General features: G+C 34.1%; 2 pseudogenes; one reads left to right on the plus strand and one right to left on the minus strand.

Moving 5' to 3' along the window:
* The first annotated feature begins 23692 nt into the window (after nucleotides 1–23692).
* Nucleotides 23693–24481, plus strand: LOC120183122 (annotated as a pseudogene).
* An 807-nt stretch (nucleotides 24482–25288) lies between these two features.
* LOC120183028 lies at nucleotides 25289–28588 on the minus strand (annotated as a pseudogene).
* Nucleotides 28589–72089: the final 43501 nt, after the last annotated feature.

Consider the following 72089-nt stretch of genomic DNA (forward strand, 5'->3'; position numbering starts at 1 on the left):
AGTCATATGATCTGATGCTCCAAAATCTACAATCCATGGAGTAAAATCACTCTGATGAGATAAATGTGTAAAAGATAGACAACCTTAATGTGTTGTATCAGCCATTGAAGATGGATCATATAACCAAAATTGATACCATATAGAAACTAGGTGTTTGAATAATATTATCAATAGTGAGTAATATATTTTTCTTTAACTTGCTTTTTATTGATAAAAATTATGCCTATATATAGATTAAAAAGATAGTCTAACCAAGGAAACTATACAGAAAATCAGCAAATCAACATCTATATTATTGTAAAAACCCTAAAGATCATCTATAAAATAGGAAATTATATTCCCAAACTCCTATAATATGTTTCACTTTATAGCCTACAATTTATCAATTTGCAGCCTACAACTTACATTCCCCCTCAAATTGGCGAGTATATGTTGTAGAGTCCCAGCTTGAATGTAATTTTATCAAAGTTAACTCTAGGAAGAGACTCGGTGAGAACATCAACTAGTTTGTCTTTAGTATAGAAAAACTTGAGATCAATAACTGCATTGTTCAAATTCTTAGAGATGAAATGTCTATTTATCTCAACATGTTTAGTTATGTCATAATGCACAGGGATTTTAGCTATACAAATGGTTTATTTTCTATCAGTCTATAGCTCAAATTATTTGGAACCACTAAGTCCTAATTCTATTAGGAGTATTTGTAGTAACAGTCCTTCACAGATTCCTACTTCAGCACTACTCTTGGCTAAAACCGGTTGCTTCTTACTTCTCCAAGTTACTAAGTTTACCCATACAAATGAATAATAACCACTTGTTGACCTTCTATTTGTTATTTCCCCTGCCCATCTTAAATCAGTGAAAACTTTAATTGTTTTACTTCATTTTGTTTTGAAAAATAAACCATGTCCAAGAGTAAACTTAAGGTATCTTAAATTTTGTTGGCTACCACAAAATGTTCTTCTCTAGGATTACACATGTGTTGGCTCACAATACTAACTGAGAAAGCTATATCAGGTCTTGTAAGAGACAAATAAATGAGTTTCCCAATTAACCTTTGATATTGCTTCTTGTTGATTGGATTGCCTATCTCTTCCCATTTCAACTTTAGGTTGGTTTCATAGGAGTATCTGCTAGTTTACACCCTATCATTCTAGTTTTCAAAAGTAAATCAAGGATATATTTCCATTGATTGATTACAAGACCAGGCTTTGATCTAGCTACTTCCATCCCTAGGAAATATTTGAGGCTGCCAAGATTCTTTATCTCTAACTCATCGGCCAACAGCTTTTTTATGTTTCTTATTTCATCATTGTCTTTTCCAGTAACTATAATTTCATCAACATAAAAAAGTAAAATAGTTTTCTTACCATGTAACACCCCTAAACCGAATCCATCCCGAATACAAATCTAAAGTGTCACGTTTCCTTTTTAAAACGTTTAGTTTTTCAATATAGTTGAAAATTATCTTTCATTAAAATAAAATGTAAATACTTTACATAAATACAATAAAAACGATTTACAAAACTGATCAGAGCATATTTAATTTAAGCATTTATTTACATACCAACAAAATAACATATAACAAAAGTATCTATTGCATAAATAAATTATGATCTGATTGTCAGTCAATATATATTGTCTTGCCTGCCTGTCCTAACTTGGATCTCCTTGTTTCTTTTAACCTACGTGTGAAACACTCACACGTTAAGACACGAACTTAGTGAGTCATATAAAAAAATAATGCAATAATGGAATCATGAAACATGCAATTCTATAATATTAGAGTATAATAAAAATCATCATATATCTACTCAACAAGAACATGCATGGACATGTATTTAACAAATAATAACCTATCACATTATTCAATGTTATTTTATGTTATATCTTTTATTATCCCATTGTACATTACTGAGAACTAAAGATATGTGAGTGCATTGAGGCTGTGCACAAATGATATCACCACAGCTCGTATAAATTGCACCGAAGCGTCGCGTAGAAATGCACCGAAGAGCTACATAGAATGTCCCAAAGGACCGTATATATGTCCTGAATGACTGCGTAGAAATGTCCCGAAGGACCACGTAGAATTGTCATGAAAGACCGTGTAGAACCCTAGACTCTTGGCATGCCAATTATACCCTCAACTCTCATATCATATAATATGTGCTTTAGAATTTATATATTTCACATGTTCACATGTTCACATAATCACATGAATCATCTCAGAGCTTATATCATTTCACATAGGTCATGTCTCATAGCATATATCACATGTGCATATAATCATGTATATCATATCATATAGGTTATATCTTATACTCATTTATCCACATAGTTCATGTAACACATAGACTAATATATAATAATATATAACTCATGTATAAAATTTCAAGTATCATATATAAATATGCATGTACTCAAGTACGCACAGAAGCCATATTAAGCACATCTTAATATCCATGCAATCATAAAAGTAAAACATGGGAAACATACTCATCACGAGTCTAGTTTCCATATAATCATATGTCATAGTAATATGCACTCACCTTAGCCTCACTTAGTCCAATAAACTCCTATAACTCTTTATCTCTCTCTTGATCAATCTTAACTCATTGAATGTTCCGGAACTTGCTTATGTTCGATATCTACAAAATTATACATTCGATACAAATATCATAATTCTAAGCATTATGAATTGATAATCAATAACCTAAGCTAATAGAAGTACTTAACTCAAATTTTCACATTGAATAGTATCGGTACCCAAGGTACAGTACCAATACTTCCTTATTGTGGTATCGATCCTATACTTCAGTATCGATCCTATACTTCAGTATCGATACTCTTTAAAGATTTCATCAGATTTTAACTTATGGTATTGATATTGTTCTCCAGTATTGATACCTCAAACCCAATTCTACTCATTTTTCTTTGGAGTATCGGTACTGTTTATCTAGTACTTATACCCTGGCCCAAAACATATTTATTCTAGCTCAAAAATTCACTAAAACTTATCTGAATCCCACTTCTTTAACTCATTTTATTGTATTACTCTCAATTATATTTAACAAGAATAACTTATATCATTATAGCACCTCTAACATCCAAAATCCCAAGAAATCCCTTAAAACCAAAAAAATCATACCAACTTATTAACATCGTTCTTAATCCTTTCTAACACTTTAGATTTCTTATTCCAGCATATGACAAGTCAAATTTCATTTCAAAACTCATTTACTAACTCTTTCTCAATAATTCACTCAAACCCCCTTACTCATAATCATTCATAACTTCCTCATCTTTTGATTTTTAAGCAATCTTAAGCTTTCCTTAAGCTTAAGTATTACCAAAGAACATAAACCATACTTAATTTCAAGAAATAACTAACTTATAATAAACTTACCTGCTAAATTAGAGTTCACAACTGAAGAAAGAATGAGAAGTGAAAGATATTCAAGATATTTCTTCATTTCCCTCTTATTTGCTTAAATATCTAGGACAATACATTTTAAATTCTTTTCTTGCCAAAAGACCATTTTGCCCTTCTCTTATTGAATCTTTTCTATTCAATCATGTACAAAGCTATTTCAATTAAATCCCTAAACTTTTCAATTTATCTAATTTGATCACAAAATTTTAAAATCTTGCAATATGATCACTAACCCGATGTTTGGGATGTTATAAATCTCCCCCTTAATAAAATTCGTCCTTGAATTTCCACTATAAAAAAAGATGGGGGTACTGCTTACGCATATCCTCTTCACATTCCTATGTTGCTTCTCTACTTTGTTATTCCTCCATAAAACCTTGACCAATGGAATAGTCTTATTTCGTAACTGTTTAACTTCATATGCCAATATTTGCACCAATTCTTCCTCATAGGTCAAATCAGACTAAACTTCTCTCTCTTCTGGTGCAATAATATGGGAGGGATCAGATATATATCACCAAAGCATGGAAACATGGAAAATATTATGAATATTTTCCATTTTCGGTGGCAAAGCTAACTGATTTGCCAATGGTCCTACTCTCTTAACAATCTCATATGGCCCAATGAATCTAGGACTCAGCTTTATTTTCTGGCCAAAACGCAATACTTTCTTACACGGAGATACTTTCAAAAATACTTTGTCTCAAACTTTAAACTCGATCTCTTTTCTCTTTAAATCAGCATACAACTTATGTATATCATATGCCACTTTAAGATTGCGTTGAATCACTTGAACTTTTTTCTCTACTTACTTGATCAATTCGGGACCAAGAACTTCCCGATCCTTGAGCTCGTACCAATTCAATGGCACAAGTTCTTAGTATATCTTCTCTCAAGACCCTTTGAACTCGATTGCACAAGTTCTTAGTATATCTTCCAGAATTTGGATAGTCCTTTCGGATTGTCCATCTATCTGAGGATGAAAGGTTATACTAAAGTTCACTTGAGTTCCTAAATCTCATTGTAAAGTCTTCCAAAATCTTGATGTGAATTGGGGATCTCGGTAAAAAAAACAATCGAAATAGGCACACCATGTAGTCGAATAATTTCTTTGATGTACAACTCAGCATACTTATCCATGAAAAATCAGCTCGTACATGAATGAAATACGCGGACTTAGTCAATCGATCAACTATCACCCAAATGTAATCTTTTTTTAATTGGAGTCAACGGTAATTCCGTCACAAAATCCATTGTCACACTCTCTCATTTCCACTGAGGAATGGAGATTGGTTGTAATAATCCTGAAGGAACTTGATACTCCGCTTTGACTTGCTGACACGTCAAACTTTTGGACATAAATTTCATAATGCTTCTTTTCATTCATGACCACCAATAATGACTCTTGATATCCATATACATCTTGTTTCCACCAGGGTGCATCACCAATGGACTACAGTGAGCTTTTATCAACAGATCATTCTTCAATTCCTCATCATTCAGAATCACTAGCCTTCCTCGATAATACAGGTTCCCATCATGCTTAACTTCAGAATCTTTATTTTCTTCATTCTTTACTTGCTCTATTCTTCTCAAACATCTTTCATCTTTACCCTGTAATTCTTTGATTCGATTCAACAAAGTTATCCTCAGCATCAATTTTGCACATAATACACAATCTTCGTCTAATGACAACCTTGCATCTATAGCTTTCAAAGCTGTAAATGTCTTCCTGCTTAACACATCTGCTACCACATTGGCATTTCCATGATGGAAATCAATAACTACATCATAATCTTTAAGAAGCTCGATTCACCTTCTTTGTCGCAGATTTAACTCTTTCTGAGTCATCATATACTTCAAGCTTTATGATCCGTATAACGGTAGCAACGTTCACCATATAAGTAGTGACGCCATATCTTGAGAGCGAACACTACTGCAACTAGCTCCAAATCATGTGTCGAATAATTCTTCTCATGCGGTTTCAATTGTCTGGATGCATATGCCACTACTCTCCCTTCTTGCATCAGTACACGTCCCAAGCTATTATAGAATGCGTCACTATAAACCATAAAGTTCTTGCCATTCTTGAGCTTTTGTCAAAATTCTCTTTAATGCTTCAAAACTTTCTTGGCATTCAGGAGTCCAAGTAAAATATACATTTTTCCTCATCAACCTTACCAAAGGAAAAGCTATCATCGAAAAGTTCTTAACGAAGGTTCAATAATAACCTGCAAGACCCAAAAAACTCTGAACTTCAGACACGTTCTTTGAAATTTCCCAGTCTAAAATAACTTTGATCTTTTGAGGATCAACTCAAATCCCCTCTGCAAAAATCACTTACGCAAGAAATGCCACCTCATTTAACCAGAACTCACATTTAGATAGCTTGGCATATAACTTCTTATCTTGTAGAGTTTGCATAACTATCCTAAGATGCACATCATGTTCCTCATTGGACTTTGAATATATCATAATAACGTTAATGAAGACAACCACAAACTTATCAAGGTAGGTACTCTATTTATTAAATTCATAAATACAACAGGTGCATTAGTCAACCCAAATGGAATAACTATAAACTTGTAATGACCATATCTTGTCCTGAAAGCCGTCTTTAGAATGTCTCTTTCTTGAATCTTCAATTGATGATTTCCAAAATGCAAATCAATCTTAGAGAAAACTGAAGCCCCCTTTAACTGATCAAATAAATCATCAATTCTTGGTAGGGGATACATGTTCTTTATAGTCACCTTGTTGAGCTGCCTATAATCAATGCAGAGACGCATTGTACCATCAATTATTTCACATTTAAAAGACTAAAATAAAAGAAAAATAATTTACATTAGTGACCAAAATAAAACATGCATAAAATATTAGGCCAGATTTGAAATGTAAACATAATAAAATTCGAAATCCAAATTAAAATACTAAAAATTAAATTTAATGATTAAAATATAAAAATTACAAAAGTAGAGGTTTACGGAAGAGGTTTATCCACTCTCGAAATTACATAGATATCCCTCCTCAAAACGACGTAGTTTTAGGGAGGGTATTTATAGCCTTTAACCCCACCATTTATGCCTAAACCCATTCATTTTTCATTTTCTTTCTCTCTCTAACGGAGAGAGTTTAAATTTCTCTCTACCTTCTTTATGGCTTTCCCTCACTGGAGGGAAACCAGCCAACAGTCGACCACCGTGTGCCGCCGCCACCGACCACCACCCATGGTGGCCGAAAAATATCAAAAATAGCCTAAATCGAAGCTCAAATCCCACTAAACCCGAATCTAGCCTCCATTTTTCCTAAAAATACCCCAAACTCTCTAGATCTAAAAAAGATACCTTCAATATTTCGGTTTTCCGACAATGCGTGGAAGCTCCGACGAGGGTAAGTTCTTTCTCTTTTTTGTTTTCCGCTTTCTTCCCCTCATTACATTTTTTCTTTCGGGTTTTTATAGCCTGATTTGCACATTTTTTTCTTGTTTTTTTTCAACATGCTTGAAAATATTGTTTTTTTTACTTTGGCTTGATTTTTGGTTGTTGGTAATGTAGGTGATGACAATGGCAGCTTCCAGAAGGCTTGACGGTGCTGGAACGTTTGACTGGTTTTTTTAAAAAAAACTTGGACAAAACGGGTGTCTACAATTGCTCCTCTTTGCACATTCTTGTGTCAACAAAAATAGGGCAAAGACGAAAAAGACAACCAGTTTTTGTCTGATTCTCTTTTTTATTTGACGTGTTTGTTGTTGGAGAACAACTGTAATTGGGCTTCAGGTTGAGCTTGGAATTGGGCCTTGGTCTTCTTCTCGATTTAAAGACCTCGGCTTGAAAATTCTTCCGGAAGGTAGTTCCTCGTTGCTACCATGCGGTTGATATGCCTCTGAACTGAATGAAATCGAACTTAAAAATTCTTGTTGACAGATAGCCCTTCTCGAATTGAGCTATGCTGTAAATTTGATATGTCCATGAGTTGAATGTAATCAAACTCAAAGATTTGCTGACAGATAGCTCTTCTCGCCTTAAGCTATGTTGTAAATTTGCCATGTCCTTGAGCTGAATATAATCGAAATCGAAGGTTTCATTGTTGACAGATAGCCCTTCTTGCCTTGAGCTATGCTGTAAATTTGATATGCCTCTGAGTTAAATGTAATCGAACTCAAAGGTATTTGATGATAGATAACCCTTCTTGCCTTGAGTTATGTTGTAAATTTGATATGCCTTTGAGTTGAATATAATCGAACTCAAATGACTTTGATGACAGATAACCCTTCTCGTCTTGTGTTATACTGTAAATAATGTGCCTTTGAGCTGAGTGTAATCGAACTCGAAGGTCTTTGATGAGAGATAACCCTTCTCGCCTTGAGATATGCTACAAATGATGTGCCTTTGAGCTAAGTGTAATCAAATTCGAAGGTCTTTTGCTGGTAGATAACCCTTCTCGCCTTGAGCTATGCTGCAAATGATGTGCCTTTTAGCTGAGTGTAATCGAACTCGAAGGTCTTTTGTTGGCAGATAACCCTTCTCGCCTTGAGCTATGCTGCAAATAATGTGCCTTTGAGCTGAGTGTAATCGAACTCGAAGGTCTTTTTTTGGTAGATAACCCTTCTCGCCTTAAGCTCTGCAAATGATGTGCCTTTGAACTGAGTGTAATCGAACTCGAAGGTCTTTTGTTGGCAGATAGCCTTTCTTGCCTTGAGCTATGCTGTAAATAATGTGCCTTTGAGCTGAGTGTAATCGAACTCGAAGGTCTTTGTTGACAAATAACCCTTCTAACCTTGATTTATGATGTAAATGATGTCCATTTGAGTTGAGTGTAATCGAACTCGAAGATCTTTGGCAGATAGCCTTTCTTGCCTTGAGCTATGTTGCAAATGATGTGACTTTGAGCTGAATGGAATCGAACTCGAAGGTCTTTGGCAGATAGCCCTTCTTGCCTTGAGCTATACTGCAAATGATGTGCCCTTGAGCTGAGCGTAATCGAACTCGAAGGTCTTTGGCAGATAGCCCTTCTTGCCTTAAGCTATGTTGTAAATGATGTGCCTTTGAGCTGAGTGTAATCGAACTCGAAGGTCTTTTGTTGGCAGATAGTCCTTCTTGCCTTGAGCTATGCTGAAAATGATGTGTCTTTGAGCTAAGTCTAATCAAACTCGATGGTCTTTTGTTGAGGGTGCTTTTGAATCGAGTATCTTCTATTTTGGAGTCGAAACTTGACTCTAAAAGTTGTAAAACATTATGTATGTGAAAAAAATAACAAATGTGATGCTCTTAAGTATGACTAAGATGCATGCAATATGAATTGACTCTGTTTTATCTTCTGGATGGAGCCTCATTTTGTATGTCGATCTTATACTCGGAATTGACCATGCCCCATTTTCTTCTTCGGTTGCAGCCTTTCACATTTGAGACTGTCATGTTCGAAAATGTTTTTCTCCTTTCTCTTATTTTAGGAGGAAAAAATATACGAATTCTGTAAAACTTTGTTCCTTAATTCAGGCTCGCAATCGAATCAAATCATAAACAGAGTTCAAAGTATATCAAAGGAATTAATAGCTTTTTTATGCTTTCAGAGTTACAGCTCTTTAACAAATATCTGAATGGACGAGTTCGCTTTAGGTTAGCCTCCTATTTTCTAAGGTTTCGGCCATAAAAATTGTCATTTCTCGGTCATTGCAACATGCCCTTTTTTTGGCTTGGCATTTTAATTGGAGGCGAACAAAATGATACAACTGGAAAAATCAATGGCTAGACCTATCAGAATATTTATGTCTCAGTTCTCTGAAATGTTTCATTTGTTCAAGCTTTGTAGACTCACCTAATCAAGGTAGTGCAGAAATATCGGTCTAAAAATGAGATTTCTGAGTGCTCGTGTGATTTTGACTATAACAGGTGTTCCTCAACTCCCTTAGTCCATATTCACTGAATCTCCTTATTTAGTAAATTTGATTTAATTTTCCATTATTTGGCTAGCTGAATTTTATCCATAAAGTCGGGGGCATTTAACCAATTGCTTTAGAGGGATAGCTCAAGCTTTATTGTATATATATTATAATCACCTTTATCAGGCTAGCTGAAGGATTCATGTCGTCACAAAGTCTTTGACTTGACAATCACAGTGGAGCATACACTAATTGCCAGGTACCCGATCATGTCATGGTTTTGAATATAATCTATTATAAAGCCAGGACTTTCGAGTTTCCTCTATAACCAATTGCCTTAGCGAATAAGCTTAGCTTTATTGTGTATATATGTATATATATATATTTTTGTTAGGTAACAGGATTATATTTCTCAAGCTCGCTGAGGAGAACCTGTTATAGTTTAGGTGTTTGTCAAAGGTCAGAAAATCTCATCGTTAGTGTTCAATTCCCAAGCACTGACCTAAACTAAATTCACCCACTTGGCCATTCCATCTAAAATATCATGATCATCATTGACTTTATAAACAGATAGAAACCAATTAGATTTGCAATCTCATGTGCTAGTTCAAACCCAGTTCTACTCATTTTCTTTGTGTATCGGTATGTTCATCCGTACTGATACCTAGCCCAGAACATATTTATTCTAGCTCAAAAATTCACTAAAACTGTTCATTGTAACACCTCTTAACATCCAAAATCCCAAGAAATCCCTTAAAATAAAATAAAAATCATACCAACTTATCAACATCGTTCTTAATCCTTTGTAACACTTTAGATTTCTTATTCTAGCATATGACAAGTCAAATTTCATTTCAAAACTCATTTGCTAACTCTTGCTCAATAATTCACTCAAAACCCCTTACTCATAATCATTCATAACTTCCCCATCTTTTGATTTTTAAGCAATCTTAAGTTTTCCTTAAGCTTAAGTATTACCTAAAGAACATAAACCAAACTTAATTTCAAGAAATAACCAACTTATAATAAACTCTCCTCTAAATTAGGGTTCATTGCTGAAGGAAGAAGGAGAAGAGAAAGATATTACACATACTTCTTCTTTTCCCTCTTCTTTGGTTAAATATCTAGGAGAATACATTTTAAATTCTTTTGGTTCCAAAAGATATTTTTTGTCCTTCTCTTATTGAATCTTTTCTATTCAATTCTACACAAGGATATTTTAATTCAATCCCTAAACTTTTCAATTTATCTAATTTGATCCCAAAATTTTAAAATCTTGCAATATGATCACTAACCCGATGTTTGGGATGTTACATACCACTTGGTGTTAGTTTTTTTTTTATAAAAAAGGTGTAGGCTGTTTGGCATTTTTTATAGCCATTTTCTATAATGACTTTTGTAAATCCGTAAAACCATGCCCGTAGGGATTACTTCAAATCATATAGTGACTTATTCAATTTTCAAACCTTCTGATCATTTGCTTTTTCTTTCATTCCTGGTGACACTTGCAAGTACACCTCTTCTTCAAGTATTTCATTTAGGAAGACATTCTTGATATCCAATTGACGAAGTATCCAACCTTTATTTACTGCTAATGATAATAAAACCCTTATTGTATTTAGCTTAGCAACTGGAGCAAAAGTCTCTTGGTAGTCTATCCCATAGTCACAAGTCTTTCTTTGTACCTTTCAATTCTACCATTTGAGTTGAACTTAAATAGGCTTTTCGTTTAGGAGGTTGCTTCCCCTGATGAATGTAGAGTCCACCAGATAACCTAGCACTACCAATCACTTTTTCCCAAATGCATAGCCTAAAATTTAGAGAAGTTTGAGAAAATCTTAATAGTGCATTGTAAGTCAAGAGACAATATATGAACTAAGAGAAGATTGCAAGCGAAATTAGGCACATAAAGCACATTAGATAACTTGATATTTTGATTAAAGGGATTTGAACCACTCCCTTTAATATTGGGTAAAGATCCATCTACAATCTTGACATGGGATTGGGGCAATACTTTTTGAAAGGTTTGGAATAATTGTAAGTCCTCGATCATATGATTTGATGCTCCGGAATCTACAATTCATGGAGTAGAATCACTCTGATGAGATAAATATGCAAAAGATAGGCAACTTTAATGTGTTGCAGCAGCCATTGAAGATGGATAGTATAATCTAAATTGATACCATGTAAAAACTAGGTGCTTGAATCAGATTCTCAATAGTGAGTAATTTGTTTTTCTTTCACTTGCTTTTTATTGATAAAAACGGTGTCTATTTATAGATAACAAAGATAGTCTAATCAAGGAAACTATACACAAAATCAGCAAATCAACATCGACATTATGGTAAAATACCTAAAGAACAGCAGCTATAAATTAGAGAATTATATTCCCAAACTCCTGCAATTTGTTTCAATTTACAGCCTACAACCTATCAATTTACAGCCTACAACTTACCGCATATGCTGTAAGTAAATAAATCTTTCACTGGAAGTTAAAGTTATCATCCTAGAAGCATTGGTAAACTAAGGTAGGGTTTACCCTTGAATGCTGACCTGACAAGTGACAACTAAAGTTCTTGTTTCTTGCAACCCTGGCTATCGTTCAAATTACTAAGAGGCAGTTGTATAATCTTTTTTTGTTCTTGTTTATTAAAAAAATTTCTTTCGAGTTGATTGATTTTGTTTCAAATTGCTGACTTTCAGGAGCACTATTGTGTTGCTAATGCAATCAATGATGCCATGGTATATCCATCTATTTCTATTTGGTTTGGCTTCATATTCCAATGTCATGAGAATTTTTTTTATTGCTGCATGAAGGGCCAGAAATACAATTATTGGTTTATTTATACTGAATTATATTTGCCGGTTTCTCTCCTAATGTGGTGGACCATAAATTGCCCTCAAAATAACCCTAGATCAGTGAAACATTTTACAGCTTAAGTAAGTATTGATCTCATCATGGCATTCACATAAATTAACGACTTAGCAGCTAAACATGCCCCTTAGTTTCTGTTTTGGCTTTTCCCAATGTAATACTGCTGTGATTGAAGTGCATGTTTTTGTTGAATCTTCCTTCCACACTTTTTACCCTTTTCATGGTCCAGGGGCTGTATGCGAAATTTGGGTTTCCTGATGATCAGCAGCATGTGTCGGAGAGCGCTTTAGCTGATGCATCTCCATGAGAAAATGAGGTTGCTGCTCTTCTTCATCGTAATTTGCACCAACCCAACCTGACCCATATTTACAAAATACCCCTCTGTATGTTTCAGTTTTCCCTTTCTTCCTTACCTCTTTCCACTCTGTTTTTTCTCCCCATATTTTCCAAGCTCCTTTTCTAATTTTAAAAAAAAAATCAACATTTGAAGACCCAAAACAAGGCAATTTGTATCATTATGGACTCTGGTTGGATCTTACATCATTACCTGATTTTCATTTCAGAAATAAGAATATAAATGACAAAAAAAGGGACAATTATGGTTTTGATTTGTGTGAGAATCCATATCAAATGCTTATCGGAGATGAAGAAATAGATGGAAACGATTATGCTGATAGGAGGTCGAGTGCCACCCAGATGGTTTGGGCCTTTGTGTCGGTGATTTTCCTTGTTGTAATATGAGAAAAAGAATAGTAGGATGATTATTCAATTTTTTTTCTTAAATCGTACTTAATGTAAAGTTTTTATTATTTTGTTACCATTAATTTTTTAATGAGATGATAATGTGGTATTAATATAATAATAATTTTAATTTTTAAAATTCATATACTCTATTAAATTGACCTCAATTTAAAATAATATAAATATCCTATAAAAGTCTCCTTTTAATCATTGTTTTTCGAAGCAAATCATATCGAGTGAAATATATAATATTTTAACTTGAGATTGACGTCCATGATAAAAAGAATTCTATTCATTCTACTTAAAGAGAGCCAGTTGCTGGGTGGCTCGAGTTCTTATTCAGAAGTGGAACTGAATCTTCAATTAGTTTGAAACTGATGTGATTCACTGCCTGCTATTCTGCATGATCACCTCATCCCCTTGGCATGAATACCTTGTAGTCCGGGTGTCATAATCATTTTTTTGTGGAAAAATTATTTATTGTTTTAAAAAAAATGATTACGATTTTAAATTTTAGAAATGGATGATTTTGAAATTAAATTGGATAAAACTAAAAAAGAATCGTCATCGACCTTTGAGTCAGGTAGGTCGAATATCTAAAAATGTCTTTTTAAAAACCATTTTAAGAAAAATCATTTTTAAGACAAAAAATTGGTCTGCGTTTACAAAGATTCGATTAAAACGGGTTCGGAAGTCGATTACAGTCAATGAATGATTGACACTCATGAATTGCCCTTTCGGTACCATTTAATTTGTCGGTTGTCTTAATTGCAAAAATTTAAATTTAAATTGAAATTTAAAAATTCAATTCGAATTACTTACCTTTTATCGATTGAAGTTACTACTGAAGAAGTCAAAAAGATGTTAGATACTAAATAATATGAATGCTTTAAACAGAAATAAATAATTTTAAGAGGTTAAATTAAAATAATAATAAGGTAAAATAATATCACGAAAAAATAAAAATAGTTAAGAAATGTTAATATAAAATAATAAAATATTAATTTATAAAAAGAAATAAAAATATAAAATTTAGGAATTAATAATAATAATAATAATAATTTCAAAATATAAAATAAAAGAATGATTAAAATAAAATTATTTCACAATTAAAAGACTAAAATAAAAGAAAAATAATTTACATTAGTGACCAAAATAAAACATGCATAAAATATTAGGCCAGATTTGAAATGTAAACATAATAAAATTCGAAATCCAAATTAAAATACTAAAAATTAAATTTAATGATTAAAATATAAAAATTACAAAAGTAGAGGTTTACGGAAGAGGTTTATCCACTCTCGAAATTACATAGATATCCCTCCTCAAAACGACGTAGTTTTAGGGAGGGTATTTATAGCCTTTAACCCACCATTTATGCCTAAACCCATTCATTTCTCTTCTCTCTCTAACGGAGAGTTTAAATTTCTCTCTACTTCTTTATAGCTTTCCCTCACTGGAGGGAAACCGGCCAACAGCGACCACCGTGTGCCGCCGCCACCGACCACCACCCATGGTGGCCGAAAAATATCAAAAATAGCCTAAATCGAAGCTCAAATCCCACTAAACCCGAATCTAGCCTCCATTTTTCCTAAAAATACCCCAAACTCTCTAGATCTAAAAAAGATACCTTCAATATTTCGGTTTTCCGACAATGCGTGGAAGCTCCGACGAGGGTAAGTTCTTTTCTCTTTTTTGTTTTCCGCTTTCTTCCCCTCATTACATTTTTTTCTTGGGTTTTTATAGCCTGATTTGCACATTTTTTTCTTTTTTTTTCAACATGCTTGAAAATATTGTTTTTTTACTTTGGCTTGATTTTTTGGTTTTTGGTGTAGTGATGACAATGGCAGCTTCCAGAAGGTTGACGCTGCTGGAACGTTTGACTGGTTTTTTTTTAAAAAAACTTGGACAAACGGTGTCTACAATTGCTCCTCTTGCACATTCTTGTGTCAACAAAAATAGGGCAAAGACGAAAAAGACAACCAGTTTTTGTCTGATTCTCTTTTTTATTTGACGTGTTTGTTGTTGGAGAACAACTGTAATTGGGCTTCAGGTTGAGCTTGGAATTGGGCCTTGGTCTTCTTCTCGATTTAAAGACCTCGGCTTGAAAATTCTTCCGGAAGGTAGTTCCTCGTTGCTACCATGCGGTTGATATGCCTCCGAACTGAATGAAATCGAACTTAAAAATTCTTGTTGAGATAGCCCTTCTCGAATTGAGCTATGCTGTAATTTGATATGTCCATGAGTTGAATGTAATCAAACTCAAAGATTTGCTGACAGATAGCTCTTCTCGCCTTAAGCTATGTTGTAAATTTGCCATGTCCTTGAGCTGAATATAATCGAAATCGAAGGTTTCATTGTTGACAGATAGCCCTTCTTGCCTTGAGATATGCTGTAAATTTGATATGCCTCTGAGTTAAATGTAATCGAACTCGAAGGTATTTGATGATAGATAACCCTTCTTGCCTTGAGTTATGTTGTAAATTTGATATGCCTTTGAGCTGAATATAATCGAACTCAAATGACTTTGATGACAGATAACCCTTCTCGTCTTGTGTTATACTGTAAATAATGTGCCTTTGAGTTGAGTGTAATCGAACTCGAAGGTCTTTGATGAAAGATAACCCTTCTCGCCTTGAGATATGCTACAAATGATGTGCCTTTGAGCTAAGTGTAATCAAATTCGAAGGTCTTTTGCTGGTAGATAACCTTCTCGCCTTGAGCTATGCTGCAATGTTTTAGCTGAGTGTAATCGAACTCGAAGGTTCGAAGGTCTTTTGTTGGCAGATAACCCTTCTCCGCCTTGAGCTATGCTGCAAATAATGTGCCTTTGAGCTGAGTGTAATCGAACTCGAAGGTCTTTTTTGGTAGATAACCCTTCTCGCCTTAAGCTCTGCAAATGATGTGCCTTTGAACTGAGTGTAATCGAACTCAGGTCTTTTGTTGGCAGATAGCCTTCTTGCCTTGAGCTATGCTGACAAATAACCCTTCTAACCTGAGTTATGATGTAAATGATGTCCATTTGAGTTGAGTGTAATCGAACTCGAAGATCTTTGGCAGATAGCCTTTCTTGCCTTGAGCTATGTTGCAAATGATGTGACTTTGAGCTGAATGGAATCGAACTCGAAGGTCTTGGCAGATAGCCCTTCTTGCCTTGAGCTATACTGCAAATGATGTGCCCTTGAGCTGAGCGTAATCGAACTCGAAGGTCTTTGGCAGATAGCCCTTCTTGCCTTAAGCTGTTGTAAATGAGTGCCTTTGAGCTGAGTGTAATCGAACTCGAAGGTCTTTTGTTGGCAGATAGTCCTTCTTGCCTTGAGCTATGCTGAAAATGATGTGTCTTGAGCTAAGTCTAATCAAACTCGATGGTCTTTTGTTGAGGGTGCTTTTGAATCGAGTACTTCTATTTGGAGTCGAAACTTGACTCTAAAAGCGTAAAACATTATGTATGTGAAAAAAATAACAAATGGATGCTCTTAAGTATGACTAAGAGCATGCAATATGAATTGACTCTGTTTTATCTTCTGGATGGAGCCTCATTTTGTATCGATCTTATACTCGGAATGACCATGCCCCATTTTCTTCTTGGTTGCAGCCTTTCACATTTGAGACTGTCATGTTCGAAAATGTTTTTCTCCTTTCTCTTATTTTAGGAGGAAAAAATATACGAATTCTGTAAAACTTTGTTCCTTAATTCAGGCTCGCAATCGAATCAAATCATAAACAGAGTTCAAAGTATATCAAAGGAATTAATAGCTTTTTTTATGCTTTCAGAGTTACAGCTCTTGACAATATCTGAATGGACGAGTTCCTTAGGTTAGCCTCCTATTTTCTAAGGTTTCGGCCATAAAATTGTCATTTCTTCTCGGTCATTGCAACATGCCCTTTTTTTGGCTTGGCATTTTAATTGGAGGCGAACAAAATGATACAACTGGAAAAATCAATGGCTAGACCTATCAGAATATTTATGTCTCAGTTCTCTGAAATGTTTCATTTGTTCAAGCTTGTAACTCACCTAATCAAGGTAGTGCAGAAATATCGGTCTAAAATGAGATTTCTGAGTGCTCGTGTGATTTTGACTATTAACAGGTGTTCCTCAACTCCCTTAGTCCATATTCACTGACTCCTTATTTAGTAAATTTGATTTAATTTTCCATTATTTGGCTAGCTGAATTTTATCCATAAAGTCGGGGGCATTTAACCAATTGCTTTAGAGGGATAGCTCAAGCTTTATTGTATATATATTATAATCACCTTTATCAGGCTAGCTGAAGGATTCATGTCGTCACAAAGTCTTTGACTTGACAATCACAGTGGAGCATACACTGAATTGCCAGGTAACCGATCAATGTCATGGTTTGAATATAATCTATTCATAAAGCCAGGACTTTCGAGTTTCCTCTATAACCAATTGCCTTAGCGGAATAGCTTAGCTTTATTGTGTATATATGTATATATATATATTTTTGTTAGGTAACAGGATTATATTTCTCAAGCTCGCTGAGGAGAACCTGTTATAGTTTAGGTGTTTGTCAAAGGTCAGAAAATCTCATCGTTAGTGTTCAATTCCCAAGCAACTGACCTAAACTAAATTCACCCACTTGGCCATTCCATCTAAAAATATCATGATCATCATTGAACTTTATAAACAGATAGAAACCAATTAAATTTGCAATCTCATGTGCTAGTTGTCCCTTTCTGTTCGCTCCTAACACATACCTGAATACTAAGCCTCTTGTTCATTCCCTTATGAAAGGAGAAGGCTATGTCCGTTATTGTAAAAGAAGAGTATGTATTCCAATGTATGTTCTGGATAAAAGGGATCCTTGTTTATAGGGATCCTTGTTTGTATGGATTCAATCTAGTCATTTGTCAAAGATTTACAACCTCAAATATTCACGAAGTTTTAATTCAGTTGATATTCAAAGAATTTAAAGTCTGCAAATTTGATTCATTGTTCACCATCATTAAAATAGCATAAATTCATTTAAATGTCTTTAAAAAACTGAGAAAATAAGAAAAACAAATTCAAACAAAGTGTTGCAAATGATGAAATGACCCTACTCCTCACTTGGATGCCCCCGAGTTGTTGAATTCGATACAATTCTTGTTATGCATTTTCTCCACGATTCTCTTGAATGAGGAGTAGTTCTCGATAGTGTGCCCTGGGACACCGCTATGATATTCGCAATGAGCGCTCTCATCATACTACATGGGGTATGGGGGCTTCATGGGTTTCACCGAGTATGGTGACACTACGTGAGTGTCACAAGTTGTTTGTAAAGTTCTTTGTAAGTCATGGGAATAGGATCAAAATGTCCCCATTTTTATGAGACATGTGAAGGTAATGAAAAAGAGAAAAATAATGCGAAATATACAGGAATGCATGATGCATTAAATGTTCAAGGCATTGATCCAAAAATGTGTTTGTTATTATAAATAATTCTTATTGGGATAAAAGTGCTATTTCTTTAAGAGATAAAAACCCTTAAAGGCATATTCTGAATAAGTCTTCTAGACCCCGAACGACTTTTGATAGATTGACTCGTCTTTCGCCTTCTTCTGTCACCTGTTGAATACCTGTCGAACCTTTCTGGCCTCTCTGAGCTGCTTCTTGTACTTGTCTCGAGAAATCTCGAATGGTTGCATTTCTGGTTTTCACTCTCTGCTGAGTCGGTTCCCTCAACGAAAGCGCTTTTGGAAGCCTCGGGAAAATCTGAAACTCATTTGCTTGTTTTTTGAATTAGTCAATGATGGCCTTTAGTTTCAGCTATCGCTTTGTCTTGTTCTTGTTATCTTTGAAGGGACTCTCCAGGTCAATAACCTTTTTTCTTCTGCCCCTGCAACCTTTGTCAGCTCAAAAAGTTGACTTTTGGTGTGCTCGGTGTAAAACCTAGTCCATTCCGAGTCTTTTCTGACCACAGTTGGACTTCTGAGCTTTTCATCTCTTGTATTGTAAATACCCGAAAAAATTATTTAAATCATGTAATTTGGTGAAATTTGGTGTCTAAATTAAAAGTTTTCAAAACTTATAGGCCATTTTAGAAGTTGAAGGAAATTCAGGGACCAAGCCCTAAATTCCTCCAAGGAGAGTCAGCAGGCTTGTATTATAAGCGTGTTTTCTGATTGAAATCAGAAAACGCATGCTTTATTTACAAAAATTTTCTTCCTTCCGTACCTCTACTTTCAAGCTCAATTTCGACGTCATCCGACTTCCAATCGTAAAATTGAAACCACCATCGTGTTCATCGTCGACCTGTGAACAAAACCCAGTAAACTAATTTTAGCGAAACACTACCAAACGCCGTGAATTTCAAGTCAAAGTATCGACGTCTTTTTTAGCACCACCGCCGGGAAAATCTTAAATTCATCTCCGATCGTTGATCGGTTTTCGACACCTCCCGCACCATCGTGTTCCTGGTGTTGTTCCGAGTCCGACGGTGTCGTCCTTGTCTCTGTAGGCGGCAGCGCGTGTGGGAGGTGGAGCGGTCAAAGATTCGGCCGAGTTGAAATCGAGCTCTCCACCGTTCAAAAATTTGAACCGAGGTTGGTAAGTGACTCAAAATCGCTTAAAATAATTTTTGGAAATTTTTGCAGGAATTTTTGGAGACCGGAAGAGGTCTCAAGCGCCGCCCCTACACGTGGGGAAAGATGCGAATGGCTGGGTGACGTTGTGACCGGTCTGAGCCGGGTTGACCGGTCTGAACCGACCGTTGATCGACCCGACCCGTTGACATTCTAAGAATTATTTTGAAAAAGGTGACATTTTGGGAATTATTTTGAAAAGGTGACATTATGGGAATTATTTTGAAAAAGGTGACATTTTGGGAATTATTTTGAAAAAGGTGACATTCTGGTAATTATTTTGAAAAAGGTGACATTTTGAGAATTTTCGAATGTAGACTATTGAATCCTTTTGACCATAACTTTGACCGGCTTTAAACGGCTATTAAACGACCTTTGATTTTGTTCGAGTATACCTATTCTGACATTTTTGACGTGCCGAATCCGTTTCCGAAGTCCGTTTTTCCAAATTCGTACCTGAAGTCCTCCAAATCAATAGTCAAACCCGTTGACTTTGATTTTGACCAAGAATTTGAATTTTTGAAAAGTCATACTTTATGTTGTTCGACGCTCTGATTCCGATTCGGCACTCCGTTTGATCAAATTCAGACTCGAAAGCCTTCAAATTGATAGTCAAATCTGAAAAATGCTTATGTACTAAAGAGTTTAAGCTTTGAATGGTTGAGTAAGACTTGAGACTGATAAATTATTAATGTTTGAAGGTACAAGAGACTCTCCTAACCGTTCGACAGCTCGACCCAGCTCCTCTAGATCAGTTAAGCCGCGTGTGCCAGTATTCACCCGTAAGACCTGTAAATTTTATGATTTCAGAAATTAATTTTGTTACCCATTAGTAATATAGTGTTATTATGGATTATGTTCGAAAACAGTAGCAGAGCGTGGCGAGGCCAGCAATCACTAGATCTACTATTTGAACCTATTGTCGAAGTGTGTTCCCTGTGTACTACTTGATTGTTTTATATGTTTTGAAATATGGTACATTGAAAGCTATGGTTTAATGTTTTATTAATCCACCTATTTACTGGTGATGGTTTATGGAATATGACTGATATATGATTGGTTTTCATTGGTATATGATAATATTGATTATGAAATTATAGAAATTATGCTTACTGCATAAATAGTATTTTTGAAATATTGATTTTGGGTTAGATTGCATTACGGAGGTACAGCTTTGATCACGCTGGTAAACCTTATGGACCTAATGTGACTCTTGGGTAGGCCCACGGGCCTCAAGATGCTTCATTAGGTTGGCCCCCTTTGCTGTGTGCTTAGGGTAAGCCCTACGGACTTACGGACTTAAGGATACAGACCTCAAAGCCTATCTTTAGGTTGGCTTCCTTTCTGCTGTGTGCTTAAGGTAAGCCCTATGGACGCAGTTCTGGGGAATTGCGGATGGTGTACAAGAGAAGAGTTTTAAATTACGAGTTTCAAAAGTTAAACTTCATTATGATTTGATGATGAATTTCTAAACTATTACTCAATTACTGTACCTACTATGATTTTATTGTACTATTGGGACACACTGAGCCTAGCTCACTTTTCAAAAATATTTTTCCCTTTCAGATACTGTTGGTTAGATACTCGGATCAAGCACTTGGAGGATCAACATATCTCTTGAAGTATATCGTATTGTAATGTTTTATCTTTTAAGTTGACTCTATTATGGTAACATGGGCCTTATTTTAAAAGTATTGGATTTTATAATGAGTATTCCTTTTGCTAATTTATATCCATTTATTGTAATTTGGATTTTTAAAGACATGTTTTAATTAAATTGTTATTTTTCTCATAATTATGACTTGGTTTTTTTATTTTATAGTATTATTTATTATAATTTCATAAATGTCATTTATAAATATGATTTTTCATTGATAGAATAACGGTTTCGGAAAAATGTCTTTAAGAATCATGAATGTGATCCACTAGACTTAGTCGAAATGCATAGGCCGGGTCTAGGGGGTTACATGTATTATAACCCCTTTGTCCATTAATGCAAATTACTTACGTTTAACAAACATATTTTTAGTGGATCAACACCTCTTTTGAATGATGCAAATGATGAAAATAAAATGAAAAAGAAAAAACATGAAAAGAGTTAGTGAGGTAAGGATAATAATCAAAACAATAATGTAAATAAAAGTCCTACCCCATATGCTTATAATTCCTACCCGGTCATGATCTCTATCCCTTAAGTTGATTTCGAACAAGCCCTCACCTCATATATTTATAGTTCACATGCTTTGAACGGAAAATAAAGCAGGACATAAACTTAAAATAGCATAGGGTTTGAAATGAGGTTTTGGGGTGGGCTCTAATTCTCCATAGTCTCTCGGTTTAGGTTCTAAAATAAGGTACTCAAGTTCTCCGTGCTGGTGCCCCCTTGGGGTTGCCAGACCCTTAGTTCTAAGCCCATTACAAGCTTATGTGGACTAAGTTAAACTTGAGAGTAAACATTCCCTTATGCCCATGCGGAGTATAAATTCACACGAAGACATAAGGTATATAAATCCCGAAGGTTACTTGCTAGGCCCATACGGAGAATAAATTCCCACGAAGGCGTCGTTTTCACCCCCACTTAAAAGGGTTTGGAGCTCGGGTATAGAGATTGAGATGAAAATTTTGAAAAATCTGAAATCATCAGGAAAAACGTCAATACAACTATTTATTTGAAAAAAAATCAAAGATAAATAATTAGAATCGAATAAATAAATTAAAATTTAAACTTGTAATTTTCACTCAAAAAGACAACCGAAAATTAATTTTGGCCTGACTCACTTGCCTAGTCCCCAGCGGAGTCGCCAAACTGCCATAACCATTTTTCGGTGGAACAATTATTTATTGTTTTAAAAAACGGTTACGACTTTAAATTTTGGAAATGGGTGATTTTGAAATTAAATTGGATAGAATTAAAAAAAGAGTCGTCATCGACCTTTGAGTCAGGTAGGTCGAATACCTAAAAATGTCTTTTTAAAAATAATTTTAAGAAAAATCATTTTTAAGACAAAAAAATTGGTTTGCGTTTACAAAGATTCGAAACGGGTTCGGGATTCGATTACAGTCAAGGAAGGATTAACACCTATGAACTGCCCTTTCGGTACCATTTAATTTGTCGGTTGTCTTAATTGCGAAAATTAAAATTAAAATTGAAATTTAAAAATTCAATTCGAATACTTACCTTTTATTGATTGAAGTTACTACTGAAGAAGTCAAAAAGATGTTAGATACTAAAATAAAATATTGAATGCTTTAAACAGAAATAAATAATTTTAAGAGGTTAAATTAAAAATAATAATAATAAGATAAAATAATATCACGAAAAAAATAAAAATAAGTTAAGAAAATGTTAATATATAAAAATAATAAAATATTAATTTATAAAAAGAAATAAAAAAATATAAAATTTAGGAAATAATAATAATAATAATTTCAAAATATCGAATAAAAAATGATTAAAATAAAATTATTTCACAATTAAAATACTAAAAGAAAAGAAAATAATTTACATTAGTGACCAAAATAAAATATGCATAAATTATTAGGTCAGATTCGAAGAAAAATATGAATTAGTGACTAAAATGTAAACATAATAAAATTCAAAATCCAAATTAAAATACTGAAAATTAAATTCAATGACTAAAATATAAAAATTAGAAAAGTAGATGTTTGCAGAAGGGGTTTATCTACTCTCAAAATTACACAGAGATTCCTCCTCAAAACGACGTAGTTTTGGGAGGGTATTTATAGCCTTTAATCCCCACCATTTATGTCTAAACCCATTCATTTTTCATTTTCTTTTCTCTCTAAGGGAGAAAGTTTAAATTTCTCTCTGCCTTCTCTCTAGCTTTCCCTCATCGGAGAGAAACCGACCAACAGTCGGTCACCGTGTGCCGCCGCTGCCGGCCACTAAACCCGAATCTAGCCTCTGTTTTTCCTAAAAATACCCAAACTCTCTAGATCTAAAAAAGATACCTTCGATATTTCAGTTTTCCGACGACGCGTGAAAGCTCCGACGAGGGCTCTCTTTTTTGTTTTCCGCTTGCTTCCCCTCATTACATTTTTTATTTCGGGTTTTTATAGCCTGATTTGTACATTTTTTTAACATGCTTGAAAATATTGTGTATTTTTTTTTTGACTTTGACTTGATTTTTGGTTGCTGGTGATGTAGGTGATGACGATGGCAGCTTCCAGAAGACTTGATGGTGCTGGAACGTTCGACTGTTTTTTTTAATTAAAAAAAACAGACAAAACGGGTGTCTTCGCCTGGACTTGATCAATTTCATCTTTTAGACTCAAGACAGTGACATCAAATCTAATTAACAGGATGATGAATCCATTTACAATGGCAGGCAACACTTCATCTTGAATCAGCTGTCTCTTCCTGCCACTTTAGTTTCTGCAGTTTGATAAAATCTTAATGCAATTTTATCTGCTCACTCCATGGCTGGTTCAACCTTACCCTTCTTCCCGTCAGCAATGACCATGTTGATGGCAAAACAGAGCCTTCCAACGTATACACATTTTGTGACGAGTGGAAGCTACTCCCTGATATTGTCGCTTCCGAAGAAGCTATCAAAAGTTTCATCAATGTTGTCCATGTCGTATTTGTCAAACAATCTGAAGTGCTTAAGGTTAAGAAACAAACTGAAAACATATCGAAGGAGCTTGAGAAAAAGGCGTTGTCTCTCCACAACATAGAAAGGAAGTTATACCAGTCATACTTTATGGTTGGTGTCGAACTTCTTGATCATGGGCGGCTTCTGGATGCCCCGGATCCCCTCACTGAAAAGAAATCCGAACTCACAGCCTCCCAAAGGCGGGTGGAAGACCAAATGCTGAGGCATGCGAGAGCAGTAGAGGTTACAAGAGCAATGACACTGAATAATCTTCAAACAGGCTTACCCAAGCATTGACCAGCTTTTCTGCGTAGTTTACGGAAGCTCTTGACTCCTATCATATCAAATAGATGAATACATCGATTCTTATATATTATTTATAAGTTTCAGTTCTTTTCATCAATGTGTAAATACTAGGGAGTTATTTTCTTGTCATATCTTCAATGGTATACCAATCAGTTCATAGTTGAAGGATGCCCGTGTCTACCAAGCAGATGAACCCTTTTTTTCTCGTTGAAAACGAAAGCTTTTCCCCAGGGGAGAGAAAACACAGTTAATATTGTAAATGAATGAGGTGCAACATTTGTGGAAGAAACAGTCAAAAACGTTCTTCAAGTTACAGACATCTGTTTTGTTCCCATCTTACTATATAACCCACGAAGAAAGCATTTGTTGTCGATAAACTCAGATGCAGTCTGGGTAATAAATTGATATTGTGATGAATACATAGACATCTGTCGAGGCATCGTATATCCTAAGATTTTATTTCACCATTCTTCACAGGCAGTGCAAACATCTTCCCTTCTAATTTGAGACCCTCTGGCGTCCACATGAACCCCTATTCTCTCTCATGTCGAGTCAAATCGGAGTCTTAAACAAGGACAAAGCTTCCTAAATGTTTTTTTTTCTTATCTACAAGACTCGAATTATCAATCGTTCTAAGGCTTGGACCCAAACCGTTCGACTTGTGCTTATCTATGCCTGCCATGATTTGCATAACAAGAAATTATAATGGAATTTGAAATTGAAGCACTCGGTCTGAGTTATCTATATTTGTAACTGCACAAAAGGCAGAAGCATACCTTTAAAAAGAAGTCACTAATTTTAACTTGATATTTTCTTTGACGAGGCAGTGAGCTCTGAGCTGATGTATATCCTCAGAAGAACTCAAAGTCCATATATTTACCCCCAGATTTCACGTCCGTCCCTACCATCCTTTTACTGTTGTTACCAACTCCAACTGGCTCCTCCGGCCCGAGTTTCCTGGGCATCCTAGGCAACTCGCTCTCCATTGGTCTTGGCACCTCAGGTGGGGTGCTACATCGTATTAGAGCCTAATTCACACCTTCAAAGAAAGGGTGTTGCTTGATATCGGTTGCACCCCTCTTCACCCCTAGCCGGTGTTGTGGCTCCTTAACCAGCAAGCCGCGGATTAGATCACAGCTAACATAACTGGTTGTCGGTGAATCGGGGAATTTCAGCTGTTGCCCTACAACATTGAACAGTGTAGCACGGTTTCCTGAGCCTTTAAAGGGGGTTTTGCCATATAGCAGCTCATGTAAGAAAATTCCAAAGGTCCTCCAATCAACAGCATTTCCATGGCCTTCTCCTTTGATTATTTCAGGGGCTAGGTATTCATGGGTTCCAACAAAGGACATGGATCGGGCTGCAGTAGGCTCTGCAACAAGCTCCGGGAGGGAATGAGAAGGCACCCCAAATTCAACTTGAGCTTTTCCGGTTTTCTTCTAGTTCTTTTGAGGGAATATCCTCGGGATAAATCAGGCAGGTTGAATGCAAACTGAAGTAGGCTCAATGCAGGCCGTTGAACACAGAACGTGCCACGTTTTAAAGGATTTGAAGGATTGGAATTGAATGCTAAGGTTTTTATCAGTGTGGGAGAAACTGCGCATCTTAAGGAAAGATCAAAGTCTGAGAGCATTATATGGGCATCTTCACGGACTAGGACATTCTCTAGTTTCAAGTCCCTATAAACAACACCAAGCATGTGGAGATACTCGAGCGCTAATAGAACCTCTGCAGCGTAAAATCTACATTAAGATGAATGGTAGGGTTTGTAACTTTCTAGCTGAAATTCACTAATCTTAGCCAAAAACCTTTTCTTACGACTCTATGATGGCAAAGCCTTCAGCAATGTGCTTATGCCACCTACATAAAAAACATAAGAACTTCTGAAACATGATGCATTCAGATACATGCAATAATCTATTTGGGCAGCGACTCAAATAGTTTCCAAAAAGTACTGCCTTATGGGGCCACGGAAATATTAAGTACCATTACCTCATAAACTGAAAACCATGTTGGAATTCGACATAAACAGATAACAATCAGTCCATGGCACCTACAGAGTTAAGGTAACTAAGCAAATTTGGGATGTAAAAGGAATCCATTTCCATGCCCATCACATTCAGTCTCAATAGACTCCTTGCTATAAACAGTTCTAGACTCCAGTTCATTCTAAAACACAAGACTTATAGAAGGAAATAAAAGCTTTGATTAGTTGCATTTACAATTTTCTCTCACATAAACAGGCTAGCAGGTCCTCAAGGATGGCAAGCATCTCCCTGCCTAGTATTCAGCAGCATGAGGGGAAAACCAATATTCATAAACTAGAGATATGGCCCAAGGTTGCAATAAAGAACTATCATCTTTGGACTCAGTTAACTAGTTTGGTTTTACTTGACACCATGAGTCCAAAGATGAGAAAACCAACAGTGTGGATTTGAAGATATGCTGAAGGTTCCCAACATGTGGAAAAGTATGAAAGAGATGAAAACCACATTCTCATGTGCATGACATTTAGGTAAGATCTTGCAAAATAAAAGGCAAAACATGTACAAGTGCAACCCATCCAATAACTAGGGACTAACTTGCCCATAATTCTAACATAGAAAACCCATTACCACACACTAGGAGACGTGCAAAACAGAAAGAAAAACGGATCGACAGACTAATCCTCATGGTAGTAAACTTCTGAGAAACCAGAGGGAACTATCATGAAAGTCAATATGTGATTAGATCATTAGACACAATACAGGAAGGGAGATAAATAACAGTAAGATAAAAAAGGAACCTTTCAACAGAAATTTATTTATTTTCCTTCAAGGATGCTAATATTATACACAACGTGAATGTTTTATGGTATATAAGCCAAACCTTGCAGCATACTCTGAGAAATGCTTTCCCGGTTGTCGTTGCCTCAAAGTGTGTAGATCTCCCCCTGGGCAATATTCCATGACTAGTCACAAGAACCTATTGGTTTCAAAATGAGTATACAGAGTTGGGAGAAACGGATGGTCCAGCAGCTGCAGAATCTCCCTTTCAGTCAGAGCCCTGTTCAACTTCTTATGACTCGCAAGCGATGCCTTGTCCATTACTTTCATTGCAAAATTACAAGAAGTACCACTCAGCTCTGAGAGGTATACACTGCCAATGTCTCCACGGCCAAGCCGTTTAAATAATCTAAAATGGCTCATGCCCAAAATTCCATCTCGAGCCCAGATAGCAAGGATGGCATTCCACCTTGGATCATTTCCTTTACGAGGCTTATTAGCACTTCCAGTAATATTACTCCAGTTACTGTCATCACTAAGACTGCTGTCACTTGCTTGGCTAACACTAGTCTTTGCACTCTCCAGTGAATCTACTCTGACACTTCCTTCTGTACTATCACAATTCCTCTCCATGCCATAACTTGTGACTGCATCACTCCTACACGTACTCACAGAGCTATTGACAATGCTCATAGCAGTGGCAATCCCAGTACTGTCAATGCTGCTATGTGGACTTACATTATCACCTGGAAGTGAAAGAGCATCCAAAACACATTCTCTTTCATTTGAACCTGGATGAATGAGAGAATCATCAGCATTCTTTGATGCACTCGGACCTGGAAATGGAGAAGAAGATAGCGTACCTAAATCATTGGGTTCTTCAACCAAACTTTCTGCTGGTGAAAGTACAGCAGGACTTGGCTTCTTATGAGGAACCCTGATTGAAAGATCATCTAGAAAAGGTCCCTTCAATAGCATGCTCTTTATCAAACACCCGGGATCGGATTTCTTCTGACTGATTGGTACATAAACAGTTCCCATTGGATCCATGCCCACAGGTTCGGGAGGGTGACTAGCTCCAGAAAAAGAAATCAGTACTCTTTCCTCCAATGGATCACTGCCACAATTGAATGTAATAACATCAGGCATGATTTCTACCCGTTCAAGCAAGGAGTCTTTCCCCTACCCGTTCCATGTTCTTACAGGTTCAGCTGACTCCGATAATTGGGAGTTTTCTGCATTACGTCTACCCACTTTATCTCTACAGTGTACAGCTTGAAAATTCAACATAAGACCTCCTCCCTCAAAGACTATATGCTGATTTGACACTGAACTCACAGCGGGCAATTCCCTTGGAAGCAACTTCAATTTTGAAACCCTTTCCATTCCGAGAAATCTTGAACCACATAGAATAATCTTAACAGCAAAGCAAACCTGCAAAATGTGGCAGAGATTGAGTTCAATAATTCAAGTTTTCTGGTTGGACATCAAAAGAAATCTAATGAACGATTTTTTTTTCCTATACTGTCTAACCAAAATAAAATCAATTAACAATGATATTCTCATACTATGGTCCACTTTATCAGCTCACCAGAATAAAATAGAGCACTAACCAATTGGAAACAAACATCAAAATTCACTCACTGCCAGCGCAACTTATCCAGATTTAGTCTTCAATATAATATTTATTTTCAAAAATTAACATATCATATATAACATGTACTCTTCCTATATTTTTCTAACCAAAAAAGGTTTGTTTCCGCACATTTTAAAAAACAAAATATATAAAACTTACAATAATAGAGCAATGAAAGTTCTCTCACAAAGCCTCTAATTTTAGCGCCAACGCTTGAAAATATATACTTGACTTCTAAGTTAAAAAAAATCAGATCAATGAAATAAGCTCACGAAATCTGTGACTTTGAGCTGATATCAACTAAATGCCGCGAAAATGGAATTAGAGAAACCCTAGTTAATTTATTTTAGAAATGAAGAAGATAAACTCAAAAACTAAATATCCACACATCTCTTCTATTCCATTGTCGGAACATTCGCAACGTAAATCCTTCGACTCCACCCTCTAAAACCTTTCAACCTCTAACTCTTGTCAAAGAGGAAAAATAAATAAAAGAGAAAGTTCTCCAATAACTCCAACTCAGAAAATGTACACGGGGAGAGATTTTAAAATTCATATTAACAAAAGAAAAAAAAAGTAAACGGGAATCAAAATACGGAACATTCAAGCCAAAAATAACAACTCCCAAAAACAATTAGCATAAGAATAACATGAACCTGTACGGACTTTAAAAAAAATAATCAAAGGATTAGGAAACAGATATTCGAACTCGGCCTTCAATAAGTCCAGGGACTCGAATTTTTCAGTCACCAAAAATTTCCAAAAAAAATGTCAAATTAACAATTCCTTCTTCTTGAGGCAGTAGTGCACAAGCTCTTCCCGTGCATCTCTAGACTCTGTAAGCTTTTTGTTGTGCTAGTTTAGAATTGGCAGAGTAGCTTTCGCTTTTATTTGTATTTGGCCACTTTTAGGGAGAGGGAGAGGGAGAGGGAGAGGGAGAGGGAGGGTGTTTTTGCTCAACTTAAATTGCTTTGTAATATTCAGCGGGTGACTGCGAGAGAGAGAGACAGACAGAGGTGCTTTTGGGGTCCGCATTAAAGAGCCTGTCCCACGTTTGTTCCATCTTTGAGCTACATTGTTTTTTAAAGGTTATATTTTTCGATTTAATACTCTTTATAGAAATATGTGCTCAGTAATACGTTTTAGGTTGATTTGTTATTACGTGAGGTAAGGCGTGCCCCTGCAGCGCGTCTTATGTTGAGTTGGACACACGTGGCTAAAGCGCGGCCCAACACACGTGGCTAAAGCGTGACCCTTGGGGCGCGCCTTACCCCACGTGCGCGCCTTACCCCACGTGCCTGGAAGAATGTTGTGATTACCATCTTGTACAACTGTCAATAATAAAATTTGCTTGTATTTTTCATACAAGAAAGTCTCGTCGATCTGTACCACTGGCTTGCAGTATTTAACAAACGCATTGTGGGTAAGTCCAAAAAATCCGGTAGAATTAACATATATCGCGAAGAACTCGATCATTATAGTATACATAGAAGGTTTCGAAGTCCACAATTGTCTCAGGATTCAACCTCTGCACCAGCCTAAATCAACTTGGAAGTTCGTTGTAAGATGCATCTCATTCGCCATGAAGTTTGAGAATGACATTTTGTTTTGCCAACCAAGCTTTTTCATAGGAGACAGAGTATTCATACTGCGATTGTATAGCTGAAATCAACACAACAACAGCTATATGGAAGCTTGCTTTTACCATGGGCATGATGGCTTGATAGATCACTTCAGAGTCTAAGTTGGGATGATCTTGGTTGATCCCTCCAGCACAACATGTGTAAGGACCGTTGTATACTGTTAGTTCCCATCTATTGTTTTTCATCTTCCTCTTCGATATGCGAACCATCCAATTGCATTCGTTTTCGCGTAGGGCACAGAGACATACATATTTTTCTGTCGTGGAGCGGTCGACTCTGGATTGAACAGAATTACGGATATTATAATTTTTTATAGCCATCATCGCTTCTTCCTTTCTTGAAAACTCCATGCCTAAAGATAACTCACCATTATTTATTGATGAGTAATATCCATAGTCACTGAGATGAGACATATCCGCTAATTCTGACCTGTACATTGCACCATAATCAACTTCATACATGTGTGTTGGAGGGTCAGTTTGTGCCACATTTGAGGGAACTTCATCTACATCATCATCATCATCGGGGTTGAATTGTGGTGATTATGGGTAAATGAATAGTCCAGTCTCAGCGCCATCCGCACCAGGCTCACGAAGCGGTTTTTCTGATGGAGATGATGGTTCCTCCATGCTCTCCACATTTAGGTCGAAGAACCTACTACTTGTACGTCTTCCCCTTGAACTAGAAGGCATATCGACATTGAGATCGAAAAAACTCACAGTCGAATGCCTCCCACTGGAGCTTGAAGCCATCGTGTCAAATGGAAACTGCAAATATTGTTGCGTTGATGGCATCTCCATATTAAGGTCAAAGAAATTTGCAAATGAATGACTTCCCCTTGAACTGGACGCAATGTTCTCATACGGATTGTTCGTGGACCCACCTCGATACATATCGTAAGGAGTTGCTGATGAATGTCTCCCCATTGAAGTTGATGTGACGGCACTATGATACGGATTTCCCATTATGGCATTAAAATCATTACACATTATTATAGTCGGGCTGTCAACTTGATCAACTTGTTCAGCCAGCCCATAGCGGGAGCTTAATGACTGACCCCGACTAGCACACACTTGAACAAACTTTGCATACATCTGAATATCGATGTCTGAATAATTACTTTGAGAATCAACCATCATTTCAACATTATCATTGTTCGATAGTTCGAACGTTGTATAAGTTAATGGCAACAATGATGTTGGAAATTTGTACTGCAACGACAGCATTCTTCTACTACTTCCAACATAAACCTTCCTCGAAATCTTCGTTATTAGCTCATTAAGAGTTATGTTTCTCTTGATTGATATTTTAACACGCTAATTTGATACGGAAAAAACGCCGGTTTCATCTTCTCGAATTTCTCCATTATAATAAAAAATAGCTGAAAGTCGCGTCATTCTTAGAGTTTAAAAGTGCGACAATATTATATCTGCAAAAAAAATAACTGAAACAAACCTAATTAAATAAATAATATATGAACAAAAATATAACACAATAAAATTTTTACACATAAACGTAAATAATTTAAATAATATAATTTTATATTATTACATGCATTGTAAAAATATTTCGACGTATGATCCCGCTTTCCAATTTTTCAAATATTGAAATTAATTGAAAACAATTAGTATAATATTTTTTTTCAAATAATCATATATAATTATAAAAAAATATTATAACAAAATTACCTTATAACGAAAGATCGAACGAACTTCTGAATCAAATATAAGAGGATTGTCGGGTGTTATTTACTGGTTGAAAGGATTGTTGTATTAATTTCTTGGTTGGGAGGGAGTTGTGAGAGAGTTTACGGGGAGAGAGCTATATATAACTGAGAGAGGATATTTTAAAGCTGAGAAGTTCGGGTAAATTATGCAAGACGCGGTCCTTACATGGTGTAAGGCGTGCTCAGGGGCCGCGCTTTAGCCACGTGTGTCCAACTCAGCATAAGGTGCGCTTCAAGGGGCGCGTCTTACCCCATGTGGCGACAAATCAGCCTAAAGTGCGCTGCAGGGGACGCGTCTTTCTGCAAAAGGTGTTAGATCGGGAAATATAGTATGAACGGTGCCTGACAGGGAATTAAAGAGGAAAAAAGTGATTTATCAGGAAAATCACCTGAATGTTATGTTTAACATTCTATAAATGAGCGTTGGATTGGATGTACAAATTGTGTATGGTCTGAATCATTACACATTTTCAATCTACTATTAAATTAAAGAGAAAATAACCTTATTGACCGAAAATACCTTATAATATACGATTTTAACCAACTTTTTTTGGATTTGCCAAAATGACCAACAAATTCACAACGCGAACTCCAATTTCGCAACCCAGTTTCCATTTTCCCAACGCGAATATGTAAATCGCATTGCGATTTTCCAAATTCACATTGCGATTATCCAAATTCGCAACGCGAATCTGTAAATCGCAACACAGAAGTCAAATTCGCAACACAAAAGTCAAATTCGCAACGCGGAATTTCAAATTCGCAACGCGGAATTTCAAATTCGCAACGCGAAATTTCAAATTCGCAACTGAATTTCAAATTCGCAAAACGAATTTAGTTTCGTAACACAAATGTTTTGGGTTATAACAATGCATCAGCAACAACTCATAACCTAAATCCCTAAATCGCAACTCATTCCATCTCCATCTATCACTCTCTCCGACGACATCCGTTCCTATATCCAACGACATCCTTCCCCATCTCTAATTTTTTTTACATAATTTTATTTCTATATAATTTTTCAATGAATTCTCTCCCAAATTATCAACTATCAACTTAATAAAGGTATGTTTTTCTCTAAGTTAGTGATGATATCTAGTTTATAGCTCATTTGTTTAGTAAATTAATTTACAATTTATAGAATGAAATCATCTAATGTTGATCATGTTTGGATAGATTTGTGTTTTGGAGGGTCATGGGAGAATGTTCATGGTGTTTTACAATATGTGCCTTTACCCATGAATCTTCAACTAAAACTGTCATTAAAAAAGTTAACTTATGAAACTTTAATGTTACGTGTTGCAAAGAAATTGAATTTAGAGCCTCTAAGTGGATTTAGGCTATCTTATCATAGAAAAGGTAAAGTTTATTTGTTAACCGACAATGAAGATGTTGAACGATTCATTGCTTACATTAGTGTTTCGCAAGAAGATGGTGTTACATTGTATGTTGTTGAACCTAGAAGTAGTGAAGTTGGGTCACTAGCGGGTAGTAATCAACTAAGTTCTTCAACCCAAAATTTAATGGTTCCACCACAATTTCATCACCAAGAAAATTTTGTTTCACCACATTTCCAATACCAAACACAATATCAAACACAATCTCAAAACCCACAACCTTTTTCTAATCCAAATTCCAAACAACTTTCAGCACCAAATTTCGGTTTTCGTATTGACCAGTTAGACGATTATGAGCCAACAGAAAAAATTGTGAGTACTAGTCAGTATTCAAAATTTGATCTTGGTCAATACCCGGACTTTGATCTTGGTTAATACTCAAATTTTGATCATGTGATGGAAGAAGAAACAGACCCTGCATGTAATGATTTTAATGGTCAATACCCGAATTTTGATGATGAAACAGCCGCTGCCGAGGAAGATGTTATTGATGATGATGAGGAGGAAGTTACGACTGTGAATGAACATGTTGAACATCCATTCTGTAATTCATATAACCCTGAAGAAGAAAAAGAAGAAGAAGAAGTCCCAGAAGAAAGGAAAAAGAAGAAAATTCCACGGGAGTATAACTGGAATATGCAAGAATTACTTCAGATACCGGAAGAAGAGTTGGTAAAGATAGCAGTTGATTGTTACACAAAAGTTATTCGTATCAAGAAAGATGATTGTTTTGATACAAAGGAAGACTTGAAGATAGCTTTGTAAACGAAATGTGTGGAAGATGGCTATCAACTAAAAGTTAACAAATCAAGTAAAGATCGTTTCGAAACAAGGTGTATGATTGACAAAAACTGTACGTGGCGTATGATTGCAAAGAGGATAAAAGATTGCGAAATGTTTCAAGTTAGGACTTTTATTGATAAACATACATGTTCAAGAACCCAAGTTTTTCCTCACCATAGACAGGCAAACAAAAAGGTTTTGGGTGGTTTTCTGGCTGAGTTAATGTTTTTGAATGGAAGGGTATATCGGGGACATGAAATTATAACTGACATGAATGCTCGGTTCAAGATTAGTATCTCATTTTCTCAAGCTTGAAGAGCCAAATGTTATGCCTTGGAATTGTTGAGGGGGTCGCCAGAAGCATCGTTTGCCCAACTGCCGGCTTATTGTCACAATTTAAAGCTAAAAAATCCTGGGTCGGTAACTCATATCAAAACAGATAGAGATGGACGCTTTGAGTTGTTGTTTATCGCCATTGGTGCTGCGGTTAGTAAATAATTATAATTTTGTTGACTCATTTTTGTTAGTTGCATGCATTTCACATTTAAATGATTATATTTCTTTGTGTATATGATTTTGTAGATTCGTTCGTTTATTACTTGCATGCGCCCAGTTATTATAGTTGACGGAGCACATTTGAAAGGTCGATACCTTGGAGTAAACTTATTAGCAGTAGCCATGAATGCTAATAATGGGATACTGCTAATAGCTTACGGGGTTGGAAAATCTAAAATATTTGATTCATGGACATGGTTTATGGGGCATCTTAGGGATTGCATAGGTCCTATTAGCAATCTGACAATCATATCCGATAGGGCAAACTCAATTGAAAACTCTATTAGAAGGTGTTTCCCAGATGCTTTTCATGGACTTTGTGGTGTTCATTTGTACAGAAATCTAAAATCAAGGTCTGCTGGGTTAAAAATCACAAATGAATATACTGGAAGGCTGTAAAAGCTTATCGGGAAGTGGATTTTAATAAGCATATAAATTGTTTAAGACGTGTTTTACCTCAATGTGCTCAAACACTAGAAGATGTCGGGTTTGAAAGATGGTCAAGAGTATATCAACTTGGAGCAAGATATGGTTTTATGACGTCTAATAGTGCTGAATCAATCAACGCTCTAAGTCGTCATTCCCGAAAATTACCCATTACTATGTTAATGGAGTTTTTTCGAGCCTCTATTCAACAGTGGTACTACAAGAAAAGAAACCATGCATGTATTATTTCTTTAAATTCGTAACTTATCATATTTAATATATTTTACTAAGTATTATTTATTTAAATTTACAGGAACATTGGAACGTCATGTTACACCATGGACTGAAAAAAAGATAACGAAACGTGTTGTGAAGTCAACGTCATGGAGAGTTAAACCATGTTCAAACACTTTGTTTGAAGTATTGGATAATAACTTAAATGGACTTGTCGATCTAAATGCAAAGACGTGTAGTTGTAAGAAATGGAAAACATCTGGTTATCCGTGTGGCCATGTTATAAAAGTTGCTCTTCATCTAAACCAAGATGATTCAAGCGCATGCGCTATGGATTGCTACACTACAGAAGTATATCGACAGACTTATGCCGAGATTGTCTACCCATGTCCACATCCTTCTGAGTGGGACATACCAGATGACTTACAAACAGTTTTGCCACCAGTCATGGACAGCAGGCTACCTGGCCGACCAAAAAATCACGATCGTATACCGTCTAAGGGTGAAGAGAAGAGGATATCGGCATGTAGTTGGTGCAAGGAAAGTGGTCATACAAGGTTGACCTGTGGATCACTAGTGCCATCACAATCATCTTTTCCTCTACCAAAAAATGGATCCTCATCAAAATCCAAAGCTCATATGGTTCCAAGCAAAAGGAAATCAAAATCGTAATCAAAATCAAAATCCCAATCACAATCGGCTTCACCTTTTGGGACTTATTAACTTAGGTGATTTTTAAATGCAAACGTTGTATTATGTGTATTTTATGTGTGAATGCATACATTTTTAGTTAGACATTCATTAGTAACTTGAGTTTGAACATTGCTATGATTTGTTCAGTTGTTATCATGTTGGGATTTTCTCTTGTGTTTGATTGCTTGGATAGTTGTTCTCTTGCTTCTTCAAGTGTCCTTAGCTTGTATTTATAGCTTGGAATGTGTTTGATGTTGTATATAACTTGATGTTGTATGTTGCGATCAACGCGAAAGCCAAATTCGCAACACGAAAGTCAAATTCGCAAACCGAAAATCACGTTGCGAATTTAACTATCGCAACGCTTATTTCGCGTTGCGAATTTGACTTTCGCGTTGCAAATTTGTACCTTCAACAGGTCTTTTTTGCCTTCAAACATAATGCAGATTGAATTTTTTAGAAACAACATATCAACTTTTACAAATCAATTAAACAAGCAAAAAAATAATTCTTATTTACACATCAAATTAAACAAATCAACTTTTACAAATCAACTTTTACAAATCAATTAATCAAAAAATAAATCTTATTTCCTCATCAATAATCAACTTTCAATGTAAAATTCAATTAAACAAAGCAAAAAAAGTGTACCCCAGACTGTTGTTTATGCACAAATACATCAATTTCACGCAGCTCACTTCAGGATTAACCTACAGAAACCAAACATTTGCTCAAACAACACTTTCTACACATCTAAAACCAACAAACAACAAATTACTGAATTCTAGGTACTTAACCAAATATTTTCAAACCAATTAAAGAGTATATATGTTAACAACACTTGCTCAAACTTACCAATTGTTTATGCACACTTTCAGCACGTGGATGCAGGTAGGTAGCATCTCGTATATATCGATATGGCCATATAATGTCGAAACCACAATCCTACTACACCTCTATCTCTATCTGTGGGAGGTAGATATTGTTTATTTCATGTCATCAAACGTTCCAAGCACAAGCATACGAGAGGACTGCAATCCCCTCTGGCTCCCTGCGTTTGTTGTGGCACAGTCTCGTCTCTGATCATTGTAATTTTGAACTTCTTTGGCTTATTGTTTACAGAATTTGTCCAATAATCAATCGCATACAAGTATTTAGCCAAATGATCACTCCATCCCTTTGTAATAATATCTCTCAAATCAGACAATGGTGTGTAATTCAACATGCTGTCATATACCATTGTCTTCAGGGATGGGAGCTGAAGCTCGACGAGAAGCCAATGACGACGTTCCAAAATAGGGATAAACACCTGCAATCATAAATAATTGCGTACATCAAATAAAAATTTATGAAAACCTTTAAAATATTAAAAAAATAAATACTAACCTTATCGACCTCCCACCACGCAGGATAAAGTTTAGCTTTTCCATTACCCAACGTATATGAAACATCTCTTTGATCCTTCAAGTGAGCTGCGTGAAAAGACGTCGGCATAATAGTCCATCGAGTATTGCTTTTCCTTAATTTCCTTATTATTAAAAGATGTGACACCCATGCATCAATATGTTGTTTTATAAAAAAAATAAATCTATTAGTGAATTTATTAATAATTTAAAAAAAATTAATCAAAATGCAATATAAGAAGAATATAAGACTTACCACCCCTTCGAGATAGCCATTATCTTCAACCCCTAATAAAACACCCCACCAAGACCGATCAAGAAACAAATGAATAGCATCGTCGATTTGGCATAGGTCAGAATAACACCCCTTGCTCCGCTCATGTAGATAAAAATCAACTGCGGTCTTAGCCCAAAGGGTATTATCTGTAATTGTGTCCGGTAGTGTTTCCCTCTCCTGCTGAGGAATGGTACTGGTTGCTAACACATACGAAAGCCAACTCGCATCCATCATATCGGGCACGGAGGGGGTTTATCAATATGTCGACATATGACGCCATATGAATCGGGCTCTTGAACAGCGGGCGGGACCTCTTGAACGATGACGGGGGCTCTTGAACGGTGGGAGGGGCTTCTTCAATGATGAGAGGGGCCTCTTGAATGATAGGAGGCTCCTCTTGAATGATGATAGGTGCATCGGGCTTCTTCTTACGGAGTCTTGGCACTAGTGGGGTGAACGGAGACGTAATCGCACGTGCACGACGTCTGATGCGTGAACCCCGTCGTGCAAGAAAAACCTGACATAAAATATCTAACTTATCGGTCCGCTGAAAATAAATTAATACATAAATCAGTAAATAAATAATGCCGAAAAAAGGTTATTTGCATTTTTAGTATATTATTAAACAAATTTACCTTATTGCGTAGAGTATGAACCTCATTCTGTAACGATAAAACAATCTCGTGTAGAGCGACAACCACATCATGTAAAATAGATACCTCACCACGTAGTGCACCATTGTCATCGCGTAAAAAATCCACCTCACCACGTAAAGATCGAACCTCATCACGCCATACACAATTATCTTCACGTAAAGTACCGACCTCATGACGCAAAGCACCGACCTCATCACGTAATTCCCCTAACTCATCCCGTGGAGGTGGAGAACAGAGAGATAAATGTCGTAGTCTCTTTGTCGGTCGCCTATCATGAGGTGATGGTGGAGAAGAGGCTCGATGATGTGATGGAATAGGTGATGGTGGAGATGGAGAAGAGGCTCGATTAGGTGATGGCTCCGGGTGTCGAGCTGTCGAATCGGCCCGATGAGGTGATGGCTCTCGAAGTGGGGGGCGCTCATCATCCGTCCCATCAAAAAACCGCTTACTAGCTTGCACCAATCAGTGGCAAGCTCAACCTCTGTGGGTGTCAACCTCTGTAATGGATAGTTGGCCTCCTAACAATATAAAAGCTCAAACAAAGTTAAACTTGTACTAGTAATAACTTGTTTATATATGGTATTATTTGTGTGTTAACTTACATCATTCATCATCGTATATGGGAGTAAATCTTCCCAATCCAACATGCGGATCCTCTTCCAGGTAATAGCCCTAGGAATATCATTTGATCTTTTTATCGCATATGTCTGCATGCTGGGGAAAGCCTCAAATATCCAAATCTACAAAAGAATATAATACATAAACATTAGTAATTGTTAAATAATTAATTATAATTTTGGAAACATTATATAGAAATTCTTACCTTAAAGGCCCAAGTAAAGCCTGTCAAAGTGTATTTAGAACCATCGCCCCACAAACTTTTTCGATCCTCAAAGGAAAACGACAACTTCTTCCAGGTAGCTTTCCATAGATATAAACCCCACGGAAACAGGTTCCATGCATTTAGGTCCTCTACCAATAATATTAGGTCCTCGGAGATAGGTTGTCTGCCCTCTTTGCCTAAAAAGCGGGCATGCAAAAGTAATAAATGGCATACTCGGACAATATCAAGGTCATCCATCCGAGTAAAACCATCTTTATCAAATAATCTCTTCAAGTCGTCGACGTGTAAACTCGGCTTCAACTTTACCAGCTCAAGAAAAACCCTAGATAACCATGATGGGCGGGCGATATGACTAGTGTATCGACCTACATCATCGTGTCCGAAGCGTAGACCAGTGATTAAGAAATACTCCTCCCGCCCAAAACAAGTATGTGCCGGAGGAAAATGAAACCATATCTCCTCATCACCACGTTGTATCCCCTCGGGTAGATCGTTAGTCATGGTCTGAAGAAACAAATGTGTCAACATAGCATCTCCACCCGCATGTTGCACTTTCAGCCATGGCCTGAAGCAAGCATCCTCAAACAATTTTCTTTGTAGAGGTGTAAGCGTCGATGCAATTTTAGTGGCTAGGCTTAATTTATTCCTTAAGGTCAATGCAGCCGAAAAAAATTTCTACAAAAATAATAAACATACAGTTAGATATACCAAAAACTACAAATTATACACTATAAACATACATGATATTAAACAGTGAAAACAAAGCCAAATATGTTTCAAACTAGCACGGTATTCACCCAAGTCATTATTCCATCATAGTTCACAAAATGCATCAGATAACATTTCAGAAGTAAGCACTTAAATTAGCAACACTGTGAAGTTAGTATTTGTCTTTGTTTTTTGGTTGAAGTAATGCAATTCATTCAAGTTTCAATTTGCAGAATAAAAGAAGTTTTTGAAACTTAAATTCGCAACGCGAAAATGAAAATCGCAATGTGAAAATTAAAATCTCAACGCGAAACTAAAATCGCGTTGCGATTTTCATTTTCATGTTGCGAATTTGGTGTTGCGATTTAGGGTTTATTCAACAAAAAGACAAATACTAATTTCACAGGGTTAAAGACTAAACAGTTTAGCAGTATTAGCAGCAACCGAATGAATTTACTAAGCAATCTCATTGAAATGGTTAATCTATATATATTGAAATTACTAGTAAATTTATCATCAATATAAGAAATATCTAATAATAATACAAAAATTTCAAAATAAAAATAAGAGATTAAAAAAACTAACCCTCAGTGGTTAATTTTCCATTTCTGACCGTGAATGGTTGTGAGGGTTGCTCTGAGAGATGGAGATAGACGGATTTCGTCGGAGATGGGGACGGATGTCGCCGTAGAGAGTGAGAGACGGAGATGGGACTGAGTTGTGATTTAGGGTTTTAGGTTAGAGATGATTTGCGATAATACTGTTTACATTTGTGTTGCGAAATTAATATTGTGTTTCGCGTAAAAAAATTTGACTTTCGCGTTGCGAATTTGACTTATGTGTTGCGATTTACAAATTCGCATTGTGAATTTGACTTTTGTGTTGCGAATTTGACTATCGCGTTGCGAATTTGACTTGTGTGTTGCGATTTACATATTCGCGTTGCGAAATTGAAAACTGGGTTGCGAAATTGGAGTTCGCGTTGCGAATTTGTTGGTCATTTTGGCAAATCCAAAAAAATTGGTTAAATTCGTATATTATAAGGCATTTTCGGTCACTGAGGTTATTTTCTCTAAATTAAATAAATATCAACCTAATTATAATGTTTTATATAATCATCAAAGTGAATAATATTCTACTCAAAAAATTAATTTTTTTAATTAGATTTAACTCAAAAATAAATTTAATTTGAATTAATTTAACTTGAAAAAACATAACTTGTATTGATTTGACTTATAATTTAATAAATTTGACTTAATTCGAATAAATTTTAAATTTGAGCCGAGTTATAAAATATAATTTGAATAATTTGATATTTTTAATAATTAGTCAATTGATTTTTAAGTTTAAGTTGAGTTCCTTTACTCTGTATGATAAATGTATATCACATAGAATAATATATGTGTATTGTATAAAATTATATAAAATTATTTAAATTGGAATGAAACGTTATCATAATATTATAAGTGTTTATAATTAAATTTAAATAAAAATTCGACTAACAACTCAGCTCGAATCGAAAAATTTTAAATAAAGTTTGAGTTATAAAAATAACTAGTCGACTCAAATAACTCAAAAATTGATCTACACAACTAAATCTTGGAAAATAAGATCAGGTGACTTTTTGAATAGGATTTTGGTGTTATTTAGTCAACATGTCTTTTGGAAATGCGACCGGTTGTTTCTTAGTTTTCCAATGTTACTTGAAACACATCAAACCTATGTCGGGAACTCCAAGATACTTACATTTTAGTGAAGACAGAGCATGCGAAAATTCATATACGTGATTAATATGAGATTTTATAAATATTACGAATTATCAATATTTTATTGATTATTTTGTAATATAATTTAATACAGGATAATGAATTATCTTTTAAGATTTGATTTATTATTTAGGAATTAAGATATAATTAAGATATTATTTTTAGTTTATTATTATTTTGTTCAGTAGTTACTTAGATTCATGGAACTCCTCATCCTATATAAAGGAGGCTCCATTCACAATTGTAAAACAAATTTCTTTTATTAATAATACAATGAGAGTTTGTTTTTGTAGGTGTTGATTGCCTTGTGCTTTCAAAGCATTCTTCATCATTAAGTTCTTCAAGTTCTCCGTGAGAGAGATCTTCACACTATTATTTGTCTTCTCATTGCGATTAGGAGAGTTGGTTAGAGTCGATTATCGAGTTTGCCTAGTCAATTGTTGTTAAGAGGGTTTGTAGGAAAATTATCTATCAATCGTTGTCGTCGTTGTCATCGTCATCAAATCACCATTCTTGCCCAATATCATTGAAACCCTAATTTTGACCAAATCATCCTATCTTTATTTTTTTTCTCTTTACTTATATTATTGTCTTAATCTTCATTATCTTCATATAAATATTTTGTTCTTGTCTTTATTTTTAGTAGCTTTCTTTCTCATTCAAAATCTTAGATTGTGGCAACATTATGATCCATCTTCCATCTGGTTCTTTGATTGAGTCTAAACCCCTAAGTTTGATTCTTCAACTCTCACTTCACTACCATTCCTTATTACTAATAGAATTAAAATTAAATTTTAACCCTATTCCTAAAATTTATCAAACAACCTTCAATTTAACAGTTTCACTCACTCTCCACTTTCCAACAAAATTAGTCCCTCAACTCTGTCACTTAATTGACTGTAGCTATTGTCGGTCACTTGAACAGTTGAAGGTTGTTTTAATTTATATATTTTTAATAACTTTTGTACGTAAATATTTTAATATATTTTTTTATTATTTTTTCAAATACAAAAATATAATTTACCAATATAATTATGTATTTATTGTTAGGTATTAAGATATTAAGAGATATATACACTTATATCGATGTAAGAATATATTATGTGCTATACTATTTTACTTTTGAGAAATCAGACAATCTTAAATCTCAAATATTTTAATTTTAATAACTCATTTATTCTGAATGCATCAATTTTGATCTCTGTCTTTTTATTTTCATTTTTTTGTGAAATAAAAAATCTTTAATTTTGAAAATTTTTCCAAAAATATTTTAATGGTGAAAATGAAATCAAGACTTGGAAAATTAGTTCTAAAACTCTTTAATTTAACTTGTAATGAGAGTTGAGTAAAAAAATACATGACTTGAAGAATTTATTAATGGATGATAACAAATAATTTTTCGACGAACAGTCTGAAAATGATTTATGGAATGTAAGTCAGACACGTGATTTGATACAAAAAAATTAATCATTTTAAATATATTTTTTAAATATTTATTTTTTAAATAAATCAAATTTGAAATATAAATTTCGATTGTGACTGAGTACTCCTCCTTAACCCACTAATGTCGACTATTTTTCTAATCCGATGAAAGTCAGTATTTTACTTTCGCTCATTGTTCATATTGTCAAAACCGTCTTTTGGGTAGGCCCGAAATCAGACTTCGATTTGAATTTAATGTGTTAGAGCCGCCACTGATAAAAAAAAAGGTTAACCAGATACCTTAATTTACCATCTTATTTGATATGCATTTTTATCATAAATATATTTGATTTGGGAGTCGATTACAGTCAAGGAATGATTAGCACCATTGCACTGCCCTTTCGGTACCAATTTAATTTCTTTGTTGTCTAAATTACGAAAATTAAAAATTAAATTAAAATTTAGAGATTCGATCCGAATTACTTACCTTTGATCGATTAAAATTGTCCCTAAAAAAGTCAAAAATGTAATATTGAAAGATAAATATTAAATAAATCAAAGAGGGAGGAAAAAAGATCAAATTAAGCAAATAAGAAAAATAAAAAGTAAAAATAAAAAGGTTAAAAGATAAAAATAAAGTAAAATAAAATAAAATTGAAGAAAATATTAAATATTAAAATAAATAAATAAAATAAAATAAAAATGAAGAAAATGTCAAATTTAAAAAAGAGTAAAAAGTGAAGAAAATGTTAGTTTTTAAAATAAAATAAAATAAATAAAAAGGTAAAATGTAGAAATTTAGAATAAATAGATAAAATAAAAAAAAAAACTTAAAGGATCAAATTGGAATAAATTAAAATTTATGGATCAAATGGATGCTAAAAGTGAGCTGAAATAAAAAAGAAAAATGATAGGGGACTAAATTGCAAAATATAAGAAATATAATAAGGAATTAAATTGAAAAATTTCCAAATTCAAGGTTCAATTTAAAATAATTGACTAAAATGAATTAACTATTTCAAAATTTCACCCAGGCCCCCTATAAATACCCCAAAATTAACAAAAAAAAACATATTTCATTCATTTCACCAAAATAACTTCTCTCTCTCAAATTGTAACATCCCAAAATACGGGTTAGTGATTAAATTGTAAAGTTTCAGAATTTGGTGATTAAAGTAAGATGATTGAATAGTTAAATGATTTGTTCAAAAATATTTCCTGAAAGTTATTAGTAATTATCAAAGGAATTAAGGGGCAAAATGGTCATTTATCATGAAAGATATTTTTTTTATCTCTTTATGAAGAGATAAACGTTGGGGGAGAGTATTTAGAAAACTCTTCTTGTTTTTCTCCAACGTGCAGAGCATAAGGTAAGGGTTTTCTGATTTATTGATTATTTGTTAAATTAAAGGTTAGGTTTGGATCATTATATGATAAATAAGCTTAAGGAAAGCTTAAGTTGTCTTATAATCAAAAGATGAAGAAGTTATAAGAGATTTAAGAAAACGAGTTTTTATATGAAATCATGGAAAAGAGTTGATAAGTTGAATTTGAAGTTAAATTTGACTTGTTATCATGATAATTAAGGAATATGAAGTGTTAGAATTATATTTAGAACATATTAAAATTTGAGTATGATTCTTGAATTACATATGAAGGATATGATTTTGAAGTTATAGATGATTTTCATGGATTTAAGTTGGTTTAAGTAATGGTAGTTGAGTTTAATGACATGATAGGGGTTTAAAATAGAAGAATTAAGTGAAGAATTGATGATTTTCGGGGTTAAAATACAATTTCTGAGTAGAGGGAACCGATACCCTATTAAGGGAATCGATTCCCCCTCTTGGACGAAAATTCCAGTATGTGCAGGAGGAACAGATTCCCCCCTGGGGGGGTATCGATTCCCCGGGAATAGATTCCCCCTGGGGGGGTATCGATTCCCCCCTAAATGAAAAAAATGGAATTTGATTCATTAAACCGATTTAAGTTGTTAACATCAAGGTTAAGGTTTAGGCTTCTGATAGTTGTTTTGAAATGTTATATTTATGTAGATATTGAGCCTAAACAAGTTCTGGAATAATCAAAGGATTAGAATTGATTCAAATCAAGCAAGGCTAAGGTGAGTGCAATTTTAATTGTACTTATATTATTGAACGAACATTGGCTTGCGATGAGTCAGTGATGGAGTTACTATGGTAAGAAGTGACTCCTAAAATGTTATTTGATTGGTGATTTTTATATGTGCATGAATACATGAAATGAGTATAGGTTATTATATATGTTACATAATATGCATATGTGATATATGTTATGAGACATGACCAATGTGAAATGAGATAATATGAAATGATATATGAATATGCAATACGTGATACATTTAATATGATATGAAATGACATATGAATATGTAATACGTGATACATGTGATATGATATGAAATACATGGTTACACATACATGTGGTATGTGATAGAAGAGAAAGAACAAGTGATGAGAAACATATTCATAATAAATGCCAATAATATATGATACGAGAGTTATAGGTATAGTTGGCATGCCAAGAGTCGAGGGTTACATATGTCCTATAAGACATATGATAGGTCCTACGGGACACAGATTACATCCTTCAGGATGACAGGTCCTTCGGGACACAGATGACATCCTTCGGGATGATAGGTCCTTCGAGACATTTATACGAGCTGTGGTGACAGCATATGTGTGCACAACCTTAATGTACTCGCATACCTCTATTCTCAATAATATACATGGGCAATACAATTGAAAGATAAATTAAAGTGAAAGTGGCACAAGATGGTAAGTTTTACATGTGCATGACATGCTTATATATGTTATCATGTAATAGATACATGCATGTTGAAATGTCATGATCAAATGATAAGAATGCATATTCATGAATTGGTTGTTAAATGTTTATTTATTGCCTCACTAAGTCTATGACTTAGCGTGTAAGTGATTTACACGTAGGTACCAAGAAACGAAAAGAGCAAGAATAGAAGTGGTCAGGACAATATTATTACTAGAAGATCAGATCAGAAGTAATCGACAAAGTATGTATTTTGGTGTGTATAGAGTGTTGGCATGTAATAAGTCGTTAATTACGAGTACTCTGATGGAGTTTGTATTTTGTGGTCATTTTTATGTAAATTAACGTATTTTGCTTTAAACAAAGTTTTAAATTTCTATGTTTTTCAAAAGAGTCAAAGTTTAAAAAGTTAATGTGACACCTCGGACTCGTATTCGGGTCGGGTACGGGTTGGGGTGTTACATTTAATGGCATCAGAGCTAAGGTTTAGTCGATTCTCGGCATAAACCGGGGTCTAGAGCTTTTTATAAGGTATACATGCCAACAAAATAGTGAAAACTTCTGATATGATGGAATAGTAAGTGTACTGTCTTGCTAATAGAATTAAAATACTATGTTATATTTGATATATGATCATAAGAGTTTCTAAAATGAAATACAAGGTGATAGACCTGAAGGTAATAGCATTCACCTGCCCTGGCCAGGCAGGGAGAAGAGCGAAAACCTCAGGGAATGCATGTATAAGATTAGAGAGTGATTCATGATGTTGAATGATATTATGATGTGTTTTAATTTTATACTTCTATAATTCATAGAATTAATGTATTGAAAAGAGTTGAGAACACCTAAGTTTAAGGGTGAATTTGAGAAATGTTCCATTGTTATGGAAATTTGATTAAATGGTAGGAAGATAATATTAGAAAATTTTCATTTCCCCAAAGTGGAGAAGTTAAATTGAGTAGTTTTATTACTACGTAGGTAAGCTAGAAGTATGGTGAATAAATGTCACCATAAGAATGCTAAAATATCAAGTGATGTGGTTATCATTTGTAGAAGAATTTATGAATAAGTACATGATTGATCACTTTATAAAACAAATGAAGCTCGAATATATGAGATTAACAAAGAAGTTACACATGCATGTGTATGAGTATAAGTTTAATAAGTTAAACAGATTTATTGTTGTGTTGATTTTGATTAGGAAGGATAAGGAAGAACATGTGATTGGTTGTTTAGGGCTTACGCCTAAAATTAAAAGAGTGTTACTGGTTTTGAAACTTTTCTCAATTCAAGAAATGATTAATCGCGTTAAAATTCTATAGAGAGCTAAGAATAAAAGGATTGGAAAAAAATTCAGATGATTAAGAGAATTAGTGTTTAATAGAGTTAAGCACCATTAAAGAAAGATAGAGATTCTAGCTTTCAACTTCAAACCAGATATGAATTAGTTGTATTCTTCGCCAGAGAATCAAATCAGATGAGAGTCAGACAGACTAAAGCAGTAGGGTCTGATATTTGAAGATTAAATAAGGAGTTAATTGATGACAAGTCAGAGTTAAAGACAACCTTTGTGAATTGGGTTAAAAGCTCTGTTAGAAGTTATGAAAATTGAAGCAAGAAAATTATTTTAAAGGGATATAAATGAGTTTAAGTATGTGTATGTGAGATAATGATTTGAATGTTCAAGAGAAGATATAGAGTAATAGAAAAGTTTGAGAATGATTAAGTCAGTGAACAATTTATAAGATAAAGGAAGTTATAACGTTTGATTTTAATCAGAGAAATAATATTGCGTGTGAGTAAAAGTCCAAGTTTGAAAAGTTGAGTAAGATATCATTGGAATATATATATATATATATATATATATATATATATATATATATATAATTTGATTGAAAATATGGTATATGATTGAGTGGATAAAGGTTGTAACCTAGATTAAAAATTAAAGATTTCATTTAAAAATTGAGGTGCTATTAAATAATGTTAAAGGATATCCACTATTATAAAGTGGAGAATTTAAATGAGATAATTTAGTTGCTATGCATTGAGCTAAAATATGGTAAATAAATGTTGTAATGTGAATAATGGAAGATTTATTGATGTGAATATTGTTTCGGAAAAAGTTTAAGAAATAGATATGTCAGTAATTATTGTATAAGATGGAAGATGTTGAAATGTTGAGAGTGAACAAATAAAATTTCATGATACATGAGAATGAATGTGGATTTGATAAGTTAAGTAAACTACTGTTGAGATAATTCTGATTGGAAGAAAATATAAAGTGAATTAATCAAGTATGATATGGATTTGAATATGGTTAGATATTTGGATCATATATATATATATGATTAAGGCAATGAGAGAGTATTTACAGGTTTTAAAAGGCGCTTTGAGGAATAAAAATAATGCAAGTATAAGAAATGATAAAGAATAAAGTTATGTGAAAATAATGTTAAATATTAAGATTATGAAAATGTGATAAATATTATTAATCAGATATAAGTACAAGTGTTATTATGATGTTTTTCATATAGATATGAAAAACGTAATGGAGTAAAAAAAATGAATGAAATGATTTAGATTGCAAGGAGATTTTGATTTGTGAAGGAATAAAGAGATAAGGAAATTAAAGGATAGAGTTTAAAGGTTTAAGAATGAAAAGGGTTATGATGAGGTGTAAAGTATAAGTTTGGTATAAAAGTAAGATTTTTTTTCAATTCTAAGTGGAAAGGATAAAGAGTTATGAATTTTGTATCAGAATTTCAGTAAAGACTAAATTTGGAGGTTTATGAAGAAACTGATTAAGTTAGTATCCTTTATCATACTGAGGTAAATATTTATTGGATAAGTATGTAAGGTTATATGAAAAGATTGTTGGATTTTGTAAATTGTATGTCTTAATTATATCTGATGAAGATTTAAGATTATCTCAAAGTTGTGGAAATCTTTGAAAAGGTCTTAGGAATTTAAATTAATTGTAGCATTGATATCTATGCATAGACAAATAGTGAGTTTAACATATGATTCATACTTTAAAAAGGTATGTATGATTGAGTTTAAAGAATCATGGGAAAATTATTTACCTTTGGTAGAATTTGCCTATAATAATAATTATCAATTGAACATTAAGATGACTCTGTATGAAGTTTTTATTTGGGAGAAAATGTCAGACATCATTAATTTGGTTCAAGTTAAAGGATCAGAATTTTATTTTCCAGGATTTATTGAAAGTGGTTGAGGATAAAGTAAAGATAATTTCAAGATGACATCTAATCGACAGAAGTATTAGGCAGACTTGAGGCAGAAATAAATTGAATTTTATGAAGACGATAAATTTTTCTTAAAGTATCGTATTAGAAAAAAAAAATCATGCAAAGGGGAGAGTATAATAGAGTTTAAAAGATCGGAAAAAGAATGTCAGACTAAGTTAACCAAGTGTAACATGTATTGGTTTAAGGTTGTGTTTCTTAACCATGTAAATATAGTAAAAGAGATAAGGATTTATTTATATGTATGAAGGAAACTTGAGATATATTTGAATGATAGTATTCTCTCTAATCAAGTTGTTAAAGATAAGCATGTTACTTTTGAGATGATAAAAAGAGTATTGACATCAATTTCAAGATTGATATAAGTAAAATTTAGAAAGAAAGGTGTATAATAATTTGGATGAAGATGGTATAAGAATAAATGTTTGGTTTATGTTGTAAGTCATTAGAGATTGATGAAAGATATCAACGGACTCATGATGTTGAGTGATAAGGATTGAGATTACCGTATGGATGGAATCTTATTATTTCCATGATGAGCGACATTATATTTATACGAATTTATAAAGATTAAAAGGTGTAAAATCGAATAAGTGAAAAGATAGGAATGAATGTAATTCTTTGTTGATTGAAAATAAGTTTAGTAATTGCAGCCACGAAGGGAAAGTTAAAGACTTAAAGTCAGATAATGTTGTCGTAGGAAGAGTTATTATTGAGTTTATTTAATGAGTAGTAGTTTCGCAAGTAAAGAAAGATATCAAAATAGTTTTTTTGTGGCATTGTGTAAAAGAAATGTTGGAAACTATTAAGTTAGTTGAATAGAAATATTAAGATTTTTTATGGACGGATTGGATCAAAGAAGTTGAAGAAAAGTGAAAAAAAATTTAAGAGAGTGGATAGTTAACAGAAGTTCCATATATATAGTTAAAAAAATGGAATTTCTAGATAAGTGATAAAGTATTTATTAATGTCTTGTTCCGAATAAGATTATCTGTATAGTATAGCTCAATCCTACATTCATTGGACCTTATGGGCCTTTAAAAGAGGTGGATCTGTAGTATAATATGGAAGTACAAATATGATATAAGTAGACAGTTCCCATCTATTTGTACAGTGAAAATTCGAGGACGAATTTTCTTAAGGGGGAGAGATTTGTAACATCCTAAAATACGGGTTAGTGATTAAATTGTAAAGTTTCAGAATTTGGTGATTAAAGTAAGATGATTGAATAGTTCAAAAATATTTCCTGAAAGTTATTAGTAATTATAAAAGGAATTAAGGGGCAAAATGGTCAAAAGATATTTTTTTATCTCTTTATGAAGAGATAAACGTTGGGGGAGAGTATTTATAAAACTCTTCTTCTTCTTACCTTCTTCTTCTCCAACGTGCAGAGCATAAGGTAAGGGTTTTCTGATTTGTTGATTACTTGTTAAATTAAAGGTTAGGTTTGGATCATTAGATGATAAATAAGCTTAAGGAAAGCTTAAGTTGTCTTATAATCAAAAGATGAAGACGTTATAAGAGATTTAAGAAAATGAGTTTTTATATGAAATCATGGAAAAGAGTTGATAAGTTGAATTTGAAGTTAAATTTGACTTGTCATCATGCTAATTAAGGAATATGAAGTGTTAGAATTGTATTTAGAACATATTAAAATTTGAGTATGATTCTTGAATTACATATAAAGGATAGGATTTTGAAGTTATAGATGATTTTCATGGATATAAGTTGGTTTAAGTATTGGTAGTTGAGTTTAATGACATGATAGGGGTTTAAAATAGAAGAATTAAGTGAAGAATTGATGATTTTCGGGGTTAAAATACAATTTCTAGGTAGAGGGAACTGATACCCTATGAAGGGAATCGATTCCCCCTCTTGGACGAAAATTCTAGTATGTGCAGGGGGAACAGATTCCCCCCTGGGGGGTATCGATTCCCCGGGAACAGATTCCCCCTTGGGGGGTATCGATTCCCCCTAAATGAAAAAAATGGAATTTGATTCATTAAATCAGTTTAAGTTGTTAACATCAAGGTTAAGGTTTAGGCTTCTGATAGTTGTTTTGAAATGTTATATTTATGTAGATATTGAGCCTAAACAAGTTCTGGAATAATCAAAGGATTAGAATTGATTCAAATCAAACAAGGCTAAGGTGAGTGCAATTTTAATTGTACTTATATTATTGAACGAACATTGGCTTGCGATGAGTCAGTGATGGAGTTACTATGGTAAAAGTGACTCCTAAAATGTTATTTGATGGTGATTCTTATATGCATGATACATGAAATGAGAATAGGTTATTATATATGTTACATATATGCATATGTGATATATGTTATGAGACATGACCAATGTGAAATGAGATAAGCTATGTGACTATATGAAATGATATATGAATATGCAATACGTGATACATGTGATATGATATGAAATGACATATGAATATGTAATACGTGATACATGTGATATGATATGAAATACATGGTTACACATACATGTGGTATGTGATAGAAGAGAAAGAACAACTGATGAGAAACATATTCATAATAAATGCCCATAGTATATGATACGAGAGTTATAGGTATAGTTGGCATGCCAAGAGTCGAAGGTTACATATGTCCTATAAGACATATGATAGGTCCTACGGGACACAGATTACATCCTTCAAGATGACAGGTCCTTCGGGACACAGATGACATCCTTTGGGATGATAGGTCCTTCGGGACATTTATACGAGCTGTGGTGACAGCATATGTGTGCACAACCTTAATGTACTCGCATACCACTATTCTCAATAATATACATGGGCAATACAATTGAAAGATAAATTAAAGTGAAAGTGGTACAAGAAGGTAAGTTTTACATGTGCATGACATGCTTATATATGTTATCGTGTAATAGATACATGCATGTTGAAATGTCATTATCAAATGATAAGAATGCATATTCATGAATTGGTTGTTAAATGTTTATTTATTGCCTCACTAAGTCTATGACTTAGCGTGTAAGTGATTTACACGTAGGTACCAAGAAACGAAAAGAGCAAGAATAGAAGTGGTCAGGACAGTATTATTACTAGAAGATCAGATCAGAAGTAATCGACAAAGTATGTATTTTGGTGTGTATAGAGTGTTGGCATGTAATAAGTCGTTAATTACGAGTACTCTGATGGAGTTTGTATTTTGTGGTCATTTTTATGTAAATTAACGTATTTTGCTTTAAACAAAGTTTTAAATTTCTCTGTTTTTCAAAAGAGTCAAAGTTTGAAAAGTCAATGTGACACCTCGGACTCGTATTCGGGTCGGGTATGGGTTGGGGTGTTACACAAATTCTCTTAACCCTCTCTCCTTAATCGGCTAAGTGTCGGTCATCGTCTGGTAGTCGAAAGTCGCTGCTCGCCGCTCCGGCGGTCGGAAAAAATTCAAACTTACCCAAGACTCTCTTCTCGTTTTCGTGAGTGTAAAGCTAAGACCAAAACTACCTTTAAATCACTCTACAAGCGTAGATCTAGAAAAAAAAGCTCTCGGGTTTACCTTTTTCAACATGGCTTTTCGTCTTTCCGGGGACCTTTAGCTCCCTCCAACCGTGTTGACCTTTGATGAGGCAAAGCTTTGTCTTTTTGTTTTGGTTTTGAACGTTTGAGGCCTCGTTTTTTTGCCGTTTTTGGCTTGATTGTTTTCGATTATTGCCGAATATTGCTTGTGATTTCTCTGCATTCTTTCCTTGGTGATTTTTGTTTTTTTAGTATGGTTGCTTTTGGTTGCTTTGTTAATCTATATTCTTCGGTGCTATGGTTAATGTTTTCTAGGTTTTCCTTTGGTTTATTTTCCCTGTCTTTTCAACAGCTTTGGTGGGGGTATTTTTACCCCCATCGCCGGTGGTTGTTTCACCCGCAACGGGATAGTGCAGTCTCGATATTTGGGGGATTTTGCACATTGTGTTTGTTACTTGAAAATGGACCGATTTTGTGCTGACTGAAAATATCGAGGTGGCTCAGTCTCGATCTATTTGGCTGGCCGATTTTTGGATTTGGCTGACGCGTGGCCTTCACGCTCTCCCAGTGTGTTGCCCTTCCATGAGACAATACCCCAATCTGGTTTGGGCTAGGTCAAGCCCCCTAACCGGGCCTACTTTGCTGGGTCAGGCTGACATGGCTCGGTTGGGCCCCTTTGCTGGACTGGATTGGACTCTTTACTGGACTGGATTGGGCCTGAAACCCTATTAGACCGAATAAAACAAAAAAGGTAAATAAAAATATAATAAATAATATATAATATAATATAATATATATACAAGATAATATATAATATACATAATATATAATATATATATATATTATATTTCCAAAAACAGTTTTAAAAACTATATATATGTTTTCAAAATATGTTTTCAAAACTATATTATATACGTTTTCAAAAACTGTTTTTTTTAAACTATATATTATGTGCTTTCAAAAAATACTATACTATATATTTTCAAAAACTATATATAACATATATACTAAACAAGCCTTTTAAATTTCCGGACGAAAATAAGTGTCTACACATAATAGAGATCCCTAACCTTGGACTTCTTTCTATGATGATATAACTTATTATTGTATGATTCAACCATATAATTAGAAACCTTTTTCCCAAATGGCCAACAATAAGTAAAAGTTTTGTATCCACATCACAACCAAACGCAGCAGTAAAGTTTCATTCTCAAACTCCATTTGGTTTTGGCTTAAATGCACTATTGCCTCCTAAAATATGTCATTTGTACTGAGTTACTCCTAAAGTATTTTTTCAGAATGTTTTATCCCCTAAAGTTTAAATCATTATCTTGTTTGCTCTAAACTGGTAACTCCGTTAAAAACAACATGGGTAAATTACATATTTAGTCACTCAACTATTTTCACAGTTCTATTTTCGTCACCATGTTATTTCGTCTTTCAAAATAATCACTAAAATCAAGTTTCTGTTCCATTTTAGTCACCTAATTTGATTCAATATATTTTTTAAATTTATAATATATAATAATTCATTTATCACATATTTTTTACTCAACATATAAATTTAATTTATAATAATAAATAATAATATAATGTAAACAATAAAGAACATATTAAGTTGTTTGTACTAGAAATTTTTAATAAAAGAAATATTTTAAATTAAAATATCATAAATATTTTAAGAAATAAAAAATATGAATGAGTCATTATTCATTTATAAATGCATATGTTTAATAAAATTTAAATCTCATATTTTAAATCGGATTAATTTTAAATAAGTATAAAATATATTTATATCTAAATATATTAATGCCTTCAATCAGACTAATTTTAAATAAGTATAAAATATATTATAACGTAAATGTACGCACAGTTTGAAAAATAAGTTGTTTTCTGAATTGTGGGAATGATAAAAAAGAAAAGAAAAATATATTTATAGGTTAGTAATATAATAAAGATAGAGATAATTTTACATATTTATATCGTTAATTTAAATAGAATATATAATATCTTATAAATCCTTCATGGGTATTTAAAAATATTCGACTAAGATGATTTGGTTTATTGATCCGTTAACTTGGTTTAAAATTATCGAATATTTATTGTGAAAATATTCAAATTTTTAGATCGGGTACTTGACTCGCTATTTTTAGCGGATTTTTAGATCAGACTCGAATGATAAAAAAATATTTAATCAGTACTCACCGATTCGATACTCGATTTCATATTAACACCTGACCATTTAATAATAAGTAGTTCTTAACGTTCCTCCCCTACTCGAAGCACATCTTTTACCATGTAGCATATAATATGATTTATACAATTTCCTATTAGCACCTGACCATTTAATAATAAGGGGTGCTTAACGCATAGTAAATGTTTAAGATTTTTTAGTCCAGCATCACTTGGTGGATGATTGAAGGCGAGGGAAAATAACTTAGTTTTCAAATTCCAGTCTAAAAGGCAAGCAGCAATGACATGACTTAGAGCATAATGAGAATTATTTTGAAAGAAAAAAAAATCAGGGTGCTGAAAATAGAACCGTGTAAATAGTTGAGTGATTAAATATGTAATTTACCTATATTTGTTTAATAGAGTTAACGGTTTGAGGAAAACGATATAACGATTAAACTTCAGGGGATAAAATATCTCGAAAATACCTTTATATTACAACTCGGTATAAATCACATACTTAAGAGTGCAATGGTGCATTTAAACCTTTGGTAACTATTTACATTGAAACGTTTGGTCAATTATGGGAAACGAACCAATAAGATTCTGTTTAGCCAACAATGCCCGAACAGTTGAAGGTTTAATGATGATTTATGATTTAGGCATGTTGGTTTAAGGGCACCATCCCATCTTGGGAGGAAACATTTCTTGCGAAGGGTATTTAAAGGATCTCTGTTGTCCATTGCTCTGGTCGGGTTGGCTCGTGATAATTCGTGTCATTGACACTTTTGCGTGCATTGTATCTTTTTAGAGAAAATACAAAAAATTTCTTTGAAACTAAATTGAAATTAGAATTTTAAAATGTATTTAATGGTAAAATAAATTTTAATAGGTCAAATAAATTACTATAATTATATGTCTAATTGTTGGAGTTATGAAAATCCAAAATTATTATGATGTATCATAAACAACGGTAACAACTGGTGAAGTTTGATTTTATACAACTTGAACCTAGACAATTTTGGGGTTAGGTTCGAAGATCGGATTAATCCGAAGATTTATTAAGGCTTACTTTTAGTTGTTTGACTTGCTGATTAAATAGCTATCTTAACATATGTTTTATTGGATGAGCCTGGACAGATTTGGGGCCAGGTTCAACCAGCTGTGTTAGACAAATTACAGTGTTTAGTTGATAATTAATTTTTTGGAAATTAATTAGTGGTATTACTGATTATTTCTTGATGTTTTTAACTCTATAGGTAGCCTAAAAATAGAGAGGTTTTCCTCTCATTTTTATCATCCAACCATTCAAAGTAATTCTTTTCTTTTAAGAATTCTCTCTAAAGTTTTCTAATTTTTTCGGTGAGAAGTGCAATTCCATCACTGTCCACTCTGAAAATTCATGTGTACAAATTTTCTGAGAGTCGTGCTAACCTTAGGGGACGGCCGCCTATAACAACGATTACACACATCGAGGTGAAATCCGTTTCTAAGGTAGTACTTTAAACCATGATATGGTTGCTCAAATTTATTATTTTATTAATTTCCAGTCAGCGCTAACGATTTCATTTTGTAGTTTCTATTTCCAACAATTTAGAAACTAATTTTAAACTGCAAAATGTCGAACACCATGGCTAACTTTGTTCTTGACTTGTCCAAGCTCGACTCTCTTGACGGGACAAATTATCGGAGATGGTCCCAAAGGATAATCATTTTCTTCAAGCAACACGATCTTGACTATGTGTTGCTAAAGCTGACGCCTATCCTTAGATGCCTTATTTAATGTTGTCGGAGATGACTCAACTCCTGCTCCTTCTCGTGAAGTTCTTCAAACTATTACTGTTGTTGCTCTTTCACAAGCATCCTTAGAGAAATAAGAGGACAACAAGATAATTCGTGGTTTTCTCCTAAGTCACAAGTCAAATAAACTCTTTGTCATGTTTCTTAAATAGAAAAGTGCTAAGGCATTGTGTGACACGCTAGAGAAGAAGTACGGAGACGACGATGATAGGATAAAGATGTACTTGATGGGCGAATGGCTTAAGTTCCAGATGCCCGACAATAATTTGATCATGGATCAAGTCCATGATAATGAGAAGCTCGTTTCAGACATCTTAGTCGAGGGCATGAAGATCTGTGAAGTCCTACAAGAAAATGTCCTCATCAAAAAAGCTACCCAAGTCCTGGTCTAACTACCAGAACTCTTTGAAACACAAAAAGAGAGTATTCACTATTAAAGAGCTAGTGAGGCACATGAAGATAGAAAAAGCCAACCGACCTAAGGATAAGTTGACTCATTCTAGTAATCTTTCTTTTAAGGTTAATTTGGTTGAACCTGGGTCTACCTTAGGGTTCAGGTTTAATAAGCCCAAAAGAGGAGGTGGCTAAAAGTAGAAGGTCAAAACCCAAAAAGTTGTCAACTTCAAGAAGCCTGCGAATGAGAAGGCTCCACCAAAACCCTTCAACTGCTATGTGTGTGGATGGGCCGGATACAAAGCCTACCAGTGCCAACAATGATTGGACCGTTAGAATGAGAACAAACCATAACTGAATATTACTGAGAACGTTAAAGAAGTCATAACAGTGGTGGTTTCTGAAGTCAACATGATGGAGAACAATTTTGAGTGAATCATAGACATCGGCACTTCTAGACATTTCTATGCCAAACAGGAACTGTTCATCGAGTTTAAGAATATGAAGAATGGTGAACAAGTGTACATGGGGAACTCTAGCATCTCTTAAGTGATAGGTAAAGAGAGGGTTTTACTAAAGCTGACTTTCAGTAAAACTTTAGCTTTAAGTAATGTTCTGTATGTACCTGCCCTGCGTAGAAATTTGATTAGTGGTGGATTACTAAATAAAGCAGATATTAAACTAGATTTTGAAGCATATAAACTCATAATTTCCCGTAATGGTGATTTTGTAAGGAAATGTTATTTGAACGAAGATTTATTTGTAATCGAAATCTAGTTTAATGAAAGTAATAAAAACCACCACTTATGCTTATATTGTTGAGACACTTAATATGTGGCATGCTACATTAGGATATGTGAACATTCACTCTCTAAAGAAACTCATTAAAATGAATTTACTTCCTAATCTAGATGGGAATAGCTTTAACAAATGTGAAATTTGTGTAGAAGCCAAGCATGCTAGATATTCTTTCAAAAATGTTTATATTAGAAAAATTGAACTGCTAGAACTTATTCATATAGATCTAGTAGACTTTAGAAACTTTGAAATTAAGAGCCGTAAACACTACTATATATCCTTTGTATATGACTTTTCAAGATATAATAAGGTATATCTCCTTAGAACTAAAGATGAAGCTGAAAACTTCTTTCTTATTTATAAGACAGAACTTGATCAACTTGATATGAGAATAAAATGGCTCAGGTCTGATAGAGGTGGTGAATATGAATCTAACTATCTTAAGCAGGTGTGTGAAAAGAATGACATTATCCATGAAACCTTTCCCCCTACTTTCCTCAACAAAATAGGATAGCTGAGAGGAAAAATAAAACCTTAAAGGAGATGATGAACTCATTACTCTTAAGTTTTGGATTATTCGATAACATGAGGGGAATCCATTTTTAAATCGAGTACCTTATAAGAAATTAAACCATACCCCATACAAGTTATGGAAAGGTTATACACCTAATTTGTAATACCTGAAAGTATGGGGGTATTAGGAAAAAGTTGGATTGCCTGACTTCAAGAAGTCCACCATCGGTCCCAAAATTGTTGATGCAATGTTTATCGGGTCTGCTTCAAATAGTGTCACATACATGTTCATGTATCTACATGATTTCTCTATTTATGAATCTAGGGATATTGTGTTCTTTGAATTTATATTTCCTTTAAAGAAACCTAGATTAAGTAATGAAACTCGAATAGAAAATCATAGCTCAAATTCTTCTGTTCTTGCCAAGGATACTCTAAAGATAGAATTAGAACCTAGAAGAAGTAAATGACAAATAGTAGCCAATACCTTTGGTCCAGATTTCCTATCTTCCTTTATTTCTGAATTAAGTGATGTAGACACTATTTATGTTCCTATAGTTCATGCTTTCATATAAGAAGAGGATTCAAAGTCGTATGATGAAGCTATAAGTTTTATCGATGCTAGTTTCTAGTGAACTACAATAAATGAAGAACTAGAGTTAAAATGTCTAACATACGTGGAGTTGGTAGATTTGCCCAGAGGTTAGATCAATCAAATCTAAGTGGGTTTTCAGGAATAAACTTAGGCCAAATTGGTTAATCTAGAGATATAAGGCAAGACTAGTAGTCAAATGATTTACTCAAAAATTTATTATATACTTCTTCGATACATACTCTCTTATCATGAAAATCTCAACAATGCATGCCTTGTTTGTGATATCATCTATTCATAAGTTGCACGTACATCAAATGGATGTAAATACTTTATTTCTGAATAGAGATCTAGACGAGGAGATCTATATGAAGCAACCACTAGGTTTCAAAGCACCTGGCTCGGAAGGCAAACTGTATAGACTTAAAAAGTCACTTTATGGCCTTATACAAGCTTCAAAGTAGTAGTACCAGAAATTTCACAAAACCATTTTGAGTTTTGGTTTTATTTTTAATGGAGTATATGCATCTGTTTATTAAAAAATGTTTGGGACTCATTGTGTCATCATAAGTCTGTATATTGATGACATATTCAGAACTAACATTGAAAGCATTAACAAAACTGAAAGTTTCTTGTCTACTAAATTTAAGATGACCAACTTAAGAGATGTTAATGTAATCTTAGGAATTAAGGTTACCAAAACTGATAAGGGGTTTTCTTTATATCAAATACACTATATTAAAAAGGTGTTAAAGAAATTTGATAGTTTCGATGTCACCCCTGCTAGAACTCCTTACGACTCTATTATTCGACTCCTTAAAAATGAAGGAAGTAGTGTTTCCCAACAGGATCATGCTAAAATTACTGGGATCCTTATGTTTTTAATGAACTACACTTGACCATATATTGTTTATGCTGTAAGTAGGCTGAGTAGATATACTCACAATCCTAGTGGTAAAGATTGGACTACATTAAGAGACTTACTTAAATATCTTAAAGGTATTATGTATTAGAAACTCAATTTCGTTGGCTATCCTTCAGTTCTATAAGGTTACTTTGACACCAACTGGATTATTGATAATGATTAAGTAAGCTCTACAAGAGGGCATGTTTTCAACTTAGGTGGCACAATGATCTCATGGAAGTTTGCTAAGTAGATTTATATTTCTCGGTCTACAATGGAGTCAGAGTTCATTGCTCTTAACTTAGTTGGGCAGAAAGTTGAGTGGCTTAGAAACTTGTTAGCAGAAATACCCTTGTGAGAAAAACTGACTCCTCTGGTATCTTTTTTGTATGATTCATAAAATGTGATTTGTGTGATTCACAAAATGCGATATGTGTGATTCACAAAATGCGATATGTGTGGTTCAAAACTAAGCTTACAGAAGAAACACATTTGCATCAGACATGAATCAGTGGGACATTTAATAAGGAATGAAATACTCTCTTTAGATTATGTGAAGTCAGAGAGGAACCTTACTGATCCGCTTACGAAAGGGTTAAGTAAAAAAATTGGTTCTAGATTCATCGTGGGGATGGGTCTAAAGCCCATTGGTTGAGGAATTCAGGGTGTATACCTAACTTAGTTATCTAAGTTCAATGTGGTCAAATAAAACCATGGAAAGACTCATAGTGTACATTCTCTTACCTATCCCTATGACGAATAATATACATGCACATGATGAGTTTAATTGCTCTTAATAAATTCATATCACAAGCTTTGGGTTGTCTTAGTGAGAAAGACTTGATAAGTTTACCGATCTTTTGCTAAATATACATTCTTAATAAGTTCAAAACCCAATGTTGAGTGGGTAATCCTAATCGCATAGGACTAGGTGAACTTACAGCTTGAGAGGTTGAGTTTTCTTTAAAAACTCTTAATGAATTCAAACCCATAAGTTTGGGAGTTCCTAGTGAGAATGACATATTGAATTCATCGATTATTGAGGTTGAATATTTATTCTTAATTATTTCTTATCTTAGAATTTGGGTCGTTCATTTAAAATGAACTTGTAGAAATTCACCTTACCTATATATGAGGATGAGTTATTGTAAAAGCTCTTAATTATTCCATAACCTAGTTTTAAGTGAGAAGGATTAGCTACTTTCTATGAAAAACGTTGGGCTATTTTTCTAATACACTTACTATAATCCTCATGAAAGAAGGCTACTTGTATATACCTTCGTATATACTCTTTATAGACACATCGAGGACTTTGGTGGATGAAGAGCTTAGTTATGTGTTATGAGTTAACCTTAATCTTAGAAAGTTCAAGATTCGTCCACTTATCTAAGAGAAGAATTATTCATCATCACTATGTACTAGTTCCAGATATGTCCACTAGTGCTTAAGCAACTAATCTCCCAATTGCTCTTCTCTCATTTTAAAATTTAAAATCATTTTCTTTTCCAAAGAATTAATTATTATTTTGTGGGTGAATGTTGGATGTGCCTTATATGTTAAGTGCACTGTAGACACTCGTTTTCGTCCAAACATTAATACGAACACTTGTTCTGATTTTAAATTGTTTTGTTCATTTATATCTTTTAATTATTTTCCTAGTTTATCGTAATTAGTTACGTAAAATAATATATTAAATAAATTAGATTTGTTAATGTAATTAATTTTAATTTATAAGTATATAATATATATTAAATTATTAAAATATTAGAATAAATACTAATATATGATTTATTTCTTTGGCAGACCACATTAAAGCCCAATAAGCCAACAATAAAATATAACCAAGTCTGTTAAAACCCAAGACCCGAAGCCCAACACAGTAGGCCCAAGTAACAACCCAAAGTAATTAGAGTTTCTGAACCTTAGTTCTCCCGTCAACACTACCGCCTTCACTATTTCTAGTGGTCATCACTGCCAGAACACATTGTTGCCATCGATGACTCCTAAGTCGTTATCACCAGTAAATCTGACTGAATCAAAGGCCAACAAACCAAATCTAGAAAAGAAGGATTAAATCTCAAAAATTTGAGATGATTAATGCTTGAGTTGGAACAATCATCACCCCTCTGCCATAGTTTCACCAAACCATTACCAAATCAAGAGGAAACCACACAATAAAAAGATAAAATTAGGGGAATGTGGTTTTGATGGAGGGGGCATTTTAAGAAACAAAAAAAGAAAGCAAAAAAAATCAAAGGTACCTTCTAAAAACTCTATTTTTTGTTTGATTTAGGGTTAAAAGAGATGGTTTTATGATGATTAAGGGTTTTTTTGGGTATGGTTAATGGGGTTTTCAGTTTAGAGGAGTAGAGAGTGTAACCCCTAATCGAAGCTATTGACGGTGGCCATGGTGGCTTCTATCTTGTGCCTTGTCTGCTAGAAAGTGAAAGAAAGGATAAGGGTTAAGTTTGGGTGAAAAACGACATAGAGGGAAAGGATAGCAATATAGACTTAGGGTTTTCTTAAAATAATAATAATAAAAAGCCTAATTAAGGCTTATTAAATATGTCTTTGTTCTGGGCTAATGTTGGGGTGAAATTATTTTCTTAGTTAATGGGCTTATTGTGTAAAGACTCAATCCTCTTTGATTTAATACAATTTAGTCCTCACTCGAGGTTTTAAGTTTTTTGATTTTTTTCCTTTTACTACATGCATTTTTTATTTTTAGTCTATGTTATTTGTTTTGCTTTTATTTTTATTTATTATACATTAGGTTGGTAACTTTAAATAACTTACATTTTAGTCTCGAATGTCCTTTATGGTTTTATAATGATTTCAGTCCTCGTATGGTATATCATTTATTTGTTTTACCATAAAACCCGCTTTGCTTGACGTCATGCCATTAAAGATGTATATTTACTATTAAGTCCCTTGTTTTCTAAACATGTTTAGTTTTTTTTGTATTTTAGCTTGCCATATTTTAATAGTTGCATTAAGGTCACCTAGTGCCTAAGTAGTGAACCCTTTTTATTCATGTACTATTGTTCAAGTATATAACATATATATATATATATATGTAATATGCTTATTTTCTTTCTAATTGGTAACGTATTTTATTGTATATGTAACACCCTAAACCCGAATGGGCCTAAAGTGTTATATTGGGCCGTCAAAGCAACCCCTGATTTTCAAAACCTGTTTATTTTCTTTTCAAAAATTCTAAATGGTATCATAAAACATACATAATAGTTATTAAAACATTTTATAAACTAGAGATTCGTGACACATAATTTAAAATCAAAATAATACATTTTAAGGGTTTATAACTCAAATACATAAATAAAGTTCCATGAATACACATGCCTACTAAAGCTTCAGTATAGTACTCTAAAGGAGATGCTGGAAGTCTTGTTGCGATGGTGCTGCACGAATTACTCAGCTATTGACCTGCCAAATGAAAATATCTGAAGGCTAAGCTTACAAAGCCTAGTAGTCTAATCGCTAATCTAGAATAGCATTAAGAGTTTCATAAATGCAAGAATGTTGAAGATATGGTACTAAGAAGTAGGTACATCATGATCTAGATCAAGTGTTACCTATTTAAACTTATATATTCTATCAATGAGGCAGGGGTCTAACACTTCCTTTAATTTGCTGCTAAGGGCCTCGCCATGAGTACACCACTAAAGGGTCTCTAACTCTAATGACTATAATTGCTACGTATTATCTAAATGTGATACTGATTATTTTATGAATTATTTAAATGTCATACTGACTAATATCTTGTCTCACATAGCCATCAGATACTAGTTAACAGAGGGAACCAATGTTACAAAGCATCGATACAATTCCCACTAGTTTTTGAATAATCTCTTGGTCCCTACATATCCATCAGGTAGATCATTGAGGGTGAACACAATCATCATATAACAATCGATAATTCTCGCTCTACTGAAGCATTGGCTCAATCTCACACAACCATTAAGCCAAGCTTTAAAGATATCTGTTGTATTGGACCGATGCAACTATACATGCATATCTAAGGCCCAAAGGCCACACAACACTAATATCCCTAACCCACTCCTTACGAGTGTTCGGGCCTCGTGCCCTAGTCAGCTTCTAAAGTGCCTCTCGAACTTACAATGCCCCTCTAGGGTATTTGAGGTAGTTTGACTATACCCTAGTATAGCTTGACACACTAAAGTTAGGTCAAACCCTCACTATTTGCTATTTCATTCGTTCTTCATCTACAACACTATACGAAGGTTTATTAGTATGTTACTGTTGTTGGTTTATTAAGCGGCTCTATCATGGTCATTCATTACTTGAATGTGGTTTAGGCGTTCTTTGTCTCTAGGGGAGTCTCTACGCGTTACGTGGTCTTTCGATATTTTTGTATCTATTGTTCATTGGCTAGCCCGATACCTAACTCGGGTTCATTACTGGGTAGCAATACTTCAATCGCTCTTACCACGCTTTCCCTCATTTCACCTTCGAATTAGAGAGACATTTATACGTTCCCCATTCACTGACATTCTTGCTATACACATCCTCTCTATTTCATAATCTGATTATCTCGTCATACCAGTTGCCAGTACACCCTTGAAACAATCCTTAATTTTTAGATATTCAGTACGAGTTCTATATGAGTAATTTTCTATTTTTAGCTCTCAAGGGCTTTTTAGTAACCTCTTGCACCCATGCTAGATGTTCGATATCAACCGATACTAAATTCCTCACTCTTGAGTTTATTTGACATCTTGAAGTCACTCAACTACTTTAGGTATTGACATAAAACCTTCGGTATGGAGACCAGCCTTTCGGTATGGAGACCAAGGATCTCAAGACCGAGCATCCGATCTCAATACTGAGCATCTGATATCGATACTATAATCTTCAAGATCGATACTAAGGGATTGGTATCGATACTCCTCCCATTGTTATCGATACTTCCTGCTAAAATTGCCCAAATTTCATCCTAATTCAACCGGTAAGGATACTCGAACTTAGAAATGTCTTAGTTAGGCTTGAGAAACACCTAAAAATCATCCAAATGGTCTTAGTTTGGTTCTTAATCTTGTGCTAATGCTTTAGTGGGTTACTTAGGTTTATAAAGTGGCATAAAAACACCTTATTTACATCTAAAATGTCATTTAATCATGAAAGCAAGTTTAAACCCTAAAATGCTCAACTACTCAAATCTCACAAATTCATCATATTTATGAAATCCTTAACACTTCAAAGGATTAGAAATACACTACCTTGATGTTTGAATCCCAAAAAAGAAGCTCCTTTAGCTAGAAATCACTCTCCACCAAGACTTGGATGACAAAAACTCCCACTTTTCTTATAATTAAAGATCCCCAAGTTTTTCCAACATTAAAATGATATTGATGGTGGGTTTAGAACGAAAATGAAGCTTGAAAAGTATGAAATGGTATAAAAGATTCACCTTTAGCTATGATACTTGGATAAGAAATGAGAGAAAGAAGAAAGAAAATGGAGAGAAGATGGAGATAAAAGAGATAAAAAGTCTCAATCTTTTGAAAATGGGATAATAACACTTTTGGTCATCCCACATCTTTCCTCTAATAAAAAATCTCATTTTTATGGTTAATTGGGCCTAATTCTAACCTAATTAAGCCCAACGACTTAAATTATAAAATCCACGAGACCCATAAACCTATCGGGTAAACCCGAAACTACTATCTCAGAATTGGGAGTGTTACAACTCTCCCTCCTTAAAAGAAATTTTACCCTAAAATTTTACTTGGATTGAAATACAACTTACTATGGTCATCCTGACACTTAATACTTAAAACGTTTCGCAAAGAAAGTGTCATTCCATACCTCAATTGATATCGCTAAATCCATCACTTGCTAACCTTACTTAAATGAGTTAACTTATTGCACAATTCTATAAATCTCTGATGCTCGCTAAAGTGAGGGAACCTAACATACTATATGCTGAGATCCTACGAACACTTGCCATACGTAGTATTGATGTCGACTACTAAAGATATGAAGATAATTCTTGACTTCTTAACATCGAACTCTATGCTTTTACTATGCAACTTTGATTCAATACTTATCCACATTATCTAACTGTTTCTTTTTTGTCTAGCAGTATACATATGTCATACAAACCAGATCGATCATCTAAGGTGCTCCCAATTGGAAATAGACCACATGTTGAGCCAAACTAGAGAGAAAACCTCGTAAAGTAGAGATCTCACCCAACCAAATTTTGAATTAAAGGTTTTGTGACTCTATGTCTTGTACTCACAATTACTTACCACTATTGAGCTATGTGAAGACATCTAACACTAGTCGAACATAGCTTAACATACTTGATATCTTTAGTTTGAAGCACTAAAATTTGTGGTACTACACGACACTGAATGCATCTATGTGTTGGATATAGCTCGTGCTCATATATCAACATGAAAACACCACAGACGAGGCTTGACTCACTTCGCTAATTTACTTACTATTTATGCAAAAAGACATCCTAGTGACGTCGGGGGTTTACTACACCTCGAGACTCACAACTCACTAATATACCTATAGTACCCTTAGTACCTAGGGTAAAATTCCAAAACTATTAACAACTGAAGTGCCTTGGCACTTGCTAAGATATATCTTGATATTTCTAAAAATAATGTGATCGTTATACTTATAACAATATCATGGTTATTCTTAGCACTCTCATGGGGATCTCTACCTCCAAGACTGAACCTGATATAACTAATTCTTTGAGGGTCGACACATGAAGCCTCTACTAAAGATGTGAAGACATCCTTATAGTCTCATATCTAACTCTGACAACCCACATGAATATTCCCCTAGGAAATATACAAAGGTGAAATATTCTATGGCTAAATATTTTATTAGACTTGATCTACACGCCTACTCTCCTAAGGCCCTAGGAAATATGCAAAGGTGAATATTCCTACATGAATAAACTCAACAAGGAACAACGCCTACTCTCCTAAGTCCCTCACACGCCTCTGAACTTACAACTCCAAAACCCAAGTAACACTTGTTCTAACAACTTCCCTTAGGTAGACTATTGAGTTCAAACCCAAATATTCAAAAATATTTAAGGTCACCTTGGTCTATTTCACTAAAGCTACCTACTAGTCACTTGGATCCTCATTCTTGGATTCAATACACAAATACTCCTCCTATTTAGATCACTAGACACCGTGAAACAATGCATGCACTTACACCTACTGAAGCAACATGAAAAACTGAGTAGTTAAAAACATACATGATACTTCATTTGCGACATCAACATCTTAATTATGCCCCTTTGTGATATGGAAAGCTAGATCGCACACAGTCGGATTGGAAACTGGTTGATCCGCTCCTCTATTAGAGTATGCCCAAAGACCAATCATATGATGGTTGTAATGATACATTTTATTTACCGATTTTATTGTTTAAAGGTATTGCCGCTATTATTTTCAATTATATATATGTGTTTAACATAAATTGAAAGATAATAAAGTCTATATAATAATGTCATTATTATTAAAAGATCCTTAGTCAAGTATTATTATGGGCATGGACAATAATAATACGCTTAAGACTAACAAGATATTGATTGATGACAATGAGTTGTCATTGACATAGAGATGTCAGAATTGATACATGATTATATTGTTAGAGAACAATGTATTGGATTGACCCACTATGAGCATATGACTTGGATTATTATGTGATGGTCACAACATTGCTCATGGTGATGGCTATATATATGATCCCCAGACTTGAGAACATTACTATCTCAACATATATTGTTGTATGTTTTGATATAGTTAAACATGATTCATAATTGGTTGCACTATAAAGACTGTAATTGAATATATATCGATATATGTAGTGGGGTGTGTATGATTAAGATATGATTTGTCATTCCTACATAATAGGAAATATATCACATGCCACTTGATTTAGTGAGACTAAAAATGCATGGCCATGCTCAAATAAGTTGATATGAGATATCATAAATTATTCGTTAATTATAGTCTACTCTAGATATCAAGAAACAATAGATGGGCTATACAAGTGTGACCATTCCAAAACTTGTGCCTATTCTAGATATAAATGACAAAATGATGTAATATATAAAGGACTTAATCACGAAGATGATATGTCGAATCATAATTTCATGTAACTTAGATGACAATGATATATTGCTAGATGTCACTCATTGTTTGTAATATTAGAATTGTTCTAATAATTACTACTAACGTTACAAGAACCTACAGGGTCACATCCTAGGGTTGAAATGAGCAAAGATGTACAATTTGTTATACGTTACTAAAATATATATCTATAGTTAATATATGTATATTTGATATACATATGATTTTAATTATCCCGAATATAATAAGTAAACATTAAAAGAATGTAATTCTTATTACAACTCTTTTAATGGATATTTAATTCGGAATATTAAATAAAAGTTTAAACAAACATTAAAGAGTGTAATTCAGATTATAAGTATTTAATATATATTTGTTTTGAATTAATTAAATAAGTGTTTAATTAATTTGAAATAACAAAACCCTAATATGTTAGGGTAACTCAGATATTTAAAAATAAGTGAGGTCTAGTAGCCGCACTTAGTCTTCAGCAATTTTCTCAAAACCGTTTTAAGGAAAAGTTAAATTTTGCTCTCAACCAGATAAACTGAGTAGAGGACGAGATGTTTTTCGTAGAGGCTAGGATTCGAACCGTTCGTGATCATCAATAGTTGATGTTTTCTTTGTTGTTTTACAAGGAACCCAATGTAAGTAATCACATCCATTCCTCATGGTTTCAGATTTAACATACTTGGATCGCTTGTGAGACCGTTGCATTTTGTTTCCGCTGCACCATAGGGTGTACCGACGGTCCAAATATCCTCTACTACTGTAATACCGCAAAATTTTGGTTAGTGACCAAAATATAAATTTTGGAAGTTTGATTGCTAAAGTAGAAAATTGGGAAAAGTTTAAGGACTTCAGTGGAAATTTTCTCAAAATTTTTTTTATTCCATAAATGGATTTGGTTAGTGACCAAAATGTAAATTTTGAAAGTTAAGTGGCTAAAGTATAAACTTTAGAAAAGTTTAGGGATTAAAGTGTAATTTTAAAAAGTTATGTAACCCAACCCTGTAAATGAATAGTTTACCCCCATGAATGACGTTTATGTGGGAGTCAAATATTTTGTACGAATTTGGTATTAAAAGCTATAAAGTGATAAAGTCCGGTAAAAATTCGGTAAATCGGATTGAATAGAAGTTTTGGGAAAATTTGAAGGATGGTAAAGTAAGCTTAGAAATATTATTTTCACATTTTAAAATGATGGAAAAATAATATGGAGCATTGGATTTGAAGATTTAATTCCATGTTAAATTTAGACCGTTGGATTAAAGTGGCAAGATTATAATTTTTACGAAATTGCAAGGGCAAAATGATAAAGTGGGAAATATTTTGTTCATCTTTGACTTTGGAAAATAATAAGGTTTATGAGGCTTGGTATTAAGGTAAATATCAAGTTTCATTAAGGGTAAATTTGTAAAGATATTTTAATTTTAAGGGTAAATTGATAATGTAGTATTTAATGAATTTTTAATTCAATATTTAATACAGAAAGATGAAGAATTTTCAAGAGAATTTCTTCATCTTCTCAAGCTTTTTTCGTGAGCCTTGCCAAGGTAAGAAAAAAATTCTTTTGATTTTCAAGCCAATTTATTAGGAATTTGGATCATGCCGTGAAATATAAAATTGTTCTATTCGAAAAACGCTATCATTTGGTACCATTATTGCTTGCTAATTTGGTTGGTGTTCAAAGATCCCAAATTCTAGGGTTTATGTTCACATTAGGTTTTATGGAATTGATGATGAATCTTGATGTTTTTAAGGTTGTATGGGCTATGGTTTATTGGTTAATAAATGATAAACAGGCAAATAAGCTTACGAGCTTATGGGATAAATGGCAAGTATATTGGTAAGAAACTTGATACCCGGTTATATCATGTTAATATATGGTAACATGGTTGGAATATAGGTAAAGTGATCATATTGCGTTGAATATGTTTATTCATTTAAATTTATTTGTTGCATTGCTTTCAATATTCATATGATTGCCTCACTAAGTGTATACTTAGAGTGTGATGATTTTCACGCGTAGGAAAAAGGGAAGAAAATGAGTAAGGAGTTGATATTGGTATCAATCACCAAGGAAATATTTACAGGTAACAATGATGACATCCTAATGTGTTCTAAAAGTCTTAACTGACATGTATACGAGAATGAAATGTATGAAATTTATTAAAATAGTCAGTATTAAATATAATTAATAGTATGAATAAATATTATGATTTTTCTCTAAATAATTATTTTATAATAATTGTTCAAGTTATGAAACAAAATTTTAATTAGTTCAATTAAAGCAATGTTTTAAATTTTAGATGCGGCATCTATAACTAGTATCGGTTTGCGTATACGAGTTATGGGTGTTACAACTACCATGTTTAGGCGTAAGGCTAATATCACTTTGGGTATGCCCTATGTCAAGTTGAGCTATTGGGGTCGCTCCCCTGAGCGGAAACACTTTCATCTGAACTAGGGCGATCCCTCACCATTTGAACCAAGGATCCATATCTATAGCACTTCATAGAGAGTTTAAAGCACATCTCTCAATGATTCTTACTACAATGCTCTTACTCTGGATACCTCACAACTCTATTAGAGCCCCAGATCTCGTCACAGATGGTGAAGCTGGCGGTCTCCTACGGGACCCTACAGATAGCCTTTGATTGAATTGGAGTGACAAGGCTAACGTCACTCTCCTCTGCTCATTTAAACATTTGGCCGTATATATCACTGACTGTGGTAGGTTCACAGGTATACTAGTCCTCATTATTGGGCTATCCGATTCTCTCTACAAACTCTTCTTCTTACTGTGCACCTTTTCCATTGCCTTAGCCTACCAAGGTAACTCTAAAAATAACCTAGGTGGATCTTCCACCAACTGCTCACTTGATCCGTAAAAGTTAGTTGTCTTGTACCACCTCAATCTCTCTACTGGGGTCTATGATGACACTAACAAGCTCTGGGTGGCTGGCTGAACATTCTATGCTCCAGGAATGGCGTCCACTATCTCCCTGAGAGTGGAAGTCAATCCTCAGAATAAGGTCACCTCTGCGAAAATTGTGTCTAGTGGAACCCCCTGATCATCTACCCTAGGTAGGAATCCTCACTGATGCTATTAGGATGAGAGGCTTGACTCTCAATCCGATACTCGATACCACATTCAAAACTATCGACCATCAAATTTTTCTACAACACAAGTTAAAAAAGAAAGTACCATCAGGATTCTAGACTTATACAAGTACTTTAAGTACCTAGAGCATGTATTCATTGACACCTCACTAAAACTGACCACTGGTCCTAGGATCGACTGAACCTGACAGTCTAATACCACTAAAACTGTTATATTGGGCCGTCAAAGCAACCCATGATTTTCAAAACCTATTTATTTTCTTTTCAAACATTCTAATTGGTATCATAAAACATACAAAATAATTATTAAAACATTTTATAAACCAGAGCTTCGTGACAAATAATTTAAAATCAAAATAATACATCTTAAGGGTTTATATCTCAAATACATAAGTAAGGTTCCATGAATACACATGCCCAATAAAGATTTAGTATAGTAATCTGAAGGAGGTGTTGGAAGTTCTGCTGCAATGGTGCTCCACGAACTGCTCAACTACTGACTTGCCAAAGGAAAATATCTGAATGCTGAGCTTACAAAGACCAATAATATATAATCGCTAATCTAGAGTAATATTAAGAGTTTCATAAATGCAAGAATGTTGAAGACATGGTACTAAGCAGTAGGTACATGCATGATATAGATCAAGTGTTACCTATTTAAGACTTATTTGTTCTATCA

The sequence above is a fragment of the Hibiscus syriacus genome, unplaced genomic scaffold (genome assembly GCF_006381635.1).
Source record: "Hibiscus syriacus cultivar Baekdansim isolate YM2019G1 unplaced genomic scaffold, ASM638163v2 tig00112738_pilon, whole genome shotgun sequence".
Classification (NCBI taxonomy): Eukaryota; Viridiplantae; Streptophyta; class Magnoliopsida; order Malvales; family Malvaceae; genus Hibiscus; species Hibiscus syriacus.